The 69789-nt window shown below is 53.7% G+C and overlaps 1 protein-coding gene across 4 annotated transcripts; it reads left to right on the top strand.

Annotated features, from left to right (window-relative positions):
• Positions 1-9996: 9996 nt before the first annotated feature.
• Vdr (vitamin D (1,25- dihydroxyvitamin D3) receptor) lies at positions 9997-62324 on the top strand. 4 transcript variants are annotated; one of them, XM_005406624.1, is made up of 11 exons: positions 10001-10072; positions 15193-15293; positions 29796-29873; positions 32547-32694; positions 41866-41996; positions 48860-49044; positions 49215-49317; positions 51467-51650; positions 57292-57443; positions 57602-57718; positions 59204-62324. In XM_005406624.1, the coding sequence occupies exons 3-11, from the start codon at positions 29819-29821 to the stop codon at positions 59461-59463; spliced, it is 1335 nt and encodes a 444-aa protein (XP_005406681.1). In that variant the 5' UTR covers positions 10001-10072; positions 15193-15293; positions 29796-29818; the 3' UTR covers positions 59464-62324. The 4 variants fall into 4 exon arrangements, with proteins under 4 accessions (XP_005406682.1, XP_005406681.1, XP_013361176.1 ...); XM_013505722.1 differs by lacking the exon at positions 10001-10072 and adding an exon at positions 10936-11039; XM_013505721.1 differs by lacking the exon at positions 10001-10072 and adding an exon at positions 11051-11138.
• The last annotated feature ends 7465 nt before the right edge of the window (positions 62325-69789 follow it).

Genomic DNA, 69789 nt, shown 5'->3' with positions numbered 1-69789 from the left:
TTTTTTCCGTATTTTTTATTAGTGCATACTGGTTATACAGATGAGTGGTTTCATTTTGGCAGATTTGTACACACATAGGACATACTTTAATTATTCCTCCTCAATATGCTCCCCTCCCTGCCCTCCTCCAATTTTGTATTGGAGGGGTTCAATATATAAGCTTTATTTTGATCATATTCATTCCCCTATTTCTCCCTTTTTACCCCCACCCATCTCCCTTACTGACTTCCTCTTTTCTAATAACAGTCTCCCATCTATTTGTTATTACCTTTTTTAGATTCCACATATTAGGTGGGATGTGCTCTATTTGTCTTTGTGAGTCTAGCTTATTTCACTCAACATGATGTTTTAGATTCTGCCAATGACAAAATTTCATTCTTTTTATGACTGAATAATATTCCATTGTATATATATACCACATTTTCTTTATCCATTCATCTGTTCATGGACACCCAGGCTGATTTCATATCTTGATTATTGCATATTGTACCACAATAAACATGGTATGCAGCTGTCCCAATAGCATGCTAACTTTTTTTTTTTTTTTTTTGGGTTTTTCTCCGGTACCGGGAACCGAACTCACGACCTTGCGCTTGCCAGGCAGGCGCTTTTTGCCGCTGAGCTAAATCGCCAGCCCCTTAGCATGCTAACTTTAATTCCCTCAGGCATGTAGCAAGGAATGGTACAGCTGAATCAAAAGATAGTTCATTTTTAGTTTTTTGAGGAACCTCCATAGTGGGTGGTACTAACTTCTGTTCACTCAGTGGTGTAGAAGGGTCCTTTATCCTGCATCCTCACTGGCAGTTATTGTTTTCCATATTCTCGATGATAACCCTTCCGGCTGGGGTGAGATGGACTCTGAGGGTAGTTGTGATTTGCATTTCTGTAATGGCCAAAGATGTTGAACATTTTTCATATATTTATTGGCCATTTGTACTTCTCTTAAAGTACTTCTTCTCTTATTCAGTTCTTTCGCACATTTATTAGCTGAATGATTTGAGTTTTTGGTGTTTTTTTCAGTATATATATATTCTGAGTATTAATCTTCTGTCATAGAGAAGGAGCAAAGATTTTCTCCCATTCTGTAGGCTGTTTTCTCACTCTGTTGGTTATTTCCCTCGCTGTGCAGCAAGTTTTTAATGTGATGCAATCCCATTTGTTGATGTTCGCTATTCCTTTCTGTGCTATGGAACCCTATTCAAGAAGTCTCTCCCTGTGCCCGAGCAGTCAAATGCCCTACCCCTGAGCTACACCCCTCCCTGTGCCTTTGGCTTCAAGTGCTTTTCCCCTATGTTTTCTTGTAACTGTTTCAAAGTTTCAGGTCTTACACCCAGGTCATAAACCCATTTTAAATTCATTAACAAATGCAAACAATTTAAATAGATCATAACAGAATGAAACAAGAAATGAATAATAAAAAACTATATGAATACATGGAGATTGGATAATTCACTTTTGAATGATCAGTGTGTCACTGAAGAAATCAGGGAGGAAATTTAAAAATTCCTACAGTCAAATGAGAATATAACTCACTAGGATCTCTGGTCTACAGCAAAGATTGTTCTAAGAGGAATTTTATAGCTATGAGTACCTCCATCAAAAAATTAGACGTCTCAGGTAAATAGACTAATGATGTATCTCAAAGTACTGGAAAAACAAAAACAAACAAACTGAAACCAAACCCAACAGAAGGAAATATATAATATAAATCACTGCTGAAATTAATAAGATAGACACTAAAATAACAACACAGAGGATCAATGAAATGAAGAGTTGGTTCTGTGAAAGATAAATAAGATTGATAAACCTTTAGCCAAACTAATCAAAGAGAGAGAAGACCCAAATTAATATAATTAGAGGTGAAAGGGGAATGTTACAACAGACTTCCCTGAAGTCCAGAGGATTATTGGATGTTACTTTGAAAACCTGCATTCTAGTAAACTGAAGATTCTAAAAGAGATGGATACATTTCTAGATACATACAACCTACCAAAACTGAACTGAGGATATAAAAAAATCTAAGCAGATCAACAACAAGCAATGAAACTGAAGCAATGATTAAGTCTCCCAACAAAGAAAACCCCAGGATCAGATGGTTTCTCTCCAAAATTTTGCCATTAAAAGAGAAGAACACTGATGCTCTCAAACTATCTATAAATAGGAGGAAAGGGTGCTTCCACACTCACTCTACAAGGCCAGCATCATTGTGACACCCAGACTAGGCGAGGCTACGGCAACAAAAAAGAAAACTAGGGACTCATATCCTTGATGAACACCTCAATAAGATACTTGCAAATTGAATTCAACAGCACATTAAAACGATCATACAACAAGATCAAGGTGCTTTCATTCCAGGGATGTAAGAACGGTTCAACATACACATACCAAGAAACGTAGCACACCACATTAAGAGAAATAAGGATAAAAATGACAGCATCATCTCAACTGATGCAGAAAATGCTTTTGACAAAATTCAATATCCCTGTATGATTAAAAACCCTGAAGAAACTAGGTATTGAAGACTCATTCCTCATTGATAGGTAAATAGATGCAACTCGAGACCATACTCACCAGTGAAATAAATCAGACATACATATGAAAAAATCGTATTGTCTCCCTAGTGTGAGAAGCTGAAAGAGTAAATAAGATCCAAAATGTGCAACAGATATTGTGCAATGGGAAGAAACTTCAAAAGGAAAGAGAAACTGGGGTGGGGGGAATGGAGAAAAGAAGAAAGGGAAAAGATATATACATAGGTTATAGTTAAGATAGTTACACTACTAATTTTTCTTAGTTCATTGAAAAAAAAGGTTTGTGCCAACATTGTTTTGACAATTAAATGCTGATATCTTGTACTCTGAGTAACTAATTTAAAGATAGCAATACACAATATATACCCATTGTTACCCTCCTATTATCCTATTTTGAAATTTTAGGGTTTTTTGTTGATAAAATTTTTTTTAAAACACCAGGGATATAGTTCAGCGGAACAGAACCTGCCTGGTAAGCACAAGGTCCTGAGTTTGATTCCTGGTACCATAAATAAATAAACAAAATAAATTTTAAAAAAGAATCACTCTTCAGTACAGTAAAGGCCACATATGATGAATGCAGAGCAGTCACCTCTATGACACTAGAAAATGGAAAGGCCCCCCCATGCCCACGGACTGGCATAATTACTGTTGTTCAAGTGGCCATACTACCAAAAGCCATCTATAGATTCAGTGCAATCTCCAGCAAAACACCAATAACATTCTTCACAGAAGCAGAAAAAATAATCCTAAAATTAAATGAAAACACAAAAGACCTAGGATAGCCAAAGAATTCCTAAGCAGCAAGAGCAAGGCTGAAGCGTCACAATATCCAATCTCAATTATACTACAAAGCCACAGTAAGAAAAGCGGTATGTTACTGAGAAAAATAGACACAGACCAATGAAACAGAGTAGAGGACACAGAAACAAACCTACAGAACCACAAGCATCTCAATCTGGACCAAGAAGCCAAAAATACACGTTAGAGAAAAGACAGCCTCTTTAAAGAAAGGTGCTGGGAAAACTGGAGTCCACTTGTAGAAGACCAAAACCCCCATCTCTCACCCTGTACAACAGCCAATTCAGAACGGATCAACACGTTCTTGGGGGATGAGCTCTACCATCATTTTAAGAATAGCCAACAGTATTACTACCAGACCCACAGATTTCTTAAAAATCACAGTAAGGCCAAGTATCCTTTTCACTCTCTTTTCCTCCCCTTCCTTCCATGGTTCCTTTCCTTCTACTCAGCGATGTAAGAATTAAAGACCAAGGAGCAGGACGATAACCTGTTCAGACTCCAGGGGCCGTGACAACTTAAAATGATCACAATACCCAATAGCTGCAAAGAACAGATATTAGCAAGCAAGTCAACATTCACTGAATACTTAGTACGTGCCCGGCAGAGTGCTAAGGGTTTTACATAGGTAATTTCACTTAATCTTAACAGCCCTACGAAGTCAACAGCCTATAAATACTTTTAATCCCCATTCTGTTGATGGCAAAACTGATGCTCAGAGAGGGTAAGTGATTTGCCCTGATTTACTTAGCCAGTAAGAAAGAGTGCAAGTCCAACCTCTGCCTCTCCCTGCTGCTTAAGGTCTGTCCCTGTGACTTGTAGAAATGTGCTAGGGATTTCGTCAGGCACACAGACATCACTGATCCAAATTCTTTTATGTTTCAAAGGTAGAACTATTCAAAATCCGAGTACATAGAAGCCCAGGCTAAAGACAAGGCCCCCGGCCAGACCACCCTCAGTCCAGGAGCAGCAGTGCTGAGGAGCGTCCAGAGACGGGGAGGTGAACTGCGGCAGCTCTGAAGCAGGCTGTGTTGCTCCCGCCCTCAGATGAGCGGCTGCATTTCTCCAAAACACAGGGGGAAGTGGGGGAGCAAGAAACTGGAAAGGGAGGATCTTCGCGAGTTCGAGACCAGCCTGGGCTATAAGGTGAGCTCAGTATAAGACCAGCCTGAACTGCATAGCGAGACCCTGTCTCAAAAAGATAAAAAAAATAAATAAAAGAAAAAAAAAACAAAGAAATTGGAAAGAGCAAGACTCCTGTTTGAAGGCCGCAGGTCTGGCTCTCAGCCCCTGCATGGTGGCTCACCAACTCCACCCCTGGGTGAGCACACGAACCCGCCGGGCTGCCGGAGCCCGAGAGCCCCCTTGCTGTTCTCTTCAGCAGTGGCTTCCACAACAGCACGAGGTCTGTGAACTTCTGGGCGTAGGGAGGCCATACTGTGGATCCCTCTTCACTGGGTTGTTGTCTGCAAACACTAAGCTTTAAAATGTTGAATAATAGAGGGACATGAGCACCACTCCTGTTGCATGGTCATCTGGCAGGTCTGCTGGGGAAAGCGTCTGAATTTAAAGAAGGAGAATCAGAGAAGTCAGTGAAAAGTTTCAGAAAGGACAAGAACACCACCTGAACCGTGAGCTTATGTTCACCACTGCTGGTGAATCCCAAAGTAGAGTATGACTTGAGCTGCTAGCTAATGACGGTCCTTTATTATTCCATTGTGGGAATGGCAGTTTTCTCTTCTGCCAAGAGGGTTTTACAGTCAAAAACCACCTGCAGTTGTAGGACTTGTGGGTGACACAAAGTGACACCATACCACTGTCATGCAGTCCAGAGTGACTCCCGGTGGAGGTGGGGTGGACACCAGAAATAAAACACGAACAACTGTAACGATGTAGAACAACGAGGCACACGCCACAGAAGGGGGCAGCTGAACCTCGCACCGGGCTCCTCCCAGGCCAGAGGCCAGAGGGAAGGAGAAGAGCTGTCAGCAGCCGCAGGTTTCCAAGTCAGGGCCCCGGGGGGAGATGCGGAATGCATTCCCAGGCCGCTGACGGAATGTCCTTCCTGTTCTTCTGGAGAAACAAAAGGGCATGCCAAGGACGAGGTTTGCGGGGCTTTGCTTACTGGTATGAAGAAAAAGAGATTATTGCCCAATCATCTTCCCTGGAGACTTCCCTCTGTGGAAAGGGGGCTTCTTTCGTTGGTAGCTTTTTCCCTACTGGTCTCCTTGGCAGTACTGGGACACTAACTCCCCTCTCACCTGCTCCTCAGTTCTTATTCCCATCCCAGAGCCTTTCCACTTCCCTCCATCACCAGGCCCTTCCACAAGGCACTTCTCCCTAGAAGACCAAAATGGGAGTCCTGCACCTGTGATTACGGTCACTGCAGAGCCCGGTCACAGGCAGCTGTAAGGGGAAAGAGCCCCAGCCTCGGGTGTTACGGACAGGTTTGGGTCTTGGCAAAGAGTCATCACCATCTGCTGGTTTGGACAGGAGCCCAGCAAATGCCTGGGGGAGCTCTGGGCTGCCTCTGCTTGGAGGTGCAGGTGGTAGTCTGCACCTTCCTTCCTCTGGCCCCCAGGCTCCACACTACCCTGCCAGCAGACGCTGTGTGAGGGCAGCAGGCTGGCAACCTGGGGCTTGAGGATGTGGGAGCAGGTGGGAGAGACAAGCGCCAAAGCCCTGAGGGTGGAGACATGAGCTGGGCTGCTGAGAATGGAGCCCCGGGGCCAGATGGATTAGGAGCGAATACCTGGCAGTGCCCAGCTCCGCCTAGAGCAAGCTGAGTTCTCAGACTCTCGCTTCCCAGGGCATGGCAGGTAAATTCCCAGAGCTGCTCTGTTCTGGAGAAGCCAGGACTTCAGAAACACATCAAGTTTGCCAGGGCAAGACAGCCTCCTAAAGCTGGAAAATGCAAGGGCTAAGTTATGGCCAAACTTGGGTTAAAATCAAACGCTGGGTGACACAGGCTGCCTCGGTGACCTCACCCTAACCATGTGGTTTTGGGGGTAGAAGCCTCCCAGGCCCTGGAGCCAGCACGGAGCCACGATGGGGTTCTGAGGGTGCTCCTCGTAAGTCAGGCTGGCCCCAAAACATTTCTGGGACTCTCCTTTTGTAGGTTCTAAGTAAGAGGACGCCATGGTGAGCTAGATTTGCTCAGGTCACGTGGTATCAAACTCCGGGATGGAACCTTCTTTCCACTGGCTGCTTAAACAATCCATTCAGAACAGCCATGATCAGGGGAAAGATTTTTAAAACATTGGGTCATAGCCCAGAAATCAGTGTGGTAGATCTCAAAATGAAAGAAAGGAAAGGAAGGAGGGAGGGATGATAGAGAAAATAATAGAGAATATTGCAGGGTACTTCTTGTTTCTTAAAACTTATCTATTTGCTTGTGTATAACTGAGTCATGGTAAAAGTTCGTATTTTATTCTGGGCTGCAGTCAAGGATCTGAAAAACGCTGTCCTGGGAAGGCTCTTCTGTTTGACTTGCTTTCCTTTTCTACTGTGTCTTCCATTCATTCACTCTATCTCCACCATCTGGAAAATAAAAAAGAACAGTCCTTGACCCTTTTTGTCCTGAGAATAAATGAGTTAATCTTTTAGGCTTCACCTTTTTAAAGAAGTATCTAAACTGGGGAGCTAAACGTGAAAGGACGCCTTGGCCCTTCCTTCTCTGTGCCTGCAGCCGCTGTCTCTGAGCATGCGCTTTGGGAATCCATCCAGTGAAGATTTCCCTTCAGTCCTCCTAGACCCATAACCATAAAGCATTTAAGGGGAAAGGCCCTAAGAAAGGGAGGCAAACAGTAGGCTGGGAGTGTCCCACAGAGAGCTCAAAGGGCACACTTCTACACGGAGAGCAGCCTCCTGACAACTTCAACCTCTCCATGGGGACAGGGACTCGGGAAGCCCTAAGGGACAAAGAGATGCACTCAAGCTTGGCACCATAGTGAGCAGTTCAGAGCATGTCAGCCACCCTGGAAGAGAATGGCCAGGCTGCAGAAAAGGGAGGTTCGTGGGCTGAGACAGGCTGCAGAGAAGTGCCACACCTGCCCCAGCCACTGACGGGCACACAGAGCCAGGCAGAGGCCAAGACAGCGGGCTCTGCCCCGCCCCCTCCAATTCTGTGAAATGAAGTGCACAGGTGTGGCTAAAACTGGCACCCGGAACCTTTCCTCCCAGGTGGGATGGCCCGGGCAGGACCCTTCAGTTTCTGTACAGATCACTGAGTCCATAACACTACAGTGCAGTGTCCTGTACACAGCAAGCACTTAATAGGTGCGCTCTGGTGCAACACATCAGAAATGAGTGCCACTGCGAACCAATCTGAAGGTCCCCAGGTGAGCACTACCACCCGGGGACAAGGGAGGACACTGGAAACGTGAACCTTGGGAGAAGAAAGGAAACACGTTTTCCACAGAGGATTTAGTGAGGGGTTCACATAGCAGCCTACCTAGGGGCGTTTAAACTGCAGGAATGCTGTCAGCAGGTGTGGGGTGAATGGAGAATGGCTAGGTAACCACCTTCTGGTACCTGGTTAGGGAGAATCAGGAAACACTACCTGAGAATAACAGAACAGGGGAGGAAGTGAATCGCATGCAATTTCCCTTTCTCATTTTACAAAATAACCTTCCTCCTAAGAATAAAGCTGAGGTGGAAAAAAATCTACCAAGATAAACACAAGACGGTTTTGTTATCAAGTAATCCACCATGCACGATAGTAATACTCTAAAGACCAAAATGATGGGTTATTTTGGCCAGGGGATGTTGGGATAGATTTGATGAGACAGACAGGATCTGATGTAAGTCAGAATCTAGAAAGACAAGAAAGACGGCAGTTCAGGTTGAAGGGGAAGACGAGAACATGGCTAGGGACACAGTGAGTGGGCCGGGACAGGATGCCTTGATCACAGTCGTGACATCTACAATCTTATAAACTTGCCAAAGCCAGAACCTCTGGGTTCTCCAGGGCTGCTTTATCTAGACTGTCACCCAACAGGTGAAAAGTGCATGGAAGGAAAACGTTTCAAGGCAGCACAGAACAGTCAGAATGTTCAGAGAGAAGACATAGGTTCAAGCAGCTGTTCAGCTGCTATAAAACTGGCGGCAGTCCTGGGCACCCATTGTACAATGGGGAGAGTATTTTCTACTCTGCCTGTATCAAAATTTTGCGATGAAGATTGAACAAGATATTCCAAAGACTTCTTTTTGTACTCTAAAATTTCGTGTATGTGTCAAGCACTCGCTTTGCTGTTACAACTAACTACGGACGAAAAGAACGACTGCAGAATACTTTATATTTGTCTTCTCTCAGCTACTGATGAAGGTGTATCTTACAAAAGACCCTAGGCCAATTAAGCATCACAAAAGTGAGTTTGAGTTTAACCAACCAGTCCCAAAGGCTCAAGGGACTTCCTGAGAACGCCCCAAGGTGTTGGTTATTAGGAATTTCCTCTTAAATTTCATCCCATGAAAAGCACTGCTGGCTTTCTCATGATGCTTTGGGCAAAAGGATTCTTTTTCTTACTTTTCTTACAACAGAGACTCCATCCATCAGACCTGCAGGGCCCGCAAAGGAGACTTGGCTTATCTTTCTCAGAATAGATGGTCCCTTCCCAAGCTCAGTGTGTGTCTCTTCAGCGCTTTGCTTTTTTAGGTTCCCAGGGAGAAAACTGCCCGGACTTCCCCTTGACCACCGGCTTCAGGGCTTCACTTCACAACTTCACTGAAGTTTCTTCCTTCTGTTCGGTCTGGGTCCTTTGCTCAGAATCTAATCATCGAGAGCTGAGAAAGGCCGGTTATCACACAGCCGGCCACTGCTGTCCCACACGCCTTCGCACGCACCCTTCATGGAATAGTTGGGTCACGCTGGCCAAATCTCTTAGCCTGTCTGTGCCTCAGTTTCCCACCTGTTCGGCCTGGCCCCTTCAAGCCAGAGTGTCCTCCTCTGTAAAATGTAAACGCAAACGCAGTATCTTCCCTGCCCGGAGGCGGTCACCAAATGCGGGTGACCTTGCGGGCGCCGGAGCCTCCTGCGCACCTGTGTGCAGTTACTGCTTATGTATGCCTTCTCCCGCGGGAGAGTGAACTCGAAAGGAGGGGAGCCCCTCTTCCCCTCTCTTCGGGCGTCCAGTGCGTCTCCGCAGCAGCCCTCAATCCCACATCTCGGGACGCACTGCTGATCTCCTCCCCTCACACCAGTGCCGGGGCTGGGGAGGAGCCGGGCCGGGCCCGGCGGGGGCGCTCCTGCGTGCTCACTCGCGGGCGGGAGGGGACCCCGCGCGACGCCCTCCTCGGCGTGCTGGGGTCGCACCTGGCCGAGCCCGCGGGCCGGGTGGGACACGCCGCGGGGGTGGCGGGAGGCGACCCGATCGTAGCGGGCAGAAGGCTCGCTCTGCACGCAGGAAATCGCCGCGACTGCCCCACAGCGAGCGGAAGGCACCGCGCCCCGCGGACGCAGCAGCGGAGTCCCACGACGGACGCAGCGCAGCGCGCCCCAACCAACATGGTGGCGGCGGCGCGGAAGCCGCGCTCGCCGGGGGGTGGGGGGGACCGGCCCGTGGGCGTGGCCGCCGGGTGGGGGCGTGGACCGTGGGCGTGGCTGAAGGCGGGGCGTGGCCCTTGGAGGGCGGGGCCTTGGAGGGCGGGGCCAGGTGCTGGGCGGTCTCCGCTTGTCAAAAGGCAGCAGCTCAGCCAGAGGCGCCGGGAGCGCAGAGCAGCGTGTTCGCCCGCCGGACCAGGTGCGGACCCGGGAACCGTGGGCAAGGGGACCCCGGGCTACGGGCCAGGCCGGGGTAGGGGCGTCGGGGGTCCCGAGGTCTGACTGCCCGGGTGCAAGCACTAAGAGTCTAAGTCTTAGGAGCAAACTCGTTGGCCGAGATCCGGGCTGTCGTACCATGAGGTTGGGACGCTGAGGAGGCGCCGCGGTCCGGGAAGCTGACGCTGGCGCTGGGCTGGTGAGGAGGGACCAAGGCACAAGGCTTCCGCGAGCACCGCGCTCAGTCTTGGGCAGCAGGAGAAGCGTTTGTTTCCTTCCTCTGTCCAGCGCCTTGGCTTGGAGTGGAGGAGTAAGGAAGGGAGCGATTGGCTGTCGAGGGTGCCAAGGTCTTCTGGAGGTGGAGTGCGTGTAGCCTTGTTTATCATCCTGGAGGAGCTACATATGGCCACCTGCGAGGGTGGACCACCAAAGACTTGACACCTGATTGGCTGTAGTCATCGGATGTATTTTTCCTGGAGTTCTTGTCCGTAGATGTTCAGAGGCGCTCAGGGGCAAGCATGTAATCGAAGAGGGGGTTAGGGAATAGTTTCTACTGGGAGCAGGAGAGGTCCGGAGTCTGTGTGTCCTCAGTGACCACGCAGGGAGTATCTAGGTGGGATGCATGTGATCTCCAGGGCCAGGGGACGGCTGCGCGCCCCCCCCCCCCCCCCCCCCCGTGGACCAGAGGCTGAGACCCAGTCAGCCTGTGCTGGGGGAGCCTCTGCTCTCCGACGAGACCGTTCCCCCTCCTCTCCCTCCACCTCCTCCCTCTCGCTCTGTGCGGTGAGTGAGTCAGCCAGCCTCCTGTCTGGGCTCAGTTACAGCCAGAGGGGCCAGAGCCCAGGCAAGCAGTTGGGCAGGCATTTTCTGAGCACTGCAGAAGTTCTTCTGGGCAGAGTTCAGCTCTGCTGCAGCTCCCTACTAGAAGGCGTTCTTCCTCGGGGCATTGGGTGAGACGCAGGGGTTCAGACCCAGAGCAGTGGGTGCTGGGTGACTGGGATAATGCTATGGGGTGATTCCAGAAGGAGGTGACTGTAAAGAGACTTGTGGTAAGTCTACATCTCATTCTTTTTAGGGTTAGGAGATGCAGCTCAGTACTACAGACTTTTCCGGTCCCTCATCCCATATCCGCCTAGTGATCTTGTTAGCTGTCCTTTACTAGTGAGGAGGGCATAGAGAAGAAATTGGAAAGTTCTGGGACCAGCACGTGAAGACAATGCTTTAACCCAGGCTGGGGAACTGGAGAGCTTTGCTGAGGTGGGAATGGGCTGTCTGGAACATGAACTGAGAGTGTTGTACGTTGAGGGACCTTCGCCCATCCCTTCCCCACCCAAGGGCTGAAGAAAACCGTGGATTTCTCTGATATTGGCTCCGGGTGGCCTGCATCCAGATCAGGAGGTGGCAAGAGTGAGAATTTCTCTCTGGGTTTTGCTTTGGGTTTTAGAGACCTTTAAACAGAAAGGAGTGACCCAGGGCACATGGCCTCTCTAGACTTGCTTGAGAAGAATCCAGGCAGGCCAGCCAGGCTGTGAGGCTGACGCAAACTGCACAAAGTTGGGGCATTCACAGTCTGCACCCTGCCAGGGTCCTATGGCTGTGGGTTTGGGTGGTTCTTAGCGGCTATGACCTGGCGCCTTACGGAGAGGAAGGGGCTGGAACATGGAGTGAGAAAGGAGGGAGAGGAAGCACATGAGGAAGCTGTCCTGGCCCCTCGCTCCTCTTCAGCGCCCCATGGGGTGTGTACTACAGAAGGTCTGGGTGCTGTTTGGGTGGCGTGGTGATTTGTGTGTGGTTTCTCAGTCCCCTTCTTTTATTTGACCTCCAAACTGACCTCTTTTGGGGACAGAGTCCCAGGAGATTTCCTAGGCCCCTACCCTCTACTTCCAGAACAGATAGCAGGTGTGCAAAGCCCAGTCCTTCAATGGGAAAGGCTTGCGGCCTGGTGGGCTAGACCGAGTGAGACTCCAGAGAGGAGAGGTTTCCACATCCTCTGGAGGCAGTGGCCTTGCTAGCCAAGGGCAGCCTCTGGGCCTCTGCTGGGCCTCTGCTGGCCCTCTGCTGCTCACTACGCAGCAGTGGGGCCCTGTGCCCGCATGGCCGGGAGGGCCTGCAGGACAGCCAGCATGTGGGTGGGCAGAGGTTCACCGGGCAGCAGCTTTCACTTGTCACTGCCTCAAGTCCATTTGGGACGCAAGTAGAGAGGAACAAGGCGATGACCTGATCGGTCAAGAGCCTGTTGTGTACACAATGCCAGGCCCTCTGAAGGATAGCAGGAAGCAGGTCCCAGCAAACCAAGCCTCTGCTCCCAAGATGATGGAGCCCCAGGAGGCCCAGTGGCTGCCAGGCTCTCTCTCTCACACTGTCCAACACTGAGAAGACGCAATTGGGCTGAACCCAGCTTGGCTGTTCTTCCTAATCACCATGGCCTCGCTTCTAATTATGCTTCTGTCTGATTTCTCTTTAACTTTTTCCAGTGTCAGTCCCCTGCTTTATATGCTAGAGTGACTCTACGATGCATCATTCACATAAGTTCTCCTGAGAGTGAACAGGGAGGCTCTGCGTGGTTGTACCAGGACAGTGGGCATAAACCACAGCTGTCCAGGGCAAACCAGAACGTTCAGTCCTTGTAGTAAACACCACCCTGAGCCCAGCAGTAGTCGGACATGGTGATGCTTCACTGTGGTGCAGGGGGAGGCTTCATGCGGAGGGAAATGCAGATGACTTCATTCTGAGAGCAGTCCCAGCTCTCCAACCTGCTCCCTGGGCTCATCGGCCGGTTCCAGTCTTGTCCCTGAGGGTAGCACCTTCCCCAGCCACCCTGTCTGGGGACCCAGCCTACCCTCGTGTGACTTCCCTTCACCCTCGACTGGTACCTGGCCTCACCTTTGATTTTCCTGCCCCACCCCACCTCAGCCTGGGGCGAAAGGCCTACCAACTCCTCTTCCGCCTCCCCCAGGGGAACTGGGGTTCACAGCGGAGCCAGGACTCATCATCATGCTTCCCCTTCGCTCTTCTCCCCACCCGCATCCTCTTCGCTTTGTCCTGTGGCTTCCCAGACCTCTGCACCTCCCGTGGGAAAGTCTGGCTCTGGAGTGGGTAAACACCAAAAGGGGAAAGGTAGTCAAACTCTGCCCATGTAGGCAAAGGGCACAGGTCAAGATCTAGGAAAAGCTGGGCGTGGTGGCGCATACCTGTAATCCCAGCACCAGGGAGGCTGAGGCAGGAGGATCATAGCAAGTCCGAGGCCAGCCTGAGCTACGTAGTGAGACCCTGTCTCTAAAACCAAAAACAAACAAGCAAAAAGATCCAGGAAAATGGCAACCAAAGTGGAGACCAGAGGCAGGGAAAAGCTGCTTAGCAAGACATGGAGTCTGTCCTTGGGGACGCTGGAGTTTGAGTCTGCAGTGTGGTCTGAGCGTTAGGGAAATGGTCCAGGGTGGGGACGGACAGTTCTTGCTCAACCCAGGCTGGAAGCGTTGGTGGCGGTGGCAGCATCCTGGGTGGTGACATGTAGAAGAGAAACTGCGCCCCCGGTCGTCAGGCCGTGTGGTTCCTCAGATGCTCCACGCAGGCTCCTTGGAGACTCCCCAGAGGGCCGGGTGACCAGGGCGCGGGGCCCCGGGGAAGTGTAGACTCCCTTATGACTGCGTGGTGACTCCTACTCTGTCAGGAAGGAAGTTGTTCTCATCAAGACAAATGAAAGAGCAAGTGAAGGCCTCTTGGGAAACCCCACCTTTCCAACACCTTGTGGGGACGGCGAGGTAGCCAGACTCCCTGCGCCGGCTGGAGACGTGCAAATGGCAGGAGGGAGAGGCAGGAGCGGTAGGTGCTGCAAGCCCGAGTGTGTCATGCATTTACAAACCTGCCCTGCAGGTCCCGTGCTAGGGAATAGAGTAAGCAGTGTTCCCAGAGCCAGATGCCACACAAAGTCCTCATTCTGCGCAGGGGAGAGTCCTGTCCTGCACAGGGTGTGGGTAGCTGCACCAGCGGGAAAGTGGAGTGTGGGCAGGGCCAGCAGCCGGTTCCCGGGAAGCTGCTGCCTCTCACTGGCCTTCAGATGACGAGGTGGAGCTCTGAGGTGTTTTGCAAGGTGTGATACTCCGGGCACCGGAGCACCCAGGAGGCTCTGGCTTTGCTGGCGACACATCCAGTGTGTGCCACCTGCTGGCACCAGCACTGCAGCTCCAGGAACAGCGGCTCTCTGAACCCTCACTTGGTACTGGGTGTCACACTGCACACATTACAGGCACTGCCCCGGGCCTGTCGCTGCCTTGTGAGACAGGAACCACTGCTCTGCTCACCTTATAAATGGGGAGACTGAGGCTCACTGAGGTTAAGCCACCTGCCAAGGTGAGACGCTGAGGCAGGGTCGGGACTTGCACCCAGCTGTGCGGCATGCCACCGTCCATGAAATTGTTCCTTCTTTCTCACTCTTTTTTTTTTTTCCAGCACTGGGTCTTAAACCCAGGGAGCCCTGAGCTACATCCCCAGTTAGTTATTCACTTGATTTATATCTTGAGACAAGGTCTCACTAAGGTGCCCAGGCCGGCCGTGGCCCTACAATCTTCTTGCTTCTTCCTCCCAAGCAGAGCTCATGCTCTTCCATCTGCACAGAACCCTACCGCCCCTGCACGCACCGGACGCACCGAGAGCCACAGGGCACTTGGTGCACCGTCTCGTGTGTTATAGGCCTGCAATTAACGCCTGTGGCCAGCAGGTTAGACTCACTAACCAGTTTGAACAAGTTGACCTGAACGCAAGCTCGGTTTGCCCAAGGGTTACCCTGGGGACGGTGGCATCCCTGAAGCTCCCTCTGCCAGCACCTTTCAACCTTGTTGGCTCTCGAGCAATCTTACGCATGTTACTCAGGTTCAAGGTGGCAAAAAGTAAACAGGAGAACTTGAGAGGCACAGTACTGCACAGAGGGGTTGTGTGGAATCGAGTGAGATTTGAATGATCTGGAAGGCAAATAAACTCAATTTCAAACAGCCACCGGATGAATAACATACCGAGGTAAAAAAAATTAGACCATTGCCTCGTTGGCCGATGAGGAGCTATTCTCACCTTGTCTACCTTCCCCCTCTTGGATGCTGTCCCTTAAAGGCTGCTGGACCCAGCCCACTGGGAAGGAGAAATGGACCCTGGCCTCCTCTGACAGCCTCCCGCCCATCTCCGGCCTCCTTCAATCTGTGCAGCTTCTGGGGGTAAGTGCTGTGATTTCTCCAGGGCGTAGCAGGGGGAAAGTTGAGGTGGCGTTGTTAGAAGCTGTGCCAGCAGCCTGGGAGAATCAGAGGCCGAGTTAGACGTTGAGGTTCAGATCCTGGCTTCACTGCTTTCCAGCCAGTGACCTTGGGCAGAGTTCCTAATCTCTGCAAATCTGCTTCCTTATCTGTGAACTGGGGCTAATAACAGCTTCCTTGTTGGAGTGTGTGAGGATCAAGGAGGTAAATCAAGTGCTTGGCAGGGGCCCCGGAAGGGTACATGCAGGCAGACATTCAGCAGATGTGGGCTGAGGACCTACTATGCGCGTGCGTTGTTCAAGACATTTGAAATTTAACGGTGGGGAAAAAAGCAGTTTTGCAATTACTTTCGTGTTGATTTGCCCAGAAACCTGATCATTAGAGACCCCCTGAGGACCCAGGAATGGCTGTCCCAGCGCCTGGCTAGTTCAGATTTGGGAAGCTGATTTCTCTTTTGGCCATTTATTAGACAGTGAGCTTGGGAAAGTTTCTGAACTTCTCTGGGTCTCCCCGCCTTCGAAATTTTTCATCTGTTACTTTTTAAAAAGGTGAAATAAGTATATCATGCACACAAGAGTATGTAATACACTAACATAGCCATTACAGAATAATATCATATAATGTACTCATCACACTTAATTTAGGAATGGAGGATTTGCAGTATCTTAAAAGCCCCTTTGCCCCTCCCCATTTGTAAGCCCCCCAGTGCCCCCTCCAAGGTGAATTTTAATTACTTCCCTGCCTTTCTTTGTAAATTATCATTTATGTATGTTTTACAAAGCAGCATATTGCTCTGCTCTACTTTGCTTTGAAGTTGACATACGTGTATGCTCTGCGATCACTCCTTTCCCTGAGTGTCATGTTCCGAGATTCCTTCGTACTGGCGTCCATCTGCAGTTCATTAGCTTGCCCGGTTGTGTAGTATTCCACTGCAAAGATATCCAAATGTGCGTGTTCTCCCTCCAGTGTGGGGCTGCTATGGTGTGATAACGCTGCTAGGAACACAATATGCTTGTCTCCTGGTGCACGTGGAGGAGTCTAGGGCGCGCACCTGGGGGCGGAGTTGCTGGCTCACATGGGGCTCCGTGTTTGGCATTCCCGTACAGTGCAAGCTGTTTCCCGGTTATGCCAGAAAGCACTGCTTTCGGCAGTGATGAGTGGTCCACTGTTCCCCATCCTTTTCAACTTGATATGGACTTCGTTTCTAAGATGAGAAGGTATTAGACGAGTTTCGACTGCCCTGGTTAGCTGTGATGGTATAGCCCATGACCCAGGGACCCGGTTTCTGGCTGATATGTGCGCCTGTCTGATGTGCACAGGCGCACAGCCTGACTCTGAGACTCCTGCACGGAATCCCTGGGTGCAGGTGAAGCTCTTCCTGTCCGAGCTTCTCCCAGCAGTGTCTGAGGGATCCTATGGCTCTGCATCCCCTGCCCTGCTTGGTGGTCTCTTCAGTTCAGCCAAAAGCCTGGTGTCGGCACCGAGTGCATACTAGCTGTTCAGTTAACTGAGCTACATTTCTGTCCAGTGGGTTGGTGGGGATACTCATGTCCCTTGGGCCTCCATTCGGAGAAAGGATATGAACTATCAGACCCACAGATGTGCCAGCTAGTCAGAGCAGAGGGGGTTGGGACTAGGATGGGATTCACAGCTCTCCAGGGGGTCTTGATCGTTCCAAGGCGGGCTGAAGTGTAATGGTCAGCACAGATTGACTTTTCAGAGTCCTGTCCTTGGTCTTTGTCGTTTTTTGAGAACCAGGCAGCAGTTTGAGGGCCGAGGTGAGAAGACAGAGGCGGTGCCATGCAGAACGCCTGCAAAGGGTCCCTTTCCCTCCCGAGGTTGAACACCGTGCCTGGGAGTGCTGGGGACAGAGGTGTGAGATGTACCCAGAACCCTGGCAGCCACACAAACGGCCAGCTGCCCACCCACTCAGCCACCCGCAGGACGAAAGAATGTGGCTGGCCAGGCAGTTGCATGGGCCACCCCAGCCCTCAGCTCTGTAATTACCCAGCCAGTCTGTGCCTGCCAGCTCCGGAGGCAGGCGAGCGCCTCTGCCTTGTGCCCTCCTTGGGCTGTCAGGCCTGCGCAGTGCCCTGCCTAGCCTCCGCCTTCCCTGCCACCCCCGTTCCCACCCCGCGTCTGTCCCTTTCCGTAACAACCTTTGACCTCTATGCGAGTGCCGTAGTGTGTGGTAGCTGACAGCTGCACTCACCAGTGGCTATTACAATGTACTGTGTCCCAGTGCTGTGCTGAGTGTTTCCCGTGCATTTTCTCATTTATAGCTCTCAAAAATCCCGTGAGGTGGGTCATCTTATCCCTATTTTAGGAAGAGGAAACGGAAGTTCAGAGAAGTTAAAAAGGGCCCCAAATCACTGAGTTTCTGAGGCAGACCCAGAACTTCAGTTGGGGTTTTGCTCAGGCCAGCGTGGAAGCCCCCTTCCCTTGCGCACTGCCCTTCCCTGCCCGGCTCCCGCTCCTGGCTCTACCCCCTCCCCCGTGTCTGAGGAGGGCTGGAGAAGAAGCGGCAGGTGGCGTCTGCCCAGGGCGAGCGGGGCAGTTCCAGGCTGGCCGGGCAGATTCTGGAAAACACCTTCAGGGTAGAGTTCTTTGTTCCAAACTGCTCTGAATTTCCGGACTTCTGCCAGAGGTGGGAAGTTGCCTCTGCCCAGCCTATTTGGCAAGCACACCCGCATATTGGGTGCCATGCTGTTCAGAAGTGGAGGATAGGCTGCCCCAGGTAAAATTCCATTATAATGAACCACATTTGAGATCTGATCAGCTTTGTCGAAATCCAGAGTACAGCCTGGGAAACTGGAGGCGAAGTGGAGCCTGTTCGCTGTGGGAAATCTCCTAGGAGAGCCCCTGAAGGTTTGGAAGCTAGAAGCAGGAGAAACGGCCAGACCCATCCAGTTCTTCTTGGAACGCAAGTGCCTGGATGGCTCATGGCAGGGCCGAGTGGGTGAGCTCCGCCTGACGGTGCTGTGACCGTCCACGGTCCCACTCTCTGCGAGTCCTCAGACCAGATCCAGTGTCTCAGGGAGACACGGTGGGTCAGCGCCTAGCATGTCACAGATTCACTCGAAAGGTGTTTCTTGGACAAAAATATGCTTGTATGTACACTGCGTCCCCTGAAAGAACACGGAGAGCTGAGGACGACTGCTCTGGGTGGTTAAATCATCTCAAAGAGCTGGGCTGCAGCTCAGATGAATCCTTGCCAGTGATTGTAGCCACGGTGCCCAGGAGGAAGCCTTAGTGTTTACTGAGCAGTTGCTATGTGCTGGGCTAAGCACTTGATGTGAACTATCTCACTGAATCCTCACAGAACCATGAAAGTAGGAATTATTACTTTTCTCATTACAGGGGAGGAAACAGAAGCTTAGAGAGCTTATGTGATTAGTTCCTGAGAAACCAGGGATTGGACCCAGCCGGGCAGGCTGCCTCCAGAGCCTGTCCTTCTGGCTGTGTCTCCCTGACCACAGAGCTCTGCTGTCACTATGGGCTGGGGCACGGGGCTGGAGCAGGGTAGTGAGCGAGGCTGCAGGGGTGCAAACCCTGACATGACTGCTGGAGGGCACAAGCCTGGTCCAGAGGGGTGGCCCTTCTTAGGCCAGCAGGACTGTCCCTGGCACTGCCACCCAGAGTGGCCGCGCGATCCGATGTCTTCATAGGAAAAGGGAATCTCTTGATTTTCAAAACATTGAACATGAACTTGACAGTCTGTAGTCGCTGTTGGGGATGGGAGGAGCAGATGGAGCACATGTGAGGCGGGTGTAGCCCTCCGGCGCCCAGGGTCCTCTGCTAGTTTCCTACAGCGCAGAGTAGGAGTCTTGTAAGAGCCTTACTAGAGGAACGAGTGATTGCTCTCCAAGCATGTGGTTATAGCTCTGTAACCGGTGTTTGTGGCGGGAATGGTATCGGGAAACCTTTCAGAGTCGGGACACCCCGCGGCTGAGTTGCCCCCTTCCTGCTCCCGGTCTTCCTCTCGGTCTTTTTCCCATACTCACCTGCAGAGTCAAGGCTTTCCCCAAAGGTATTACAGTGAAATTCACGTGGAAAAAAGAAACTAACAAGTAAGAAAAGTGTCTCCAGCCAAAACAAAACAGAAACAATGATGACCAACCAGTAGAGGTTTCAGAACTCGGTGAAAGAGGGCTTGGCGCTTAGCAGGCCAGCTTGGAGAGCCCTCTCCGCTGCATGTCCGCATGGTGCTGCGGACTGAACCCAGCTGCCCGCGTGCAGGGTGAGTGCCGCACCGCGGAGCCCGGCCCCAACCCCCCGGCTGTGGTCTTGGCTCTCCCTGGCTGCAGGGACCTCATGCAGCAGACACGGTCATGCTCTGTGGGTCCCTCGAGGTGTCTTTTAACAGCTTCCAGTTTGTACCTGAATTTACGGTCCCTATTACTCTTGAATATCTGGGAGAATAGTAACATAAAATGCATTATAAATATTTTATTTCAGCAGGTACAACACACTTGTGAGATAGCCATGGGCTGAGGCAGCCTTTCTTGGAGACTCGGTTGAGTAGCAGTGATTTCTTCCCCTTCCTTTGCCTTCCGTTCTATGAGAGCGGGACCCCCGGGGCCTCCCACAGGCCCGCCCTGACATGTCCTCCCTCACCCCCTGGAGTCCACAGTTACTCTGAGAGACCTTGACTATGGCCCTCACTTCTCCGAAACTCCCGGCTCCAGGGGGAGCGGGGAGGGGGCCTGGGAAGGGTCTAGCAGACGCCGCCCGTGGCCAGCCCCCCAGCCCCCCCCGCCTGTCACCCTGAGCTATTATTCTGAAAGCTGGGCAGAAAATCGCTCACCCAAGGGAATTATTTTTGTCTCTGTTAAACTTCAATCCAGAGCTCCTGAGGAACCTGGCTGCAGCCCTGTTTTTCAGGTCAGGGGGAGTTCTGGGAAAAGAAGGGCCGGTGAGGTGGAGGGGTGGGCACCCTCCCCTGGGTGGGGAAGGGCCACGGCACCGGCCTCTTCCTCTACAAGCTGCCCGGCGGCAGCAACTGCAGCTGGACAGGGGAGCCCCGCCTAGCAGCCGCCACTGCTTCCGCACCCGGGTCCCTCGCCTGACCCAGGCACTGCGCTGCCGCACCGCGTGCTTTCTCCAGAGATGTCTGCGTCTGCCAGGGCGAGCGTGGGTGAACAGAGGGGCAGTGCTGTTACCGGGCACAGAGGCCCAGGCGGGCCGGGCCTGGGGCAAAAGTTGTTTCTCTAGACGCCCCGGCTGAGCTCCTCCCTGCCTGGGGCAGCGTTCGGTGAAGGCCACACTGTCAATTTAACCTGGCCGTCTTCACCCCGGGGTACCAAGGAGGAACGAGGAAGAGGACGAGAGCCAGGGACACGGCCAGGGGAGACGGACTGCGGTGTGGAGAAGGCCGGCGGGACCCACAGCCTCGCTAGAGCGAGGAAAGATGTGTCTCCAAGTTGGTGGATGGGAAGATGTGGCTCTTCCCTGTCACTCTGGCCTGAGGAAGAGCCTCCGGACCTGCGAGATGGTGACGTTTGGCCCCATCTGTGGAAAGAAGCGCACCGTCTCCATGTGTAACTGCGGTAGTAACGTGCGGCTGTGCCGTGCTGGCCAGCAGTGAGCCTGGACATCTGGTCTCAGGGAGTGGACTGACCTGCGTCTGCACGGACGAGGGACTTTCCATCTGTGAGCACCGCGCAAGCTGCTCGTGGGCATCGTGTCTTTGTGCCTGATGCCCTTCCTTAGGGCATCTCCTGGCAACAAGGAAGTGGCCTTTCCGGCCAGGAGAGCAGAGCGGCACGGCGGAGGCGGGTTTGGGCACCGGCGGCTGTGCGGTGTGCGCGCCCCCTGTGCCCCGCGACCGTGTCTGGCTGTCCTGGCCAGGCTGATGAATGCAGGAAGGATTGGCCGGTGATGTACCAGCTGTGTGGTTCACCAGCTCGGTCTGCCCTCACTGAACCATTTGTTTGTTCTTTCGATTTTATTTCCTGAAACACCTTTTTTTTCCTATTGAGATGGACTGACTTTCCCAGAGCTCTGTCCTCCACCTCCTCCTTCCGGCTCAATTGCTGAGGGTCCTAGTCCCAAGTTTAAGGTCCTCCCCCGCCAGGACTCTGGACGTAAACCCGCAGGGCCCTCGGCTGTGCTGCGGAAGAGGCCTGCTGCGTGGTGAGCGCGGAGGTCCTTCCTCAGTGAACGAGTGAGAGCGAGGCCCCGTGTTTATGTTTTTCACAGCAGTCGGGCTGGAATGGGAATCTGAGAGTCTTAAGTTCCAAAGTATCACTACAGTCATTTTAAATTCGTGGTATTCATGACTCCGTGGGTTCCCTAGAAGTAAAGGAGAGAGTGGAATATACTTCAAAATGAATGTGCTCTGGCCAGCATGGCGGTGCGTATCTCTAACGCTGGGAGGCTGAGGTGGGAAGATCAAAAGTTCAAGCCCAGCCTGGACAACTTGGCAGCTTGGAGAGACCTTGTCTCAAAAAAAAGAACTTTACAAAGGGGGCTGGGGGCCGGGATGTAGCTCAGAGCAGAGACCCTGAGTCAATCCCCAGTACCAAGGAGTGTGGCTCTTCTCCTCCCGGGTCCTCCCTCTCACTCCAGTCATGCCTTTTCTCTCTTGCCTTCCAGGCTTTGCACATGTAGCACCCACCCCCTGCCTGGAACCTCGTTCCTTCTAGCCACAGCTGTGTTGAACTCTCTGGTTCCCTCCTGTCTCCACGGACAGGTGGAGAGGCGACCTGCTCCAAGAGCCTTCTCCTGTCCCTTCTCAGCAGGACGAGGCAAGGGCTCCGACACAGCCCTGGCCGCCTTGTGCCTGCCCTCACCGCAGCAGTGCCTGATGATCGGAAGAGTCCTGCTTGTCCCTTCCCGTTCCTCCCTAATTCTGTAAACCTCAAGTCCATGTCTTGCACATCACTGTGACACCAGCGTCTAGTTCAGGCCTTGCCATGTAGCCAGGCAGAGGTTGCCGTCAAAGACAGGGTAGCCAAGGCCTCACACAATGCCCTCCACAGTAAGAGGTCGAGTAGAAATGCCCACAGCCTCCCCAGCCTCCAAAAGGGTTCCCAAGAGCAAATCCACACAGTTTGTGGCCATAAAGCTTGACCAAACAGAAGCTCTGAAAAGCTTCTTAGGGGAAAATCATTCTAATCGGAAACTGGGAAGCAGCTGGTGTTATCTTGGGGTGAATGGAAGCCTCCCACTTGGCCTTAGGCCAGAGAAGCTCTGTGAACACATCGGGGGTCTCCAACCCTCTCTGATAACGCAGAGGACGGGGAGGGTGCCTTCAGGGAGATTCGCCCCCAGTGGGACAGAAGCTCCATGTTTATGGCTCTGCCCACCCCAGAGGAGCCTGAGGTCCCTTCATGGATTCTGACACAAACCTTAGACTCTACCCTGGGATAAATGAGCACCTTCCCAGGCCTCCAGGCCGTGGGCAGCCAGGAATCCAGGTTTACTGAGCCTGAGCCAGTCCAGCATCCCGGGCAGGGACCTCAGCAGAGCCATCCTGCTGCCAGAGTGCTACGGCTCTCCCTGCCACACCCAGCCCCAGGCCCTTGGCACCTGCCTCAGCCTCTCCCTGTGCTCTGCCTACTGCTGCACCAGTGAGGGGCAGGGGTGAACTGAGAGCTGCTGCCCTACAGGGGGCATCTCAGACGGTAACGTGCTCCACGTCCTGCCAGGGTGAAAACAGATTGTGGTGGGGACAGGCACAACACGCTGGGAGGCAAGCAAAGGGAGGGAGAGAAAGAGTGACGGGAGGAAGGGGTTAGGGGCTGGTGATCAATGTCAATTTGGGAGCTACTGGCCCTATCTCCCCCGTGGAGGAAGAATTCAGATTTATAGCTCAGCTTCTTTGTTCAGTGTGTGTGTGTCTCAGGGGGGAATTAAAACGATTCAGTTCAACTAGCCAGAGTTTCAGAAACCAAACGTAGTGGATGGAGTGGTCACATTTTTCCAGCTCAGCAAAAATATGGCTTTCTGGGCAGTGTTTGTTTGGGGTGGAGCTTCCTGCCCTTCATGGTACCTCTTCGGGGCCTGTAGCTCTTCTCCTTAATGCCCCGGGTTCTCCAGGGAGTGTTCTAACACGGGTACGGTCCAGCTATCACCGCAAAGCCACGTCAGGGTGCAGCGTGCCAGGGTCCGTTCTGACGAGATCGGGCGTTCTGGGTTCTGAGTCCTCTCAGAGGTAGCTCATCTGGTCCCCACACAGCCCTGAGGCTCAGGTACTGCCCTGTCCTTGTCTGTAGGGTGGACACAGGAAGGGACTCTGGGAGGAGCTGGTGGCTGTGTAGCCCAGAACACATGACTGGTCAAGGAGGGAAGCAGGGGGCCTGTTGGCAGTGTATTACAGCTACAAGACCTGTGAGTGGGACGTGAACCTGTCACACAATGCAGGCAGAGTCTGGATGATTCAGAGATCACGTGGGTCCCAGCAGGAACACAGAAAGAGCCCTGACCAGGGTGAATGGGGGCAGAGAGGGGTAGACTTCAGAGTGGCCCGCTTGGGCAAGCATGGACTCAGGCCTAGAAGGACTTGGGCCCAGGGTCCCCACATTAAAACAAGTGCTTATCCTGGAAAGAGCTACACAAGGGTACCAAAAATCATACCTTGAATGTCTTCAAAGAAAGAAGCAGCTCTCTTATGTTGTCCTGATCGCTGTCATTGTTGTTGTTGTTTTATAAAATCAAACAGAAGTCTCCTTTTTTCATCCACTGCAGCAGAAACAGCAGTGGCTGGGTTTTGGGAGGAGGGGGACCTCTTTGCCCTCTATTTTTGCTGCTGCCCTGTCTCTAGTTCTTGCTTTCCGAGTCACTGGACAAATAACTTCTCCTTCCCATCGATTGTTCCTGTAGCATATGTCCTTAGAAAACACTACAGTGTGGCCTGTGTCTAGATGTCCCCAGGGCCTCACGCAGTCACAGGTGGGCTTCTTCAGAGGCGGCTGGATCTAGAGCGTGTGATGCTGGGACTGATTCACGGTGCAGTGCTGGGATCAAGGGCACTAGGATTAAGGGTGTGAGTGCTGCCTGCCCCGAGTAGCCTGGGTGATATGTAAGGGGCAGAAAGAAGCTGTTGACTTGGTTTGCTGCCTTCTGGCCACAGTGAACTGTTTCTCCTCTCATGATGTGTCTGCCATGTGCCCCCTGCCTTGGAGCCAGCCGATATGGACTGAAACCTCTACAAACTGTGAGCTAAATAAGCCTTTCCTTCCTTAACTTGTTGTGGGTGTCAGGTATTTTGCCTCAGCAACAAGAGAAAAGTAACCGAGACAGCTACCATCCTAGTAGCCTAAGAAAACCCACCCAGGGTAGGGGTCAGGCCAGGTGTATCCTACTTCCCACTCACATATTTCCTGGCTGCCTGGAGTCCTGGTCCGTGACTTTGGGCGGGAAGCCTTGAGTCAGCGGCTGGACTTGGTCAACCAGGAGCAAAGAAGTGACCTTGCCCACCTCTCTGGTGATCTTACTGTAGGGTTTCTACAGAGCTTTGCCACAGCTCTCCCCTTCCAAGGGAGGAAACATACACATACCTACACGACTCCTTTCTCCTCCACGTTAGCTCTCTGGGAGCTGCTTAGGGGGTAGTTGGCTCTTTCAGGACTTGAGCGGGGTGCAGGCGGGGAAGCCCTTTCCCTTGTTTTGTGGCCTTGGATGAGCCACTTTCCCTCTGGCTGCCTCCATTTCCTCAGCTGTAAGCCCAGAGAGATGGGTTTTACAACTCAGCTGGTTCCCTACGTTTTACTGGCCACCGCGGCCGCCCTGGCTTTCCAGCAGTGACAAGGCACAGGCCGCCTGTTACCTGGAGAACAGTAATCAGCCCAGAAATCTTGTTGACAAAGCTGAGGGCAGATTTTCCACTGGAAAAAAAGCAGCTTGCAGGAATAATTGTCGATAAGGAGTGGATACCAATCTAAGTGAACCATGTGTCTCCTGCCGCACTGCCTGGGGCCTCCCACTCCTGCGTTCTGCTCAGCTGCAACTTGGCCTTAGACCTGAGAAGCTTCGTGAACACCTGGGGAGTGTCCACCCCCCACTGATAACCCAGGGCATGGGCCTGGCTGCGCCTGCGCCTGAGGAGAGACGGAACAGCCAGTGAACGAGTCTGTGGCCTGGTTTCTGTGCAGTTACCCTCTAGCCCTTGACACTGTCCAGGCTGTCCCTGACTTTCACAGGTTCTCAGAGATGATCTATATTCCCAAGGTGTTAAAGCACTCAGGGGTAACCTCCTTCCTGCCACTGCTGGGCCACCAGCCTCTCACTGTGGTCGTTAACCTTGTTCGGCCAACCTGATAAACGCTTAGCGGTGCTGTGCTGGAGGCCACCTGCCCGGAAACCACGGAGCTGCAGAGAGAGGCGCGGGCAGCCTTGGGAGGAGCACCGGCAGCCTCTCGCTCACCACCCGAGTGCCTCTCCCTGCCCAGGAGCTGTCCTCTCCAGGTGAAGGCCACAGGGCGGGCGCATCGGCGTGCACCACCTTCCCTCCCACTCTTTCAGAGAGGTTTACGGGCTCTCAATCACATTAAATATAGCCCAGGCTCCCTTCCTTTCTCTGCTTCTCCCCTGCTCTCCCACTCACCATGTAAACATTGTAGATTTTTACGTTTGTGTGGCAGTTTTAGAATTGATAGAAGTACAATGTTTTGAGGAATGAATGGGCCCCTTTTTAAATTTGCATAGTGACACATGTGGTGGCCCATCCAAGCCCTCCTCTGGAGACCCTATGTACATGGCTTCATAGGTTTATCTTCTGTGGGTACAAATGCTGGCCTAGGATGGCAACTGACAGAACTACAGGGACCATTTCATCCGTGCATAATGAAGAACTTGCCAAGCATGGAGCCATTCCAAAAGAGTGGATTGTCGTGGGAGCTATTTCTCCACCAAGAAACATATATTCAAGCAAAAGCTAGAAAACGATTTGGCTAGAATATTCTGGGTGAGATTTGGGATTAGTGGACTTGGTGATGCTAAATTACCTTTTGGTTTGAGATTTGCTGAGATGACTTGTATCTACTGGGTTTTACTTTGGACATTGTAGTCAGTAGAAAATAATTGCTAACCATTCTTACCCATGTTTTAAAAAATGCATGTATAGAGGAGCGGAGGAGACAGCGGGCAGAAGTAGCGTGGAGTAGGTCTGTTGATAACCGTTAGCCCCCCCCACACACACACACACACACTTTTCCTCGTTTTCAGTGTCCTCTCCCAGCATCTAGAAGGTGATGCTGGGATTGATCGCTCGGGACGAGAAAGTGGGTGTACGGTGGGGAGGGTGCACAAGGCAGGAGTGTCGTCTGAGCCGGCCGTGGCATCACACCGCCTATCCTGTGCTAGAGGAAGGAGACGGCAAATGCGCAGTTCAGCACATTTACAGTGCTCACTGCTCCCTGGGCAGTCAAAAGGATGATGAGATAAAAAACAGCGAGAAAAGGGCATGTGCACCCAAGTTCGTGGTGGCTGTGGCTGGGGGGTGCACAGGCCTTGTTCCAGGGAACCACTGTGTAGCTCACTCTGTGTGTGCCAGTTTTGAAAGAATTTTCTTGGGGCTGGGGATTTAGCTTAGCGGCAAAAGCGCCTGCCTGGCAAGTGCAAGGTCGTGAGTTCGGTTCCCGGTTCCGAGAAAAACCAAAAAAAAAAAAAGAAAAAAGAAAGAATTTTCTTCTCAGCAAGGAAATTGCTTCACGTTCCATTTCTTTCTAGAAGGAGTGGGAGCGCTGAGTGAATACCAGTACTTAGAAAGGCCAGTTTTAATCACTCCGGCCCCAAACTGACCGAGGACCCTTCTGGTGGGTGCCCACCACTGGAGTCCACGTCGGGGCTCATCTGAAAAGTGAATTTCATTGAAGGTCTCGCTGTGATGGGAATTCTGGTCTTGGAGTTGCATGCTTTGGGAGCTGGGAAAAACTTTAATGGTCAGCCTATCGCCCACCTCTGGGTCCTCTCGGGTTACAGCCCTAGAACCTCAGCTTTCTGAGGAGCATTCGGTCAGGGTGGGAGAGACAAACAGCCCAAAGGGGCACAAGGACTTTGATCCTTGTCTTTCCAGAAATCTGCCCAGGAAACCCCACAAGACTATCCCGGGGAGGCTCTCCGCAAGGATGCTGGTTTAACGGAAGCTGCCGGCAGGTGGGGCGCCTGCTGTGTGAGCTGCTGGGAGACTTTGGAGAGGCTGTGGCTGTGGTTTCAGTGACTGCAAGGATCTTGGGGTGATCTTGCTTCTCAATGAGGGAGGCTGGGACTGGGGTCGAGGTCAAGCAGGGCTTTGATGCGTGATGCAGGCCCCGGAGGAGTGGAAACCAGGGCTTTCTACAGAGCTGGCTCCTCCCCTCTGCTTCTTCGACTCCCGGTACTGGGGCTGCAGTATCCCCAGCACAGGGTGGCTCTGGGGACAGCCCCAACGAAAGCAGTGGCAAGTCCTAGGTATTCAGAACACATTCAGACGGGTGTGGAGGATGTATGATGTGTGGGTGGGGACGGTGTTTCCCCACTTGTCCTCTTTCTCATCCTGTATTTTTCCCCACTTCCTACCACCTGGCACGTGTACCAGAGGCCAACTATAGAGTAATTTCTCCTAAAGGCTCATCCAGTAGTGAAAAATCGAGTCGGAGGAGTGGGCCCTCTGTTGAGTGGACTTTCCTCAGACATGTTCCTCAGACATGGAGCTGCCTAGCTGACAGCGCGTCCCGGCTGAGGCCGCCATCCCCAGGCCATGGCGCCCTTGGGAGGAAAAGGGGCACGGTGTTTGTTCTCCCCTCACGCCCGGGGATTGCTCCCTGCTTTCCTGCGTGGCTTCATGGAACTAAAGGGTGTCCAGGACTTAGGGTAGGGAAATGGCTGAAATATGTCTCTAGGGAGATGTACAGGGAGACTCAGCTCACTGCCTTGACCCAAATCCTGGCTCCACGGGCGATCAATTTCCCTGGGCCTGTTTCTCATTCCCAAGATAGATATAACTGTGCCCACCAGCAGGGCTGTGGTGAGGGTTACAGGAAGAGCTCGGAGCAGGACCTAGCACAGGGGAATACGTCTGCTCTGACGGCTGTCGGCGGGAACGGGAGGAGTTAGCAAGGAGCAAACACAGCAGTGGGGTGCTGCAGTCAGCCTGTCCTCCTCCTTCCCTGGCCATGGGGCCCTGGGCAGGCCAGACTGCTCTGAGCTTTGGTTTGGGCGTCTGTGAAGCAGGTCTGCTCCACAGCTCACAGAACTGAGGTGAGAATTAACTGGAATAAATCATGTAGCAGTAATCAGGCCTGGCACACAGTAGATACATGTAGCCTTTTTTTTTAATTCAAGGGTAGCGGTCTACCTAGATGTCACCTCTAACCTTGCAAAGCCTTAGGAGATGAGGATGGAGAGTGTCGATGTTCTGTACCCATTTTGCCTTTGCCTCAGCCTTCCCGAGGAGTAGGACGAGAGCCTAAGAAACCCACGAGGCCTGAGTAGAACCAAGAAGGGTGTGGTCATCTAGGGGGTGGGAGCACAGCAGAGCCTGGCTGGGGGGAGCGGCACCTTGTCCCCTGCAGGGCCGCCTCCCTGGGATCCGCTCCGCTCCTTGTCCACCGGGTTTCCTTGCTTGTTCCCCAGGGCTGGCGTCACCGGACCGGTGGCGAACAGGTTCAGTGGCTGGCAGTTCTAGCACCGGGTCCAGGTCTTGGAAGCCCCTTAGGGTCCCCCTTCTCTGCCTAGCCAGACCCCTCAGGGAGAGGGGGCTCTGAAGAGAAGCAAAAGCTGAAGGACCACCCCTTCCTCACCTGGTGTTTGGCCTTGGGCAGATGTGGACTCGGGCGCCTGCATAGCTATGTATTTCCCCAGTCACCTCCTTGGGCATCAGGGAAGGGCAGCCAGTGTGCACACGTGTGTGCGCGTGCGTGTGTGTGTGTTCGTCTGTCTTGTGAGTGTGAAGGCTGAAATTCTGCCAGCCCCACCTTGGTGACCCGTCATGCCCCAAAGACCCAGAACCTGGGCACAGGATCAGCCCTACACCAGCCTTCCCTGAGGCCGGGGGTGTGGAACACGTCTGGAAAAGAGCTAAAAGTGGCAGGAAACATCCTGTTGCAAAGCCCCGCCTTCCTGTATTAACCCCTGCAGCACCGGCCCCACCCACTCCTATCTCTGCAAACAGGAGATCCCAGACACGGAGGCCAGAGCCTGGGCTCCTAGGCCACCCCATGGCTCTTCCCAGAGCACCCCCAAAATCTGGGCAAAGAGCCGTGGGAGGGGCAGGTCTCTGGCTGTGAGAGGAAGAGGACTGTCCACAGAAGGAGGCTCTTTCCACGTGCCCAGTTCTGTGTGCACTGCTTGTCTCAGCATGGCCGTGCTGGCGACTGCCGTGGACGACATGGCTTGCCTGTTCCCAATCAGTCAAGTTTTCAGGCCTGGGTTCGGGGACTAAAGTCCCTGGAAAGGGCTTTTTACACACTTGCTGGGCTCCTCAGAAGACTGGCAAGGTTGGTGCGGTGCTTTAAATAACGCATCTCCCTGTGCTCATTTCAGAGTCCTTGTGGTTGGACGCGTCCATGACCTCAGAGAAGAGCACTTCCGGCCTCGTCGTACCTGGCCCCTGCTCCTCAGGTGGGTGCTTCTGCACCAGCCACGACCCCCCCGGCTTGTTTTCTGTTTCTGAGGGGCAGGGACGGGTCATAGGAAAGTGGTAGGTAGAGGGAGGAAGGGAGTGCTACCTGGGCCCTTGGGTGTGTGAGTCTCCTGCCAGAAGAATCTGCAGCTGGACCCCCAGGCATCCAGGGTGGGGCAGGAGTTCAGGGGGCTCCAGCAGGCGGGGCTTGCTGGCTGCAGGAGAGGACCCTGAAGCCCGCCCAGCTCTAGGTCCTCCCTCTGCTGCCTCCGCAGTCCCTGCCTGTCTCTCCGGGATTTCCAGCACTCAGCTGCAGAGCCCGGGCCTCTTCTCCACGCTGCTGCTTCTGGCTCTGGGAGCTCACTGTCAGTGTCAGCGAATAACCCCAAGCAGGGGAGGGTCTCCTCCTCTCAGCTCCCCTGCAACGAGCCTGCCCACCGTGGGCCTCTGGCTGCTGGACCTACCTTTCTGTCCAGCCCAGTGTCTGGCCCTTGTCCCCAGGGAGGAGACTTCCTGACATCCACGGCGGACCGCACTTTGCCATTCTGTGACCTGTGTTGTTCTAATTCTTCTGCATCGTACCATCCCCAAATGAGGCCGTGTGAGGCTTAGCCCTTGTTAAACTGATGGGCTGATAGTCCTCCTCCCCCACATTTGTGCTCACCGAACCCACGGGAAGCTGGGGGGCCTCTGCATCCAGACAGCGCGGCAACATCTCGATAACTCCGCGTTCTGACAGCTCAGTCAGCCCGGGTCAGGCGGCAAGCACGCTCGCTCCTCCCACTGTCCTACAGCGATGTTGGGCTCTGGAGTCACTGCCCACGTCTTGGACGCCTTCTGTGTCCTAGTAATCTGGAGGAGTTAGTTTAGACTTGGGCTCGTCTATAGGCTTGGTGTTGACAGATGCAGAAGCACTTTTTCTTTTATTTTTAATTTGTTTTAAATTAAGAATCTCATATATGTATAGAAGGGCACATAAAACATAGATGTACTTTAATAAGCTGTCATAGACCTGCCCCACAAAGAAATGGAATATTGCTACTATACAATGCTTCTGAATACCCACCCTAACTTCACCTCCTCCGAGGTTTCTGGTCATCACTGTTCTTGTTATTTTGCAGTACTTAGGATGACCAGGGTCTTACAAATGCTAGGAAAGCACACAACTGCCCTTTTTACTGCTCTTTCAAAAACTCAGGGTTATATGCATGTGCCACCATGCCTGGTTCTCCCCGGCCTTAACAAGTATAGCAAGTGTAAACTTAGCAGTGAAAGGCACTAATGTCACCCTTGTTACATTAAATTTTCAGAAAAAGAAATACTCGACTGTTAGGGGATCCGTGTCTGCCTGGCTACGGTTCCCTCCGTGCCTTTGGAATTGACAGTGCCATATCTTTGCCTGTCTGCCCCGTTGCCTTTTTTTGCACTAGGCGCTTCGTAAACACGGTTTTAAATTAAGTATTTGTGCGTTTGGCAATAGCAGTTGCTAGAGATGCCCCAAGGTCTGGTGCTCTGGCCTCACTGCTGAGGGGTGTGTGACGACACCATGGACTCAGACTCTGACGAGCTCTAACATCCCAGACCTTGGCTCAGCGATCGCGGGCTGCCCAGCCCCTCCCAAGGGTGCCCACGGTCCAGCTCTCTCCCCAAGGGGCGGGAGGAAGTGGGGCCCTGGGCTGAGAGTGAGGGCAGGTGCTTCACCCGTGTCCTGGCTTCTTCTCTCATTTCTCCTGACCTGAGTGACTCTCTGCCTTGGGTCAGAGAGGCCACTGAAATCCACAGTGACTCTTGCGAGGGTTACGATATGTGGAGCCCCGGGAGCAGCGGGGTCTGAAAGCACTTTGGGGAGGCCTGAGGGGTCCCACCGTTGGCTCTGGGCCTGAGGTAGTGGTTGAAGCAGAGGCCGCAGGGAAAGTCCAGGCCAATTTGCCTAATGGAAGAGTGGAGTCGGCCGCCTCCTGAGCAGGGCTTCCCTGAGCAGTTGCAGTGTGTCCCTGCCCTCCCTTCCCCGCAAGCGTGACATCCGCCTCTAGACGATAAGCCCATTTATAAACACTGTCTCTGAAAACAGAATTAGTTAATTGTACATGACTCATACTGCTCCAAAGGATGTTCAAAATAATGTCAAAGGTGATGGCAAAAAAGTGAGGGGGAGTGACTTGGTGCCAAGGTGCCGAGGACACTAGGCCGTTAGTCCGTCCTGAGCCGTGCGGCTTCAAGGAGCAGGACCTGGAGTGACAGCACGTGGGTCTGCGCAGTAGAAGATGCCCTAGTTTTCTCTCGGAGGGCACAACAGGCCAGATAGGAACTTGTGACCCTGCGACCTGTCACGGAGGTGGGCAGGTAAGGTGACATTAAGATCACCCTTCACTGCACACCCCATGGAGTGAACGGCTTTCAGATGAGGACAGGGAGGGCACACAGAGGTGGGATGCCCTGCCCCAGGAGCCCTGGAAATGCAGCGTCTGAGCCCAGGCACTTAGACCGCAGCCTTGCTCTGTGCTGCGCCATCCGGGCGGGGAAAGCCAGGCCGTGCAGGGTCTGGCCTGGGCTCTGCGGAGCCGTGCGGCTGCACCAGGCTCTCCAGCATGGTGGTGGGTGGTGATACAAGGGATGCCAGCTGGCCCCGGCACTGCCTCTGGCCGTGACTGTGGCCTCTGATGTTCTTCCAGGGATGGAGGCGATGGCGGCCAGCACTTCCCTGCCTGACCCTGGCGACTTTGACCGCAACGTGCCCCGGATCTGCGGGGTGTGTGGGGACCGAGCCACGGGCTTCCACTTCAACGCTATGACCTGCGAGGGCTGCAAAGGCTTCTTCAGGTAGGTCTCCTGCCAGGCTCCCCCGAAGGCAGAAGAGGAGCAAGAGCAAGGCTATGCCTGAGAAAGGGCCCTGTGCGTTCCACGGCCCCCTCCTGCCCACAGCCTCGGGACCTGTCCGTCTCGCACCCACTGGGACAGTGGGGTCGGGCTGAAGGGTTTCTTGTTCCCCCCCCTCTCGGCCCAGCTGTGCCCTTGGCCCTCAGAAGTCACGTTCCTGGAGTGGTTGAGTGTCTTTCATTAGCCCTAACGCCAGCTCCCTGCACAGACCCACTCCACACTTCTGAGCGGGCCTCGTCACTGATGGTGACGGGAGCATCTGTCCTGCGGTCTGGTCAGGCCGTCTTGGGGAGAGCCCTGGAGTTCTGGGTTCTAGGCTTGCCTTCCCATCTGGCCCAGACTGCTCCTTGGAACGGGGAGGCTGTACCCCTGGAGAGGCCACCGTTCCAGGTCTGTGCCCGACTCTTCACATGGGGCCAGCTTGTGCCCCAGTTCTGAATCCCAACTGTAGATGCCCAGGAGCGCTGAGAAGGTACACACACTCTTGTCCTGTCAGTCACAGCTGGTGTTTCCTCCAGCAGCTCTGCTTTTCTCTCAGGAATCCAGGATTCCAAGAGCAAACCGTTCAAAGTGCTGGAAAGGCCAAGGGCTGTGCCCGTCCAGAGCTGGGGAGGGAGACAGAAGCAGGTCTGAGTGAGAAGAGAAAGGGAGTTCAGGGGAAACTGGCAACTGGCCCTGTGCTGGAGAGAGTGGGTGGCCCGGAAGGTAGCAGCCAGCAAATAGTAGCAAGGCCTGGACTGGAGGTGGGAGAAGAGGGGACGGGGCTCTAACCACCAGGACCAGCAGGAGTAAATCCAGACCAGAATTAAGACGCTGGGCTCAGCTGGCTCCTGTCTGAACTGATGAACTTGCCTGGCCCAGAGGGCAGAGGGACTCTAAGTGCAAGCCCTCATGGGACTTACTCCAACCCAGGGCTCCCGACTCACCTGCCCTCTGCCCGGGAGCCGCAGGCCCAGGGTTCTGAGGCCTTGAGCAGTTGCTGGGCAGTGGAGTTGCTGTGGGCGCTAATTGCCTGTTTAGCCTGGCGCAGTCTGCCTGCTTGGCTTCCCAGAAGGCTACTCCCCACCTGGAGGAACCAGACCAGCAGCATCGCTGCCTCTAGGTCCTGTTGCCGCATCTGTCAATCCTCAGGACTGAAGCCCACACTTCCTGTAGGGTGGGCCTTCCAGGGTCTGGGTGCCACCTGGATCCTTTCCTGCGGGGGCCTGGGAGTGAGGCGCTGCCTTCAGCGAGATAATGGAGGCATCTGGGCATGCACATCGGGGCCTGCTTCCCATCATAAAACCCGTCAGAAGCACGTAGGCTGGTACTAGCCATGCCATTAATTAATTATATGTTGTTGCCCAAATTCCTTGACGTCCCCGTGTTCTGGTTAACTAATTACCCGTGTGTATAGCATCTTCTGTACATAGGCAGTCTGAGGATTAATGAAGTGCCATGTATAAAAAGGCTTTGAAAAGCATAAAGTACAATGTAAGAGTGTTATTTTTGAGCCTGATAGGCCGACACTGATACTGAAACTTGTCTCTCCCTGGAGCAGCATGAGCTCCTATGCACCTGCAGTTGCCGCCCTCCGACAAACCACTAGGCACATGATGTTCTGGACAGGACTGTGGAGGCATTTGAGCAGAGGGAGGACAGGTCCTGTCGCGCCCAGGCTGAGTGCTAGAGCAGGCAGAGTGGACGGTGATGGCACATTTGCACGTGTGTCACTGCAGACCCACAGTGCAGCAGTGCTGCTTCTGAGCACGTGATAGTGCTGTTCGCACCCCTAGCCCTTCTCAGCCGGGCCCCTTAGAGTCAGTTGTTGGCTGCTGGCCACCATCACGCTTGAATGGTCTGTTGTCTTGTTACCCTTCTACAAATATCAAAAACTACAGTGAACATCTTTTTTTTATTCATTATAGTAAAAGACACATTGCTGTGAGTCCTTCTCAAAATAGTTGCCCTTAATTTCAACACACAGATCCCATCATTCTTATCACTTTCTTTTCTTTCTTTTTTTTTTTTTTTTTTTGTTTTTCTCCGGTACCGGGAACCGAACTCACGCTTGCCAGGCAGGCGCTTTGCCACTGAGCTAAATCCCCAGCCCTCTTATCACTTTCTGAAGCAGTGCTGGAAGTCTTCTTTCGTGAGTGTCTTTACAAGGTCTAATCAAAAATGCAGTGACTGTGCTGCAGAGTGCCATCCAATGGAGAGGCAGGCTCTTCGAAACATTTTGATGTTTCCTCATCCACCTTAAGAACTGGGTCTTTTGGCACCATGTGACTTCTGACCCTTCCCCAAAGTGCAAATGGCTATGAAAGGTGAATGTTTTGATGGATTCAAAACACTGAGGAACTCTGTGAAATTTTTAAAGACACTTGTAAAAGAGAGCTTCTAGAAATGGTGCAGAAAACTGCAAGGATGATGGGATACATGTGTTTGAAGCAAGGGAGCATATTTTGAGTGAAATTAATGGCAGTGCATCATTTATTGTAATAAACCTTTTTTTTGTTTGTTTTTTAGAGTTTTTTGTTTTGTTTTGTTGACACAAAGTCTTGTGATATAGTTCAGGCTGCCCTTGAGCTCACTATGTAGCCCAGGCTGGCCTTTAACTTGCAGCAATCCTCTTGCTGCAGCCTCCTGGCTACCGTAATAAACTTTTAATCTAGACATTCACCATTTTGTTTGATTGCAACTCACATCTAGCTTTTCTAATCACTCTCCTTGTCCAGGTGACCGAACTAGGCTGTACTTTCTAAAAGAGCCAACATTTTTGTGGTTTGGCTTGAATTTTGTTTGTCTATAAATAAAATTAGGTAAATATACACATACCTATAGTCCATCCTCATTATTTGGGGTGTCTATATTTGCAAATTTACCAACTTTCTAAAATTTATTTGTTAATTCATTTCCAAAATAAATCCTTGTAGCACTTTCGTGGTCGTTTTATGACTCTGTGCAGAGCCATCTCCCAATGGGCGTCTCCCCACCGGCAAGTCCGGATGGGCGTATCCCAGCAGAGCCCGCGCTGTCTGTAGAAGCTGCACTAGGCGGTAGCTCCGCCTCCCACGTCAGCTCTCGCGATAACAAGCATCCTTTTAACAAGCCGCACTGTGCTACGTTTTTCGTACTTCTGTGACTTTCGCTGGTGATTTCGCTATTGAAAATGGGGCCAAGCATAGTGCCAACTCGCTGTGTGGTGTTCTTACACACAAGAAAGCTGTGGTGGAGAAGCCACTATGGAGAAGCACATGCACTAGATAAGCTTCATTCAGACATGAGCTGTTGGTTCAGTATTAATAAATCAACAAACTATATTGCAGATGTGTATTAAACAAGGTGTCTATAGAAGAAAATGTGTACGTGCCAAGGTTGTGGGTGCATCGGCTGATGAAAATGTTGTTGCCAGAGGCCACAGGCCCCTAGCCCCGCGTTTTCTGCAGGAGCGCATTCACTCACCGGGGGTGCACAGGGACTTTATAGATCACAACTGCTGTGATCAACAAGTCTCCATCATTTCTCTTCTCCTTTTTTGCCCACCCCCTGTTACTCTTCTTTTGTTTCATCCAAATTCTATTTAAAATTTTTCACTGTATTCCAGTACAAATAGTTGCTTAAGAATTTTGTTATCACGAATATTTGTTTGTGCAGTTCTGATCCCAGGAAGTGGCTGGTGTCTTCTCTGTGTCAGGCAAACCTAGAGATGAATGTGCCCAAGTCCGTGCCCTTAAAGAGCTCCCTCAACCCCATCGTGCCAGCTCTCACAGACAGTATTGCTTTAGTGTGAGGTCACTGGCCTTTTTCCAAGCCCGGGAGACTGGTCATTTAATGTTTGCTTTGGCTCCTGACAGTCAAACAAAAGTGCTGCACTGGCTAGCTGTGGCCTACTGGCAAGTCCAAGACTTGTGACCGAGCCAGAGCGTGAATGTGAAGGTTGGAGCCCAGTTCTCCTGACCTGCGTTCAGGAATTGGAGGCCATTGCCCTTCAGCTCCTTCTTCAGGCTCTTTCATGTTATCTCAACTTCCTGCTCTCCTGAGGCACAAACACATGGTCTAAGAAGATGATATATCCAGTGTGAATAAAAGATCTGTACAGGTGGGCTTGTAGACGGTCAGAGCTTCTTGCCTATGTGTTAATCAGAGCATAATTAAGGGTCAGGGATTGGGAGGGTGGATATACTAAAAGATAGATAGATAGATAGAAAGATAGGAAGATATGGATGAATCTCTAATCATGGATGGGTTTGTCTACATGTCGATATAAAGGGAAAGTGCATGCTTATAATCCCAGCACTCTGAAAGACTGAGGCAGGAAGATCACAAGTTTGAGGCCAGCCTGGGCAACTTAGTGACTTGGTGAGATCCTGTCTCAAAATTAAAAAATAACAAAGGCCAAAGATGCGGTTTGGTGTGAAGACCCTGGGTTTAATCCCCAGGTCTGCAAAAAGAAAGCACACGTTAAGGTTTAGTGGTGAAACCTAAGAGATGGTCCTGGAAGGTGGGCTGAGCAACAGCTAGCTCATTGCTTCTATTTTCTTCCCTCCTGTTGATACCTTCTTAGTCATGACATTGTGAGGCTGTGCAGTACAAGCTTCAAGATAACAAAGACAGAAATGTGCTTTCCTTTGCTAGGCCCCAAGGTCCTCAGGGACCTTGTTAATTATGGGCCTTCAGCAGTACAGGGGGTAAAAGGCAGGCTGGTGAGGATTCAGAAACACGAGGAATGTTCTGGCTTTCCGGAAGGTCGACCAGCTGACATTTGTGGCTCTTCTAAGAATTTTGGGGTGAAAGGCAGCAGAGAAATGGAGCAAATGGCCAGGGAACTAAAAGTCTATGTGCTGAAAGACAGGTGAGTCAATAGGAAAGGTGGGAGCAGCAGACGCGTAGGGCCTCCCGCGGACACAGGTGGTGTCTGGAGAGAACTTTGTCCAGGTTAGCCAGGTTCCCTCCGTAGGTGCTCAAGGATGTTGAGGAGTGAGGATAAGTGTCCTTCTCTGTGGATGGTCTCACGCAACATGTGAGAGCTTGAGGAGAGGAGGCCACAGCACTTACTGGGAAAGGAAGATCACAGGAGTTGCCAGAAAGGCAGTTGCAAAGAGACGAAAAATATTTTACATTTCCTTTTGTTCGTTGTTTTATTTCTTTAGGAATTTAGCTTTCTAATCCGGGCTCGTTTACACAGAATCACTCTCGGTGTATCCTGGGGATACTTAGACCACATAGTGGAGCAGGCGGCCATATATTACTTCACACTTCCAAGCATCCATCTAGGGACCGCCTGTACCCCAGTGGCTTCTTTGCCCCGGAAGAGCCCTTACACGGCCTCTGCGTCCTGCTCCTGGCTGTAGGGAGCACGCTTTTGATTGCTGCCCTGGTTCTGATTGAGAAATGGCAGATTCTTGTGAAGACCTTAGTATTAAAAAGAGCAAAAGCTTTGGAGTCAAGCACAGCTTGATTGTGACCCCAATTTTCACACCTGTTAGCTGTGGGAGGGACATTGAGTGAGCTGTTTAACTTCCCTGTACCTTCTTGTGTCCCTTGTGAAGTAGGAACCCTACCCTCAAAGTGTGTTTGACAGCAACGGAGACGATCTCTCTCCAGTATCTGCCAAAGGGTGATTTCTCACCACACCCACTCCCACCAGCGTCTCAGTGACATTCAGCAACAGGCAGACCCACAGGGCGCACTTGACCCCCACTCTGCGGCAGCAGCCACGCAGTTGGGCGGGGGCCTCCCTGTCCGTGCCTGAGGCCCCAGCCCACAGCGCTCGTGAGCGTCTTGTCTCTTTCATGTTTTGATGAATTGGTTCCTGGCGCGAGAATTGCCAGTGTCCTCTCTCACCCCGGCTTTCTAGAAACTATGTCTATATTTAGCTGGTTGCCGAACCCTGTGCCCCTTCCTGAGCTGGGATATAACTGCCAGCCATCCAGAGGATGACAGGGTTGAGGCTCAGCGAGCAGCAGAGACATTGTGCTCCTGTGGAATCCCAAGGCTCTCGTTTCTCAAAACCAAACCCGCTCGGTGGCAATTAGCGCTGGGAGGAAAGTGGGGTCGGGTGTGGATCTTCAGGGCCAAACCCTGAGCCTGGGCTGAGCGGTCCGGCTGCCCTGACTCCTTGTGGGCAGAGACTAGATGACAGCCACGCGCATGGAAGTAGCCTCCGCAGGCAGCAGGACGGAAATGAATGTGCCTGCGAGCCACAGGACCGACTGCAGCCCAGCAAACGTTCTTACCGCACCACGAACACCGGCAGGCCAGCCCAGGGGACGGGGTCTGGTTCCGGGAAGAAGGTGGGACTGGCTGCTGGAGCCAGCGAGGAGCGCTCCGTGCCCGGATCACTGACCCCACGCTCAGAGCAGGGCGTCCGGCCTCCATCTTCCCAACCACCCTCTCTTTTGCTCTGGTAATGTTTGGAGAGTAGTAGAGAAGAGTTGGCTGCTGTATTTTAAAGTGTAGAGATTTAACGCTCCATAGTTTACAGGCTGCTTTCACGTTGCTCCAGTACTGTGAAGACACACGGCAGGGCCGGGGGCTGCGGGGCGAGGCGTGCGAAGGCCAAGGGCACAGGTTGCAGTCTTCCTCAGCTCCGGTGCCTGCCGTGCGCTGTCGTCCCCGGCTCCAGAAAGAGCTCCAGGCTTAATATTCTCCTCCTTCTCCATCTCACTGTCCTCCTCTCCTTTGTGATACTCTTGGGCTTCGTACTACTACTTGTAAATGAGAAGCAGAAAACTGGGGTGTTCCCCTGAGTATTTTCTTTCACTCCACCTCGGCATGTCTAGTCTTCTGGCCCCTGGCCTCATTAAGGACTCCTTCCTGCTCTCAGGTGAAGCTGGGCGGAGTGGCTCCTTCTGACATTTGGTGTGTGGAAGCCTGAAAGTTGGCTTCAGAGTTAAAACATGAGAAAGATTTAGAAAACAAATAAAAGATTTAGCAAACAAATAAAAGATAGCAAAGCACGAAAATATTGTTCCTGGCAACCTTATGGTTGGAGGACTTTCTCTCTGCCGTGAGGATCCAAGGCAGGGCCCCTAAAGCCCCAGGAAACACAGGTGGGCCCCTGAAGGCCTTGGACCTCCTCCTGGAGTCCCCGGAAGCTCTCGGCCCCAGCAGGGACTGGCGGAAGGTTTGGCTAGTGTCCCTGGCTGTGTCCCTCTTGGTGTCATAGCCTGGACACTTCACAGGAAAAGTCAGAGCCAGACAAGACAGTGGGTGGCTCTGAGGACAGAGCAGCCCCTCAGATGTGGGCAAGATGCCTGTTTATTAAAAAAAAAGGAAAAAGAAATGTGAGTTTGCTCTGAATTAGGAACTTCTGATCTTGAGCAGGTGAGGAGAGCCGTGGGCATGAGTGGTCGCAGGCGAAGGCTTGAGAGCCGCAGAGAAGGAGGGAAAGGCGTCAGGGAGGGGTGCCCAGCGACAACATCTTCCTGGTAACCCTGACAGCTCCCGAGGGCTTTCACACTCTGCTGTCTCTCTGGGAAGGACTTCCCTGCAGTAGAGGTGCAGACGTGAAAGCGAAAAGCTCCCTGCTGCCCTCAGTCTCTCCCGGGGCTGGGCTAGACTCGCCCCTGCCGGTCTGGCACTGCTCTACCTGCGCACACCTCCGCGTCTGCTGCTGCCCCCTTGAGTAATGAGGGTCATCCCAGGAGGGCACCAGACCAAGGCCCAAAACTAACACTGGCTCCTTGCTGCAGCACTCGGTCCCCCTTGGCTTTGAGCTGCCGGGGACTGTCTGCCTACAGCCTCCACGTACTGGGGATCTGGAGCTGAGCCTGGGACTGCTAGGGCTTCCAGACCCGAGGGCCTTTGCTGCTTGCTGAACAGCCCGAGTGATGAGTTCCTGAAGCTCCTCAGTCCCATGTCTCTGTGAGACGCGGGGCTCACACTGAGCACCCCTTGGGGCCGCTGTGAGTGTAAGAGTGTGGCTGCCTGCGGAGATACAGAGCCGCACTCTGGTCCCTGGCCCCCCTCTGAGCTTGTCACCTGTTGTCCCAAGCCCCACGCGTGTCCCACTGATCTTGAGTGACTTTTTACCAGGAATTGAGTTCACATCCGCATCCAAGTAGGGTGGCTTACTTGCTCCTCTCTGGAAGAAGAAGCAGTGGGCGGGGCCTTCGTCCCCGAGGCTTGGGCGGCTGCGCTCTTAGCAGCTCCTTGGCTAAGATGCTGCTACTCAAGCCACAGGGATTCTGCCACAGTCTTACACTGTCTGTCATCTTTCCCAGCTAACTCTTGCCATCTGCCCCAGGGAGAAAAGTGGGGCCTAACCTCGCTGGGGCTGAGAGGAGCACCAGGAGCCTCGAGGAAAGGACAATGAGAAGCTATAAAGGAGCCTCCTTTATGCACTTTCTGCATAGAGTCCATAACACAGTGCAAGAGAATGAGCAGCTGGGGAAATGAGCCATCCAGCTCAGATATGCGGGCAAGCGTGTGCACTTGTATAGTATGTGCGCTGTGCGTGCACACACGTACACACAGTTTTACACGGAATGGGGCAGCTGGGGCATTCTTCCTACCCCAAAACTCTTGTTACAGTTTTATCTTTTAGTTAGAGCGTGTTTACAGTCCGTGCAGTTTACAGTCATCTGGGCAGAAAGCCAGGGTCCAGCCTCAGGGCTGCCACTGCTCACCGGGCCTCTTCTCTCTCTGGACAGGCTGTCCGGGTGTCCGCAGAGACGGCTGGGGCTGTGAGCCCGTGTCCCCTTCTCTGTGTGCCTGTGCAGATGTCCGTCCTTGGGTCACAGGGATTCCAGTCACACGTCTCTGGGCTCTAGAGCACTAAAAGCAGAGACTAGCATGTTTGCCTTTAATTAAAAACCATCATGAGGACTACCCTGCAGATTTCAGGTTTTTTAAAGTTTTATGAGGAAAATTCACTTGCACGTTTCCCATGTAATTATAAAAAGGGAGGGGGCAGAGGACTGTAAAAGAGAGTGACAGCAAGGGCGGGAGCCAAGCAGGCCCTCACGGAGGAAGGGGCGGAGGGTGCACACGGCTGGGGCAGGGCGCGGCCCGGGGGCTGCAATGGGCCCGCATCCTCGGGGGAGAGGTGGAGACCTGGGACCTGGTGGAAACCGGGGCTAAGGAGCCGGAAGTCGGTGACCCAGCGCGGGGCGTGCGCTCTCTCGGCAGGCGGAGCATGAAGCGGAAGGCGCTGTTCACCTGTCCCTTCAACGGAGACTGTCGCATCACCAAAGACAACAGGCGCCACTGCCAGGCCTGCCGGCTCAAACGCTGCGTGGAGATTGGCATGATGAAGGAGTGTGAGTGACCGGGAGGGGCAGCGAGGCGGGCCGGACTGGGGTCACGGGGAGGCTTTGGTCTCCATACGCGCGTCTCGCCAGAGAGGGGTCCGTCCTCTGTGGCTCTGCACACCCTGCACCGGGGCTAGTGGAGGAGTAGGGCCAGCAGCCCGGGGCAAGGCTGCCGGAGCTGCTGGGTTAAATGCACCTAGGAACCCTGTTAGCCTGTCCTGTGCTTGTGCCTCAGACTCGAGGACGACCCCTCGGAGTTTGGGCTCCATGGAGGGAGGGTGAGATGGGCCCTGCCTCATGGCCCCCAGGCCGCAGACTTCCCCCAACATCCAGATTTGTTCCCCGGGAGGTGCTTCCTGGCGGAAAGGGTGATACTCGAGACTCCAGATCTGGGAGCTGGTGCCCAGGGGAAACCAGGGGGAGCGATCCTGTGCGAGGAAGCACCAGGGCTCTAGATGACCCTCAGGCCCTGTCTGGAGAAGAGGAGCAGCCTAGCAGATTTACAGGGGTTCTCTGACCCACCAGGAAAGACAAGCTCTGACTTTTGCATCTGAGCTCTAGTACAGCTATTTGCTGACCAGGGTAGCCACTGAATCCAGCAGACGCCGGAAGGGGCTCACCAGCCCTCCCTGGGCAGGGGCAAGGGAGCTGGGTCAGGCCCCTGAAGGAGCCCTCCACAGCTCGCCCTTGCCCAGCCCCCACCCGCACCCCTGCCTGCAGTGTGCATCTGAAGGCAGCCCAGCTCTAGGACGGTCCTGCTCTGCCAACCTGTGAACCTGAGGGGTCTCGGGAGGGGCCCAGAGGCGGGCCCCGGGAAGCCCCCTTGCTACGGGACGGTGTTAGGAAAGAGGGGAAAGACAGACGTCAGGTGTGTCAGGGACAGGAGAAAGTCGCAGCAAAGGTGTTAGGGGACGGGAAACGTCTTCCCTGATGGGAGTAAAAATCACGATTGCTGGGCAGCACAGGCAGAGCAGGGCCCTCACCGTGGGCTCCTCTTGGCCTTGACCGAGGCTCCTCGGCCCTGGTCCCAGCTCCCCAGCCAGCGAAGCGGCCCTGGGCGGAGTTCCCAGGCCCTTGCTCCTCCCCACCCCCACTGGAGCGTGCAGGCCTGGACCTGCCGAGTGATTCCACCAGGCTCTGCCCCGCCCCAGCTCCTGTGTTTATCCTGGGGAGAGCGACAGTGGCGAGGCCCAGAATCCGGGTGTCTTGTGGGCTGTGCACACGTTCTCAGGGAGCCTGCTCTGTGACCGCACTGGGTGGGCACAAAGGAGGCAAGCTCACCGTCTGCCCTGCTTCTGCTCCACATGGGGCTCCCTCCAGGCGGGGAGCCTGGGCCTCTAAGGCTCCAGCCATCCGAGAATGACCAGGGACTCCACAGTTGGGTCAGTGAGCACTGAACCAGGGCCACCCTTGTTGACACCCCAGGTGCCTCTGGCCTGTGTCTGGGGGGGGGTGTCCTGTTAACCAAGAAGAGGACGAACAGAGATCATTTGAGGCCCAGAAGAGGAAGACCTCAGAACTGTGGTCAGAGAACAACTTGGTGGCCGAGCAGGGACTAGAGTTCAACTCCTGTCGCCCTCTTAGCTTCTCTGGGTCCCATAAGGAGCAAGATATCCACGGTGACGGGGCACCAGCAGGCCCCAGGGGCTGAATCAGGGGCCCCTGCCCCAGGAGTGCCACACTGCATGGTGGCACCATCGTCCAGAAGTCAGCTTGATGCCTCAGACTGACCCTACTCCCGGGGAATCCCCGACCCATCCTGCCCACCTGCTCCCGTGAGCGGTACAGGGAGCTGTGCTGAGCTGTGGGCGGGCGGCACTGGGCCCAGAGCTCCCATTAGAACAAACCATGGGGCCAGCACAAAGCCACTGCTTTCTGCTGCCCCAGAGGCAGGCTGTCCCGGAAGAGAGGCAGCTCCTGCCCGAGTTATTAGCACAGTCTTGTGTGTCTGGGCCTGGAATGCTGCCCACGGGTCCCCTGTGCTGGCTCCTGTCCCCAAGGCCTAACGGCTCCCGAGAGGGTCAAGTGTCTGAACATTTGTAAAGCTATGGGGAAGGATCTAAACACCCAGGGTTCCCAGGGGGAAAGGGACAGGGATGAGCAGTACCTGCTGACCGCCTGCTGTGTGCCAGACGCTGTGTCAAGTATGTGCACTTTCTTCTTAAGTTCTCACAGCAGTCTCAAATCTGTAAATACTTCGGTTTTCTTAGTAGCTAAGGGAGCGGGAAGGAATTGAAGCATGAGGCCTCAGGGCTAATAAGATGCCAGCGCTCACTGTCACATAGGTCTGTCTTCCAAAGGCCAGGCCTGTGGGCTCTACCCCAGGGTCCCCTCTCAGGAGCTCTCTAGGGCTCAGACTCACTCCACTGTACATTTCTAGGCACTGCCTGGGGCCCTACGGAATGAGCTAAAGACTGTCCCCACAAAGAGCCTGTCTTCAAACCCAAGACAGCCCATGGCTGAGCTCTCGCCTCTTGCTTATTCTATACCGTCCTGCACAGAACCACCTGTTGTGTAAACTTCAGTGTTTTTACATATGTAGGTCTTTTCTCTCCAGTTTAGCACAGCACCTGACACATAGGAGGTGCTCCATACATACGCCGTGAATGAGTGAATATGAGCGTCCCACTGGGCTTCTGTCTCCATGTTGTCACTGGCCTACGGAGAGCAGCAGGACTATCCCAACCTGATACTGCCCAAGTCATTCATTAGGAAAAAAATGTTATGTCCTCTTCCTGGTTGTCCCTTGGCTGCCACTGGCATCGTGAAATGTTTTTATTTATTTATTTATTTATTTATTTGTCTTTTTGAGACAAGGTCTCGCTATGCAGTTCAGGCTGGCCTTGAGCTCACTTTGTAGCCCAGGCTGGTCTCGAACTCATAGCGATCCTCCTGCCTCAGCCTCCCTAGTGCTGGGATTACAGGCATGCACCACCACACCCCGTGTGAAATGTTTTTAAGTTGCTCACGTCTATAGATCTTCACTCCAATGTGACTCTCGGCATCATTAGACTGGAACATGTCTTGCATGGGAATAACTTGGACAAAACCATTTCCCACCTAGCAAGGAGCTTAGAAGGAAGCCGGGGAGGCTGTTGAGCAGTGAATAGCTTTCACCGTCTCTGGGTACCGAAGCTCACACACTTCCTTCAGTGGGAAGCACATCAAACCCTTAGCTCTTGATGGGTGCAATGGATCATGTGCACCTGTCATCCCACCCACTTGGGAGGCTGAGGCAGGAGGATCAAAAGTTTGAGGCTCGCCTCAAACACTGAGTGAGACCCTGTCTCAAAATAAAAAATAAAAAGGGCCAGAAAAGCTCGGTGCTGGGTTCAATCCCCAGTACTCAAAAACCAAAAGAGTAAATCCTCTTAGCTTATTCTAGGTCAGTGGCTTTTCACTTCAAACTGTGTGTCTTCCTACAAGACCTCAGTTATTTGAGAAGTAATTGAAAAGTTCCTGTGAAATTAACACCTTTACACAAATTATCTCATAAAATCATAGCAGCATCTGCATGTGCGTGAGACTGGAGGCTTCCCGCCCCAGCAATGCACAGTGCTGCCCGGGGGGCCTTCGGCTTCCCTCTAGTGGCCCCCAGGGCTTGGGGATGGTGCTGGACGCAAGGGATAGGAAGACGGGTGTTGTAAGTTTAACTCTGCATCGTCTTCGTCTTCTTAGAGTGAGTCGTTGACAAGTCTCGCTGCTTTATTCAGCTCTCACACTCCTCGGGTGGACTGGAACACCCTGGGTGTCAGGTCCCGTGGCTGAGAGCCAGAGTCCCAGGCGCAGTCACAGCTAGCTTGTTAATCCGACGCAGGTTGGGGCTGTGGTTGGAGCCACTGACTCCAGAACCGGCCTGCCGGGTCTACCATTCATTAGCCATGTGACTTTGAGCACAGTGTGTAGCTTCTCCAGACCTCAGTTCCTCATCTGCAAAATGGGAATAATAATAGCTCCTGCCTTAAAAAGTTATTACAAGGACAAAACAGATGTGAGTTGATGTATAAAGAGCACTTAAAAGTGTGTCTGGTACATTTTTTAAAAAACCGTATGTTATCCATTGTTATTATCTTTTTATTCCACCAAGCTTGATCGCCAGGACCTCTGTCTCCTAACAGAGCAGGGGTCGCTCTTAAGAGGATGCAGGCACACTTCAGAGCCGGGCACCAGCAGCAAGAGATGACTTTGTGTGCCACGCCAGAGGGTCGGAGCCTGGACACTGGGAGAAGTAGCGGAGGGACTGCAAAGCTTGACTCTGAGCTCTTACCTGGCCCGCGAAGTGCAGTGATTATTCAGACGGTGCCTCTGGCTCAGGGAGAAAAGGTCATGGGGTGTTCCGGGTGTTGCGTTAGGTGATAGTCTGTCTTGCAAGTATTTCAGTCACAATTACTTAGGTGAAAGAAGTACACTTTGCTCAGCTCCCCAGTGGCCTGGCGTGCTGTGTGTGTCACACGGGACGTGGCAGAGTGCAGGTGGCTTGGGGTGCGCCTCACTGTCCTTCCCGGAACCCAGGAAAATGGCTTGCACACTGGGTGCGAGCTGTTTGCTGTGTTTATGGCGCAGACTACCCAGCAAACACCATAGCCAGGCAGCCCCAAGCTGCTTAGACTCGAAGGCAGGGCCCTCCCTTCAGTGCTCTGCGGTATGACGAAGGCAGTCTTGGACTCCATAGGTTCTCTCTGTAAGCATTCACCGAAACCTGTTCCAACCGCAAGTCTTGGGGACTAGAAGGCAATCAGGTGCCACTGTGTGCGGGAGAGAGCACGCACCGGGCACCGGAAACAAGAGCTTGGCGCGGCTCAGGCGATCAAGAAAGGCTTTGTGGCAGAAGGTGGTGAGCTGGGCACCCAGGGCGGGATGGAGCTCACAGCCCTCGAGGAGAGACACCCCAGCGCTCAGGCCCGGGTAGAAAGGCAGTGGCAAGTGTGAGCAGGCCATGCTCACGAGCCAGCCGTGCCAACCAGCCTGGAGCAGGAGCTGTGCCCAGAGGAGCGGAGGTGAGACTAGAAAGTTAGGAAGGAGCCGAAGCCTGGGCAGCCTGGACTTTGGCTTGGACGCAGTAAGCAGCACGGGGCCGGCCAAAGTGCCTAAGCAGGAGAGTCACGTCACAGAACACGGGAGGGCACTGAAGCCCACTCGGCTGAGCACGCCGCCTGTGGACGTCCTTGATGCGACTGGCAGAGCCTGGGCTCCCTAGCCCTCCACCCCTCTGACAAGCAAAGGACCCGATGCCTCACCCGGCCCCTGCGAGGTCGGGGCCTTCACCTTCGTGGCCTGCGGTGTTCCCAGGTCTCCCCCACCTTGCCTGACCTCTTGGGGTCTGAGCAGACACCCTCTGTGGGAGGAGGCTTGGCAGTTCTTTGGGAGGGTGAGTCACCCCCATGGGCGTGGCCTCCTCCCAGCCCTCCTCTTGGTATGCCTTACCTCAGCTGCTCAGGGAGCGCTCCGCCTTCGCCAGGGCTTCTCCTTGCCGCCATGCCTGTGGGCCCAGTTGTCCCCCACACACACACACACCCCGTAGGCCCTTCTTCACCCGCTTCTCCAGGCCTTCTCCCACCAAGGGAGCTGCGCCAGCGCCTTTCTCAGAGCCTGGAGCCCACCCACTTTGGGGTTCTGGTTCGTGTCCCTGCTCTTGTGAAACGCCCCAGCTGTGGGCAGAAGCCCTGGCAGCTCCAACACAGAGCAAGTAGCTACAGGCTGAGGGCCTCAGTGCCCACTCCCGTCAGCACTGTGCGAACCCTGGCCGGGAGGTCTGTTTGCCCGGCCGCCGTGCCAGGCTTCCCCATACCATCCCCGCCCCGGGCAGCTGCCCAGAGCAGCACAGCAGAAGCCCCTGCGCAAGCCCACGTGGCAGAGGGTGTCCCATAACGGGACACCGGGTAGCGACGGGGAGCAGGCATTCCAGGTTAGCTCCGCAGGCGTCGGGCTTCAGGCTCTCCGAGAGGGCTCCGTTCCTGCAGCCGAAATTTCCAGACCGGACAGGCCAGAGGAGGGTTGTTGTGCAGAGAACCAGAGGCAAAGTCCGTCTGTGCTGGCCAGAGACACCTGGGTTCCATGTTGGGAAACTGCGCCCCCTACCTTCCAGCACCGCAGTGACACACAGCTGCCCCCACTCCTGCTGTTCCCTGAAGTCCAGGCAGAATCACGGACGCTGGTGGCGCCCAGGGGGAGGGAGAGGACTAAGGTTTAGTGAGCGTCTGCGCTGGGCCAGGCACCACCCAGCTCCCCCAACAGTGTGCTAGGAAGGAGGGGTTGTCATGCTCTGCTCGCGCGCACACGCACACACACGCACACACAGCGCATGCATGCGCACACATGCACACAAATATTTTATGGAGGGAGAAACAAGAAGCATACCTCAGAGGAGATGATAGGATCCAAACTTCTCATTTGATTAATGAGACAACAAACACCCAGAAAAGTTTGAATAGCTCGCCCCATGTCCCGCAGCTTGTTTGTTTATTTTTGTCGTACTGGGGATTGAAGCCAGGGTCTCGCACATGCTGGCCAAGCAGTCTACATGCCCAGGCCCTTTTATTTTGTCTTGAGACAGGGTCTTGCTCAGTTGACCAAACTGGGCTGAAACTCGGGCTTCCCGCGCCTGGGTCTCCTGAGTAGCTAGTGTTACGGTGTTTGCCATCACACCTGGCCCCGAAGCTTATTCTTGAGAATGCAGACTCCAGTGTCAGGCCACCGGCCTCTCAATCCTATTTTCCTCTAGCTGGGTGTGGAGTGGCCCTTAGCAGCAGGGCCTCTAGGGCGCCCCACGGGCAAGACAGCCAGCGCCTGCCCTGCTAGTCTGGCCTGGCTGGAGTTAGGTGCCTGGAGGCGAGGCATGCCGGCCCTCCCAACTCCCCTTCCCCGACCCGCAGTCATCCTGACCGACGAAGAGGTGCAGCGCAAGCGCGAGATGATCCTGAAGCGCAAGGAGGAGGAGGCCCTGAGGGACAGCCTGCGGCCCAAGCTGTCCGAGGAGCAGCAGCACATCATCAGCACCCTGCTCGAGGCCCACCACAAGACCTACGACCCCACCTACGCCGACTTCAGCCACTTTCGGGTAGGCAACCCGCTGGCGGCGGGGCGCGGGAATGGAGGGCCAGGGGCGGGGACGTGGGGAGCCTCCTACTCCCTTGCTCTCCTCCAAGCTATTCCCATTAGAGGTCAAGCCCAAGACAGGCAGGGAGCCTGAACAGCGCGGGTGTCTGAGACCCTATGTTTCCCTCCCAGCCGCCAATCCGACAAAATGGAGAGAGCCTTTTTCTGCAGCACTCATCCAGCTTCTCCAGGAACTCCTCCTCCTCTGGCTCGGATCTCTACAACGCCTCTCTAGGTGAGCCAGGGTCCCGCCACCCCTGAGTGCAGGAACCACCCCACTGCCCTCAGGCTGCCCTGCTGGTGGGCGGAGGCAGGGAACTCCCCAAGGAGAGCGGCATTTGTGTACCCGGGCCGGGCAGGGTGCTCAGAAAAGCCACTGTTTCCCACAACGGGGCCAACTTGCAGGGCAGGCCGGGGACAAGGCCGCTCAGGGGTTGCGGTGCTGCGGGCCCGGCCTCCTCTGCTAACCCCAGGCTCCTTCTGCTGGGCCAGGCTCTGGTTCCCTCCCTGGGGACACCCGGTTCCTTTCAATGGGCCTGGACACTTTGGGGGGCGGAACCGGAGTGGGAAGGAGGATGTGCAGGTCTGTTGCCCAACCCTGGGACCTGCCCCCTCCAGCTCATCTGCGCGTCTGGATGGAGCGTGCCTCCCTGCTTGCGGCCCTTTTATGTCTTCTGCGTCATCGTCCTGCCTCACCCTCCTCCTGCGCTTGTCCTTTCTCCCGCGACCTCTCACCCAAGCCTGGGGTCCCCCGTGGAGGACCTGCCCGAGAGCAGAGTAGAAACCCTTCCTCCCTCCGGGCAGCTGCAGCCCTTAGTAGGGTACTTCCAGGCCCAGTCTGTGCCTAGACCCAGGGGGGGGGGGGGCCCGGCGCCGGCTGACGGGGGGGGCAGCGAGAGCAGGTGTGCCTACTCGCCGGGAGTGACAGGAGGAAGGTGGCAAGCACTGACCAGAGACTGCCAGGCCCTGCCAGGCCGCACCTTACAGGGACTGTGCCACGTGTACATTCTGCTTTTTTCACCAAATGGCACATTCACCTGTATCAGGGAGGGTCAGTCTGTGTAAGATACACATTGATCTCTAGTTCAGCTTTTAGTAATCATCCCATAGATTAATAATCATCAGTTAGCGTCCCCTAGGTCAGTTGCCTTGAGGTGGAGGTGAGGCTCACCCCCACCAATGGGATGTTCAATATAGCATATATTTATTTAAAATTTCAGGGCCGGGGATACAGTTCAGCGGCACGAGCACCTGCCTGGCAAGTGCAAAGTCCTGAGTTTGATTCCTGGACCAAAAAAAAAAAAAAAAAACCAAGTTCAAATTTGTAATTAAAAAAATAGTTTACAAAGGTAATACACATTCATCATAGAAAATTTAAATTTATATACCAATAAATTTTTTACCTGTACTTTTTTTTTTTTTTTTTTTTTTGGTACCGGTAACCAAACTCACGACCTTGCAGTTGCCAGGCAGGCGCTGTGCCACTGAGCTAAATCCCCAGCGCCACCTATAAATTTTATTATATAATCTTTAATCTTACTGCCCAAAGAAAATTACTGTTAACACTATGGCATTAATTCATCTTTTTATAATAACACACACACACATATATATATATATTCAGAAATCAGTTTTTGATATATAGTCTAATGACTTGCCATTTTTCTCTTACTAATATATTGTATCGTATCTCCATGTCATTTAGTATGCATCTAGGATAGTTTTGAAGGCTGCATAGTATTCTGAGATATAATAAAACCAATGAATCCCCTACCATTGAATATCTAGTTTGTTTTTCAGCTGTTTAGTAAGATAATACTTTGCTTGCAGGTAATTTTTTTTTTCCTTATGTTGAATTAACAGAAATGGGATTACTGGTCAAAGGTTACATATAACTGTAGGCTTTTGACCCCTCAGGTCAAATAGCTTTTCAGATTACCTGCTCAGACTTAGAATTTCTGTAGCATGTGAGCATGGCGCAAGTATCGCCTAATTTCCTGTATCTTTGCAAATCCTGGCGTCACCATTTAGCCATGTTGTTTCAGCTGTAGGTGAAGCATGTGGACGTTCTCCTCTGTAGTTCTTTGACCGCAGGGGAGGTCCCAAGTTCATTTTTGGTTAAGATCATTAGGAGCAACACGTGGACCAGCACAGCCGGGTTCCGGGAAGACTGACTTCTCCCAGCACCTCTGGCTCTTTGATTTTGACCGCTCCACGCTGCTGAAATAAGCGACTGGGCGAGACCCGGAAGCCGGAGTGTGTACAGTGACCTTAGAGGAAGGCTGTCGCTGTGGCTGTGCAGCGCGGACGCACTGGGTCCCCACAGGCCCGGGCGGGGGAGGCCTGGTCTGCGCATTCTTACGCGATTTCTTCTCTCCCCTCAGCCTCCCCGGACATGATGGAGCCTTCCAGCCTCTCCTGCCTGGACCTGAATACAGAAGAAGACTTCGACGACTCTTCCGTGGCTCTGGACCTGTCCCAGCTCTCCATGCTGCCTCACCTGGCTGACCTGGTCAGTTACAGCATCCAGAAGGTCATCGGCTTTGCCAAAATGATCCCAGGCTTCAGGTGAGACGCTCCTGCAGTGTCTTGGAACAGTCAGGACCCTATAGTGGGCTAGAAAAGGGCTTGGAAATGAATCCGTTGCTTCCCCCGGAGACTCAGGCCCCAGCCCACGCTGGGAATCTGTGTTTCACGGCGTGTAGCCTTCCGGTGCCACTCTGGGAGCTTGCCCTGGAGAGCTGTTCCATCCCCCAGTGTCCGCTCCAGTGAGTGTGACTCTAACCCTCTCCTTGCCTTTTAATTCCAACCTACAGTATCGTATTGCCCCTTCACTCGGGCCTGTGCCCGGGAGGGACTGATAGAGAGCAGAAAGCACAGGACTTGCAGACTTGTGAAATGTCTAGGAATCGTAGAGGGAGGCAGGTCCACCGGCAAATATGACCTGCTCATCCTTCATCCAAATTTATATTAGAAGGTCATTTCTCAATCATACTAAGTCCTTTTGCAAAAAGTACTGCACAAATAGATCAGTAAGAGTTCTAGTAGGATAGGAATCCTCCTTCATAGAAGATTCATATACATTTTTTATTCACTCCTGTTTTATTGTTTTAATAATAATAGCATGTACAACACTTATACTTTAATTCATGTGAAGTATTAAAACAATAGTCTTAATTGCCTTTAGTAGATATATTGAGAGAGGGGTATATGTATATTTATGTATATTTTTATCCTCATTCTTTCCAAAAATTTACTGGGGACATTGCCATAAATTGTACACACAATGTGGTTGAGAATGAAAAGAAATAAATCAGGGCCGGGGATATAGCTCAGCGGCACAAGCACCTGCCTGGCAAGCACAAGGCCCTGAGTTTGATCCCTGGTACCAAAAAAAAAAAAAAAAAAAAGAAGAAAGAAAAAAAAGAAATAAATTAGTACAGGTGTCGGACAATTTTCTTATCATCACAAGCAATAGCGATAGTTACAGCAGAAATGGCAGAATATTCTGTGGCAATGCTCAGGCTCAGTGCTAGCGTCCTGGGAGCTGGAAAACTACTTAATGTTGGCCGGCTCTGGGTAAAAACCGATATGAGGTGCCATCTACTGTTTTATGGGCCCCTCTGCCGTGCAGAGAAGCCACCATTACTGTCTAAGCAGCCACTTTGCCAGGCCGAGGACAGTAACTCACAGCGTCACTCTGCGAGCGGGCCCTGAAGAGCTGCTCCACCCCACACTCCGGAAGCCGGAATGAAAGCACTTCCCAGTTTGTTCCTTCCCTGACAGCTGTGCGTAGTTTTACGTCGCAAACTCTGTGGGGTGAATGTGAGAATTATGGGGAAGAGAAACAGCAAATGGGCAGAACCGTGTTTTGGTCGCCGGAATGGAGTAAGGGCCAGCCCGGTGGTCAGGCGGGGGCGAGGGCCTGGGCTCCAGCGTTGCGCTGGGCCTGGTTTTCCCTGCCGGAGCCTTCCCTTGGAGCCGTCGTACGTTCTGTGGAGCACGCAGTCCAACCCCCTCCCCCACACTCTGCGTTACTGTTTGCAGCCCTTGTCTTCCAAAGTCTTGTTTTGTGTAAACAGCTAGAGAAAAAACACTTCAAGGTGCCGAAGTCTGCGCTGTAGCACCTGGCTTCGGTTTGATCCAAGGAGCAATGCCTGTCTGGGCGGAGGCCTCTCGCTCTGCTCGGGTGCTGGACAACTGGCCTGGGCCTCTGCAGATGCAAGTGTGCTGGTTCTAAGTAGTGGCTAGGATTGCACATGAGGGCAAATGGTCCTGAGAAGCAATTCCTCCTTAAACCAGATCTCGGCAACACTGCCCCCTTCACAAAGACCTCTGACGTCCATTTTTCTCCCCTGCCCTTGATCCCTGGCTCTTTTTTTTTTTTGGTTTTTTTCCGGTACCGGGAATCAAACTCACGACCTTGTGCTTGCCAGGCAGGTGCTGTGCCGCTGAGCTAAATCCCCAGCCCGATCCCTGGCTCTTACCTTACCTGCAGTTTTTCTCCCCAAGCCTGAGCAGAAGTCTGCACCCTTCCTTTACTTTCAAGCCTCTTTTTTTTTTGGTACCTAGAGTCAAACTCAGGACCTCACACTTGCCAGGCAGGCGCTGTGCCGCTGAGCTGTATCCCTGGGCCCTCAAGCCTCGTTTCCCCCCGGGTCTGCTGGTCCTGCTCTGACGCAGTGGGTGCACGTTACAGGCGATGGAGCTGCCCCGCTATGGTGCAAGTGGGTCAAAACAATCCCAAACACCCCGGGGTTGGTTTCTCTCCTCCAGCTTGACTTGAGAAATCCCAGAGCAGGTAAAAATGAAGCAGATCTTGATAAGAGTGCTTGGGGGACACTGACGGGGACACTGCCGGGACGGAGGGGTACAGGAGCCACGGCCGGGGGCCAGACGGGGCCGACGCAGACGCTCTCCTGTCCTGCTGGTTTCCACACTGAGGGGTTCTGTTTTCCCAAGAAGCAGAACGGCGGCTGTGTCCTGGGTGGCTTTGATCTTGCTGCCTGTCAGCGGCGGCGGGCGTGGGGAAGGCGGGATGAGGCTTCTGTGTGGGTGCCCGGCTGGGTGGGCTGTTCTGGGTGAGGACTGCCCTGCGGATCGGCCTTGGCCCACTGCCTCCTCTCCCCGCCTGTCCCCCACCCTCCCGCTTGCCTCGCCAGCCCCTCTGCATGCTGGTGCTGAGACAGATGCATGAGGACCTGGTGTCAGGGGCATGTGGAGGACGGCATGGAGAAGCCAAGCGCCCCTGGCCTCGCTGCCACCTGAGGCCCGCAGAGAACCCGGCCGCACCAGCAGGGCCTGCTCAGTGGGCTGAACGCCTCCAGGCTCGCTGCCGCTGCCATGTCCAGCGACCCTTCCAGAGCCACAGCCAGGGTCACAGGGCTTCTTTCGTTGGTTCTCTGTCCTCCACATTTCTTCGTTTATTTCTGCATCCGACCAGCGGCTTTCTTACGCAAACTCTGAGGGATAAAAGTCGACTGGGACCCAGTCCCTAGCCGGCAGGGATTCTGTGTCTGATGGGAGAAATAAACGTGAACCCGGAGCCACAGAGAGGGGAGGCCTGCTAGGCCACGGGGAGCCCCAGCCGGGAGGGGTGCAGCTCCACCCACGGGGTGGGGAAGTTGGGCCGGCACATCTCCTGTGGCCAGGACGTGATGACGGCAAGGCCTGGGCAGCGCGTGGCTCAGGGCAGAGGCCCAGACGGGCCCGTCACCACAGAACAGGCCTTCTCACTGGTTTGCCCTATGGCTCCATGTCTACGTCCGCCCAGCGCCATCCCTGGCCTAGCTGCCAGCAGCGCTTAGAAAGTCCCTTATGTCCCGGCTGTGGCAGGAATGTGAGGTTGCTGTTTGCCTCCTGGGTGACAGTAAGCAGTGATCTCACTGAGCTCTCTCCGGGCGCCATGGACCCAGGGGATATTTGTTCACTTACGACCATCCGTCCTGAGTCAGGCACTGGGCAAAGGGCTATGTGCAAACGTATTCCCCACAGAATTGCCTACGAGAGGAAAAATTAAGGCTGGGCATGATGACATACACCTGTAACCCCAGCACTCAGGAGGCTGAGGCAGGAAGATCACTGCAAGTTTGAAGCCAGCCTAGGCTACGTAGGGAATTCAATAGAACTATATAGATCTACATGAGATCCTGTCTCAAACCTCCCTCCAAAAAAAGGGCAAACATTAGAAGCAACCAAATGTCCTAAAACAGGTAAATGGGAGACTGATTCATTAACTTGTAGTTTGCTGATATAACATTGTACATATTTAGAACCAAGGAAAAGAATTATTAGTGAGCCGTGCATGTGGCATATGCCAGAAATCCTAGTGAGTTGGGAGGCTGAGGCAGGAGAATCACAAGTCTGAGGCCAGCTGGGGCAGTTTTGTGAGACTCTGTCTCAAAATTTTAAAAAAGTAAAAAAGGGCTGGGGTAGCTCAGAGGGAGAGCACCCCCGAGTTCAATCCCCAGTGCCCAGAAAAAAGCTTAATGCTGTAGAAAGATGGGGAGTGTGATACAGAATTAGTATAAACAGTTATGTTAGGAACAGTTTCTGTTTGCATAGAAAAAAGGAAGGAAATGCACCAAGATGTAAACCGTGGCTAGAAGCAATTTTTATTTGCTTTTATATTTGTCTTTGTTTTCCGAAGATTTAATAACAAATGTTCTACTTACTGACTCTGAACCCAGATGGAGGTGGCCTTGGTTTTTCTTTTTCAAATGTGGGCTGAGCACCAAGTAAAAAGTGATGGGGCGGTGGGAAGTTTTGAACCCACGTCACTGGACTGTCCGCCCTGAGGAACGTGAAAAAAGGGTGCAGAGGTTCTGTTTAAAAAGTCAAGCCCTTTAGCCACGATTAAAGGCAAGTCTCCCGGCTGGCGGAGAGTCCGCTTCCGTGCGCCTTCAGAGTGCAGAACTACAGCAGCGGGCGGTGCATCGGCAAGGGGCCGCTAGCACGGAGCTTCCTAACAGCCTGCCGCCCGGAGAGCCGGCAGAGGCCGCCCGGAGCCCTGTGGGGTCAGGCCAAGGGAGGAGGCTGCCTGATGGTCCGTGGAGGGGCCTCCCGCCCCCGGCGCCGTGTGACTTCTCAGCCCACACCCTTTCTGCCCACCCCAGCCGTGCCGCCTTCCCATCCCGCCATCTCTCACCCAGGACACAGAACCCCCGTTATTTACGGTCTGCTTCCTGTGGTTGTGTCCGAAAGCGCAGCGTGGAGAGGACGACAGTCTGCGTACAGGACACCCGGGAGAGCCAGGTCGGGAAGAGACAGGGAGAAAAGCCAGTGATCTCTGGGCCCTGCTTCTTCCGGGCTGTTGTTGACACAGCCTGGCACGTAACTCGGAACCGTGGAGTAGCCGGCCCTGTCATCACATTGGCACGAACTTGTTGGTTCTCTTGTGTTCACCGCTCAGGAGCAGCGTATGGGCAACAGCAAAGTGACTGAGAGTTCGGCCCGCAAGTGCCTTAAAGTAGGAGTCAGAGCCAAGCGCATGAAGAACAGAGCTGGGGGGATGGTCCGGAAGAGCACAGTGAGACACAGGGGGTCGTCGGGAAATCCAGCGGCGAAGTTTTCTATGGGAAAGACAGCTTGGAGCCGTACAGACAGTCTGGCTTTACCCTGGGCTGTCCAAATCAGTGAGGGCTTCTGGGCCCAAGAGTGACATCTACCTGTAACAGCGGTAGGAAAGATGAGAGACGTGAACAACCTGAGCCTAGATTCTAGGAGGGAGCTATTAGAAGATAAAGGGGCCTTGGCCCCGAGCAGTCCTGGTGGCTACAGGAGGCGGGACAAGGCTCCAGAGGGGACCTGGGGCAGAGCCAGCTGAGAATCACGGAGGCCAGAGGAAGACAGGAACGGAAAAGTGAGCGTGGCTGAAGGTCACTGGGGCCGAGCGCCCTACCCAAGCCACCACGTGGGAGCGCCCGGGTCTTCCCGGACCCAGCGGCTCTGGCTGCTTGACTGCTGGGTTTCCTTGTCTTCATGTCTGAGCTACTTCACTGCTCACCTTGGCGTGTGACCAGTCTTGAGTTGTTCTCCCTCAGAGGAGTACTCTTGTCCATCAGTACCAGGCTGCAGACTCCCAGGCGGAGGGCAGGGCACAGGCTGGGCACCTTCAGGGTACACTTGTCAAAACACAGACTTGACTTGTGTGACGTGAAGGTCTCCATTCACAGTAATCTGACCTCTCCCCGGCCCCGCTCCCTGGCAGGGATCTCACCTCCGAGGACCAGATCGTGCTGCTGAAGTCCAGTGCCATTGAGGTCATTATGCTGCGCTCCAACCAGTCCTTCACCATGGATGACATGTCCTGGGACTGCGGCAACCAAGACTACAAGTACAGCGTCACTGATGTGACCAACGGTGTGCTGGACTCCACCCCCAGCATCTGGATCCTCCCATGGGGTCTTGGGTCCCAATCGGGCATGCGGGAGGGGCTGGGCAACAACGGGGTGAGCAGGGCCAGGGGTTGGAGGCGGGCACAGCTCCTCGGGTTGGCATCTGACTGTTCTGTCTCACAGCTGGACACACGCTGGAGCTGATTGAGCCCCTCATCAAGTTCCAGATGGGGCTGAAGAAGCTGAACTTGCACGAGGAGGAGCACGTCCTGCTCATGGCTATCTGCATTGTCTCCCCAGGTACGGAGCCAGCAGTGAGGAACTCGGGCCTGGAAAGTGAGGAATGTGGGGCACAAAGGCCTCCTGAGGCCGGGGGGTGTCTGGAGGGAGCTGTGCGGAGAAGGAGCGGCAAGGGAGGAGACACCCACTTCGCTGCTTTCGCACCACCCTTACTCTGTGTGGATATTGAGGGGTCCCTCGCTTCCCTCGCTGCCCTTGGCTTTGCCTTACGGAGATGACAGGTGATGCATAGGGCTGTGTGGAACCAGATAACAGGGTCCCACGACCTCCACAGAGCTCCCTAGGTCCTAACACTCAGGCTCTGCTGTTGCATGAACTGAGCTCAATTTTCCTGTCACTTAAAGTTCCTCGGAGGTAGGGGGTGCAACCCTGGGCGTGATGGAGGTTCTGCCTGGACAGTTGGATTGATTTTGGGGGCAATGTGCTTTGACCGTTGACCTCGTCTGCTTGTTAGGGGTGGGAAGAGGGAGAAAAGGCTGAGGAAGAAGTTATGTAGCCTAAGGGGATGTCACCTCGATGGTGATGAAGCCCAAAGGGGCGTCCTTGCCTCGGCGTGGGCCATGTTCAGGGGACGAGCTAGCCGTCCATGTCTAGGAGTGTTCCCTGGACTGAGGGCCCAAAGAGTAGGTGTAGGCTCCCCAGATCCACTCTGAGCTGGTATCGACTGCTGTCATCATTCACGGACTCCGCAGCGACCTCCAGAGCACCTGCTGGGTGCCAGGCGCTGGGCCGGGCCCCGTGAGTCAGAAGCAAACAGGACACAGCCTTCTCTCCTTGAAGCTTAAGAGGAAGCATTAAATAAATGCCGTTAACAGCTCATCCTAACAGGAGAGAGTTTTCAGAACACAGCTGCGCACGGCCCTGTGGGAAGGCAGAGCAGTGGGCGCAGCGAATAAAGCCCGGGACGCGGAGGTAGAGGGTGTCCAGAACCGCCTTCTTGAAGAATGTTTCTTTTATTTTTTGGTCCTGAGTGTTGAAATGAGGGCCTTTGCACTGAGATACATCGCCAGCCCTTTTTTATTTTTTTATTTTTGAGCCAGCATCTGGCTAAATCACTGAGGTGCCCAAGGTGGGCTTGAACTTGCAGTCTTCCTGCCTCAGCATCCAGGGGTGCTGGGATGGCATGCTGGCTTGAGCAAGGCCTTTTAATCTGCCACCTGAAGGATTACTCAGGCAGGCAGAGAGGGACTGAGTTCCAGGAGAGGTGGCACGAAAGTGCCACCTGGAGGCCAGTGGGTGGGTACGTTGGGGTCCTGGTGCCAGGACAGAGTGCAGAGACAGAGAGGGCGAGGGAGGTGGGACAGGTCCGGACGGGCCCACGGAAGGACTTGACCCTAAATGCAGCGGGAGGTCACCGGGGGCTTTAGGCAGGATGGTGATGTCGCAGGTCAGCTGTTACAAAGCTGGCCTGGGGTGCTGAGCGGGCGGTCCAGGTGGGTGGGTATAGTGACGCTGACCCGGCTCCGAGCCCCTGTGTATTCTCAGATCGACCTGGAGTGCAGGATGCCAAGCTGGTCGAGGCCATCCAGGACCGCCTGTCCAACACGCTGCAGACCTACATCCGCTGCCGCCACCCGCCCCCGGGCAGCCACCAGCTCTACGCCAAGATGATCCAGAAGCTGGCTGACCTGCGCAGCCTCAACGAGGAGCACTCCAAGCAGTACCGCAGCCTCTCCTTCCAGCCCGAGAGCAGCATGAAGCTCACGCCCCTCGTGCTCGAGGTGTTTGGCAACGAGATCTCCTAACTAGCGTGATCTGCGGCGGCATGGGGGGCTGCCCCTCCAGGGCACGGTGCCCAGGTCTGAGGCCAGTGGTGGCCCAGCAGCTCCTCCCACCCCTCCTGGAGCTCAGCTCCTCCTCTGCCGTCTCCCCTGTCCACCTGGCCTGATACCAGGTTCCCCTTTCCTCCAGTCTCTTGAGATGTCAGTCATGAGGAGAGGAGTTTATTTGACAAAGAAACTCAAGTGGGGGCAGAGGGCAGGGGCTGGAGGCAGGGCCTTGCCCAGGGATGCCCCTGCACTCCTGGCATGGCTGCTGCTGGTACCCAGGGAAGGCAGGTAGGAGAAGGGCACCATTCCTCAGGGACAGAGATGCCCGCGTTTCCCCCACACTGGGTCCACATGTCCAGAGCCCAGAGGGCATTGCCCGCCCCTCCCCACCCGGGACCCGAACCTGCCCACCCCTCCCGTCTCAGCCTGCGCCAGGCTGTGCTCTTCCATCCTAGGCAAGTGGGCACCACGGCACCTCCTCCCCCTGCCTTCCACTTCTGGTGTGCTGGGGACACTCCAGGGATGACCACACTCAAGAGAGCTAAGGTCAGGGCTCCCGCACCCACCCTGCTGGCCAAAGGGCGCTGGGCTTGCGTCACCGTCCCCGCCTTCACCCCTTGGTTGCGGTAGCGCTCTCACGGGTGGGCAGCAACTGGTATGGCGGGCGCCCTCCACCCTGCTGGGGCCCCTGGCTGGGAACCATTCCGCTGGGAAGCCCCAGGAGGGTGAATCGCAGGCCTGGGCAGTGCAGAGCAGGCAAAGCAGCCTCCCCAGAGCTGTGGATGGCGGCCGGGCTGTACCTGCCACAAAGCCCAGGGCCTGGGCCTAGGAAGCTGGTCGAGGGGGAGTTGCCCCTCCAGCTGTCCGTGTGGCAGTCCACGTGAATTACCTCCAGGCTGCAGAGGCCCTGACCCTCTCACTCCTCACCCCACCGCCCACCGAGGACAGCAGGCCTTCCTGCTTTCCCGCGAGGGGACCTCGTCCTCCCCTCACCAACGGCGCCCCAGAAGCCGGCCCAGTCTGGAGCACAGGCCCCTCCTCTGGTTCACCTATGGGAGCCACGTCACTGCCGGGCAGGATGGCGTGGAGCAGCAGGGCCCTCAGCTGCCCAGCTGTAACCGTAACACTGCTCTGCAGAGGTAGAAGCAGGCACTAGCACTCAGGTGTGTGTAGGAGGGCCGGCCAGCGCGGGGTGGCGTGTGTGGGGCTGCTTCCCACCATGTTCTCACACTCTTGCCAGATGTGAAGCAGAGCCTCGAGGCGGGGCGGGGGCGGGGCAGGGGCGTCACTTCAGACGATTTCTTCTCCCAGCCGCTCAGCCCGGGAGATGGGAGCCTTCAGGCCGCTCCTCTCGCGGCGAGTTCCTTGCCTGTAGATGTGTGGCGCCTGCACAAAGGGGCTTCATCCAGGGAGGGACCTTGAGATGACCTCACCGAACCCCCAGAAGATGCCCCTCCACTGACACCTGCTTTTCCCTGAAAATCCCAAAAGGAATCAGACTCAACCCTGCAAAAGCTGTCAGTGTGCACCTAGCCCTGCCTGCATTTCTCAGGATTCCTCAGGGGGAAAAATACAGGAGAGCCACATTCTGTTGTAGACTAGCGCACATACGACTTCGTAGCAAATGATTTAGATACGAGCTGCTTCAGAATCAGATCCCATTCGTACCCTCCTCGGATCTCAAGGGTCGCAGGCACCGCGGACTCAGAGCTGCGTACTGCGGGTGAACTTACATTGTGAGAATGCTATACGTTGTGATTATTGCTGTGATTGTCGTACCAGGGAAGCACCTTTGATTTTAGCTGCACAGCACCATGATCTAGTCACTATTCAGAGGAAGGGAGAGCTTGAAAATTGCAGAGCTAGTGCAAGCCCTTGTGCAAGGACACTGACACTTCAGGAGAGCATGACTTAACCAAGCCCATCTAAGTAGTTAGAGGTCGAGGCGGGACTGGCAGTCAGGGTCCAGTGCCCTGTTCACCCCAATTCCCACTCCCTGGCAGCTGACCAGTCCCCTGGGGAAGGCCTGGATTTTAGACAGAGCAAGTCTAGATCTGGGACTCCTTCCTGCCTTCCCTGGGCTGCCCCTCCCTGGAGTCGTCAGGAGGGACACTTGACCTCTGCCTCAGTGTGCATCTGATACCTGCTCCTCCACATGGCCTGGCCCTTGGGCTCCCCGCCTCAGCCCCGTATGATACGGTTGCATGATTAATGAAGTGCTTCGGTCTTTGCAATGCGTCCACCCTCTCAGATCACCCCCTGGCCCTGCGCCCCCCTCGGGGAACTCCACCAGACCCCTGAGAATAGCAGGTACTCAGCCCAGGGGTCCATAACCAAAGGGCTGCTTCCAAAGAGAAAGTCTGGGAGCTGGGAAAAAAGAACAAGGGACAAGGACATTCCAGGGGTCTGAATTGGGAGAAAATGGTATCATCTGGTCTGTTTTAGAATGAGTGTGAAGGTAGACATTTATAAAGCTAAAACTTTAAAAATATATTACTGAAAACGAAGGCACAAGTACACCAAGATGGAAAACAAACAAGAGTCCCAAAGATAGGGTCGTCTACCTGCTGGAGAACTGGAGGCGGGCAGGGGAAGCAAGCGAGGCCAGCAGACAAGGCTGGGGTGTGCAGCAGACGTGGTGGACGCTAGACAGCAGGCTGCAGCGGAAGGCTGTGAGGGGCGCCTCCTGAGGGATTCCAAAGAGAAAAAGTGTTTGCCAGGAGTTTGTCAAATAAACCAATGAAAAAATCGTTGCTTATGGTAATAAAAGTGGCTCATACTCACATAGCACTTACTTTGTGAAAATATTGCTGTAAATAAATGCTTTATGAAAACCAGCCTGCTTTGTCCTTACAAGGACCCTATCTCTAAGAGGAGATGACTGTCCCAGACCCCACTGGTGGTGAGGGAGGTGGGATTTGGATCCTGGGCAGCTGGCTCCGGAGGCCGTTCATTAACTGCTTGCTTACACCGTGTCCTGCTGTGTTGGGGGGTCTGACAGGTGGTGTTACCGGTACTCCCCTAAAGAGGACTTATGGGAGGTTCCTGTCCCTAAAGTGGGCCCCAGGAGGAGGAGCTGGACGTGCTACCTCAAAGAGTGCCCTGCTCTGGGGAAGTCCGCTCAAATTCGTCGGGCCAATCAAGCACAGCACTTACCTGAGAACCTCAACATGAAAGCAAGATGGCTGTTGACCAAAACCTGTCCTGCATAGAGACGGCTGCGGAGCCAGCGACTTGGAGGACTGCGGGTGACTCCTAAGCCTATGTAGGACTCCCAAGGGCCCAGAGCAGCGAGGGCCCATGCAGCCCCCTCTGCAAAGACGTGAACTTCATGGTGAAGGCTAAAGACACAAGCACACAAAGGAGAGCCACCAACCAAGCTGTGTGATCACAAGGGGCTGATCAGACACAGCCGTCAGGCCCAGCTGATGTTTATGTTTCAGGTAAGTTGGCCTGGGAACCTGTGCGTAGGGTTAATTTTCAGAAGCATTTGAATCTTGGTGGGCCAAGATTTCAAACCATGGGCTAAAATGTGCCATTAGGAGGGCTAGGCTATTTTTTAGAGAGAGACAGACAGACAGACACTGACTCACAGTTCTTAACGTTAGGCCCAAATGATTTGGAGTTTTCACTTTCTAAATTTTGGTCCTATATCTGCACTGTTCAGTAGAGTAGCTACTAGCCACATGTAACTAGTAAATTTAAAATAATAGAAATTAAAAAGATTGTGTAGCTGCAGTTACACAAGCCGTGGTTTCAGTGGTCAGTGGTCAGTAGCCTCAGGGACACTGAAGCCCGAAACATTTTCATCATTTCGGAAATTCTACTGGACTGCGCTGGTCTGCACCGGCGCTAACTTTGGATGACGCTGAGGACGCTGGCCCAGTGGCTTCTGCAGACCCCCTGTGGAGAACCTCACACGGAAAACGCTTAAGGAACACCCTCCGCTTTAGCAGGCTGTGCCGCCCCTGCACTGCTGTGAACAGTTCTGCTCCTCGAGAGAGACACAAAGGAAAACACCTCACAGCCCAGAGGTTCGTAGAGCCAGAGCGCCAGAAGACATAAATAGGCCCTTGTGTGTGGAGAATATCGACTCCTTCAGCGCGGGGCTCAAGCAATCAGGACCTCCTTGGAGTGGCCAGGGCCCCTCGGTCTGTGCCTCTGGCTCCTGCAGGCTCCCTGGAGGTGCCTATGCAGTGTGGGGTCTGTCTGCCTGCCCCTGGGCCCCCGCAGGCTGAGAAGGCTAAACGCCACTGGCACTCTCAGCAGGACCGAGGAGGTGTGTCACAGTCCCGACATCCTGTCGGTGCCTGGTGCTCGCCGTATGGTGGGCCAAGTCACCGAGAGGCTCAGCAGGTGCCGGGCTGGCGTCTGGTGAGGGGACTCGGGACGCTCCCTGCTCAGGATGGGCGCTCCCAGTGTCTGTCTGGGCAGCCAGCGTAGAAGTTCCACCGGGCAGTGCTGCAAGTCTGGCTGGGGGAAGTGGACTCTGCAGTGAGGATGGACGTACGTGGAGTTCGCTGGAAAAGTGTCTCAGGACCATCAGCTTTGGTGGAAAGGAAGGAAGTCGGACCAGCAGAGGGACGGCTGTGCTGAAACACAGTCTGGACACTGTCTTGACCTCAGGGGGTGCTCTGAAGTTGACACAGCTCTTTGGCTTCCTAGAGTCGAGGTGAGGAGGACAACAGATTCCATTTCTCATCAGAGAGCCACTGGATTCAGGCCGTCCCTCCCAGAGCACCAGGAGCGAGCTCCTTCTTCCCGGCGTAGGGCCAGTGGGAACAGGTGTGCCTCTTCACACTTCGTGTAACCAGGCAGGTCTTTTGCAGTGAGTGCTGTGACTTCGCAAGAGGCAGAAGACTTGCAGGCCCATCTTCGTAACTCCAGGGAAGGCGACAGCAAGGGCTTCCGGAGCCACGGTCAGGGAGGGTGCTACTCCCAGTCTCCCTGGTATGTTTTCTCCGACATCACTGTGGGCTTTACCGCTAGGGGGTGCTGTTGCCCTGAGGGTTAGGCTCCCCTAAGAGGCCTCCCACCCTCCTCGTCCCCTTTCACACCGTTTTTCTAGCTCTGTGATGCTGACAGAAGCAGCGGGACCTGAGTCCCTGCTAGTGAGGGCACCTGGTGGTACTCACCCGTGCTCCCACCAGCAACACGATAAGGGGCCTGCCGTCTTCCCAGGCCACAGCAGGGGCCACAGCAATGGAGCATCTGACCCACCCAGGCCTCCTGAGCACCACCCTCACTGTAAGGGAGAGGCCGCAGGTCCCCTCTGCGCCCAGCATGTCCACGTAGGGCTCCCAGCGCTGCTCAGAGGCACCACTGGCTCAGTGCTGGGGACAGGGCGACGATAGGACTGCCGCTGCTCCGCAGTCTGTGGGAGAAGACAGACCCCAGACAGATGATTATAAGGCAGCACCAGAGGGAGCCAGAGTGTGCCATGTAACTGCTGGTGCTCAGCAGTTATATATTTCCTTATATTCCCAGCTCTCTGCCACTGCTGCTTATAGGACCTTGGGCCACTTAACAGAGGTTCCGGGACCTCTGTTTCTTTCTCTGTAAATGGCAACAAGCCAGGTGTGGTGGCACACACCTGTAATCCCAGCACGCTGAGGAGTGGAGGCAGGAGGGTCACGCGTGTGAGCCAGCCTGGACAATTTAGCAACTTAATGAGACCCTGTCTCCAAATTTAAAGGGTGGGAGGCAGACAGAGTTGAGTGTGAAGGCCTTGGGTTAAATCCCCACTTAAAAAAACACAAAATGTCACAAAAAAATAAAAAAGGTAACGGTAGTAGCCACTTTGTAGGATTGCTGCTGTGCTGTGATCTGAGCGAAGCGTTTCTCACGGTGCGGGGCACGGGGCTGTCACCCTAACGGCCAGCTGCATTGTTATTGGGCGGCGGACAAGGACGGTCAAAGACATTTCCATCAAGAGTGGGCGTTTCCTTTGCGCTCTCAGCCCTGACCTTTGCTGGACTCCGGCTTGATCTCAGGTTGCCCTCTTGGACTCCTCCCGATCTCCGCCTCTGTGACTAGGGGCTGCCGCTCTATGAACCCCAGAGCAGGGGGAGGAGGGCACTGGGCCGTATGGCCACAAGGGGGCAGGTGTGCTACTTAATAGGCCAAATCCACCCCCTAGGACTAGTGTAGGGCAGGGTAAATGTGGGAAACACACAGGAGGCAGGAAGACAGCCCTGAGAGTCCCGGAGCCGGAGCTACCACTGCACCGTCCCCAAAGTCTCAACTGTGTTTTCTGCCAACTTCATCCCCTGCAGTCCCTCTAAATAAATAAATAAATAATGCCCCCCCCCCAGCCTGGACCTCACTGCGTCCATGATACCGACCCATGAGTAATGCTGGTGTTCTCCGGTGAGGGCCGGCCCGGGCCCAGAGAAAGGAGAATCAGTGCAAAGTGCGCGATCAGGTGTGATCTGTGTATCCGCTGTGTCATCATTTTTCACTTTTAATCTCAGCATTTAGTATAACCCCGCTTCTCGGGTACAGCAGAAATCCCATCGGGATCGCCCCGGTTCTGGGTCCCATTCTCGGTGTTGAAACTCAAGCCACCGGCAGTTCCACCTGTCCCCACCTCCAAACATGCACCTCCCAGCCTGCCGGTTTGCCAGTTCTCAAGTGCTTCGGTCTTCAGACCCCTTTCACTTTATGTGTCCCAGTGTATATGTGTGTCTGTCTGTCTGTTACTGGAGGTTGAACCCAGGGCTTTCCCACTGAGCTACATCTCCAGCCCTTTTTATTTTGAGACAGGGTCAAGCTAACTCACTTAGCTGCCCCGGCTGGGCTCAACTGTACGATCCTCTTGCCTCAGGCTCCCGGAGTGCTGGGATTAGAGGGGTGTGCCACTGTGCCCCGGCCCTTCACTCTCCTAAAAGTAAGGACACCACTGCCGGGCATGCTGGGTCACTCCAGTAATCTCAGCACCCTGGGAGCCCGAGGCAGGAGGGTTACAAATTCAAGCCCAGGCTGGGCAATTTGGTGACTTAGACTCTGTCTGAAAATTTAAAAAGAACTGGGGATGTAACTCAATGTGAAGGCCCTGGGTTCAACCTCCAGTATCACAAAAATAAAAATAATAAAAATTAAGGACCCCAAAGAACTTGGATTTACATGAGTAATAGCTAACAATATTTAGCATATTAAAATAAAAGCAGACATTTATAAAACATATTTGTTAAGGAGAGTAAGGGAGGAGGAGGGGAAAGGAAGGAAGGGAAAAGAAAAAAATAGAAGAAAAATGGAAATGGCTTTTGCAAATAAGGAGGGGAAGAAGGGTTGAAGAGGGGAGGGGGTGGGGGAGGAAGAAGAGTGAAGCTGTGTCAGGCACAGACATCGTGCGTACCAATAAAAGTAACCTAAATAAATTTTAGAACCAAAAAAGAATTTTAAAAAATTATAAAAAATGAAATAAAATAATGACAATAAATCTATTTGAAGTGAACAGTAACACGATGTTTACTAACCTAACTATTCTCCAAAGCAGACCTCATATTGACAGAGGATATTGTTTTGCAAATCTCCGTATTGTTTGGTGCAATAGAAAGCAGTGAGATTCTCATACTGGCTTCTACATTCAACCTGGTGTGACACCTCATGTCCTCAAGGAGCCTCTGGAAACCTCTAAACTTGTGTGAGAATGAGAGTGATAAAGGAGAATAAGGTCAGGGAGTGTAGCTCAGTAGTAGAGTGCTTGCCTAGCACAGGTGAAGCCGTGGGTTTAATCCCAGCACACACACACACACACATACACACACACACACACACGGGGGGGGGGGGGAGAGAGAGAGAGAGGGAGAGAGGGAGAGGGAGAGGGAAAGGCAGAAAATATCTCAACAATATTATGAAAAGAGGTGGAACTACTTTGACCTTGCAGACTGTGCTCTGAAAGCCATGCTATACACCTTTCTACGCAATGTTCCCTTGGCCTGAAACACCCTCGCCTGCTCCTTAGCTTTCAGTCCCGCCAGTAACACAAGCTCCTACTGCTCCTTATATTTCCAACTCAGGCTTACGTCTTTCCCAAATTCTCCTCTGACCCTGTACCTCCTCGCTACCCCATTTGGGTAGAGTAATGCTCTCACTCTAATACAGCGATGTAAGTTGTGTTGTAAATCTCTGTTTACCAGACCGGAACAAAATAGGCATTCCATAGATGTAGCTGAGTACACGGATGGATGGCTGAATCCAACACAATGTGCACCCACTGCGGTAAGCGTCTAGATCCTGTCTCCACAATAAATGTTAAGCGTAAAAAAAGGAAAGAGGTTCTGCCAGAGCTGAGCACAGCAGTGCCTGCCTGTAATCCCAGCACTCTGGGAAACTGAGGCGAGAGGATTCACAAGTTTTAGCCCAGCCTGGGAAACTTAGTAACGGTGAAATCCTGTCTCAAAAAATAAAATAAAGGGCTGCTGGTATAGCTCAGTGTGAAGAGCGTGAGTTCAACACCCAGTACTGCAAAAATAAAATAAAATGAAAGTAAATAACTGTGTTGAACTTTGAAAACTGAGCAGTTAGGTCCATGAGGCCTCAGAGCATGCAGGCTAACCCCCTCTTCCTAAAACATCTGCCTCATCTCTGTCATCTGTTCTTGGCAGAGTTGATGGAGACAGAGCCAAAGACTAACCCTGCTGCAGTCCAACTTTAGCGCATTTTCCAGAAAGCCTTCGCTTCAGAGTTGAAGAACCCCCTGGTAAGTAAGGAAAGGGGTGGGTAGCCAGAGGTTGGGTCTCAGGTAAAGGAAGCAATTGAGAAGACTCCGTTACCCTCAGGAATGTCAGGAACTTGTCTGCTTCTGAGGATCAGTCTCATCCCAAGTCTGAACAAATTCCTGTAGAAGTACACCAGATCAGAGCCCAGGGCCAGGGATCTAAGGTTATCTGATCTAGGGGATGCAGGTAGGGGTAGGTCGAGTATCAAATTCCAAGCTAGATTGTTCTGTAAATTCCATCTGAGCCGGACTCAGGGAGATGGGGACAGCCTTCCAGATGCTGCTGAAAAATGCAGACAGAGAGATGCTCTGGCTGGACCTCAGGCGTCCAGACCTCGGCAGGGACGGAGGAACCCTACACAGCCAGCATCGGGGGGTCTGGCCTCTGCCCTCCTCACTGGTACTCAGGGTGCCCCCAGGCCCCTGCAAAGGCCAGTTCCACCTTGACCAGACCTTCCTAATGGAGCCACCTGCACACATCTGTGACCCTCTGTGGCAGAACAAGCGCCCTGTCGTAGCTCCTGGCTCCCATTTCTCCCGCTACCTGCAGGGCAGCCGTGCACCCTGCTAAGCTGGCAACAGACTGGGAAAGGCTTGGTGCGGCAAGGCCCGCAAGCCCCAGGGGGAGAGGGCAGGGGCGGGTGGCTGCTGTCCCCCCTGTTCCCTGCGCTTCCCCCGCCCGCTCCCACTGATTTAAGCTCTTTTTACCCTCTCCTACCCAGGAGCTCCAGGGCACGAGGAGGGTGGATTCTGAAGCAGCCTTGGGTGATAAAAAGGGCACAGGGGAGCAATGATAAAGGGGACGGGGAGGACACTTCCTCTCTGATAGGGACCCCGCCCCAAGAAGCTCCCTGCCTTCGCTGTGTTGACAGGAAGGACTTGAGGTGGCGGAGTGGCTGGGAGGGTGGTGGGCAGGATATCGGCGGCTTCTGCAGCCCTTCACCCTGGAAGAGGGCTGTTCATCATTCGTTTCGCGGTTTGTTCATTCACTCAGCAAATACCAACCACAGCTCCTCCTATCGCCGCCCGGCACAGGGCGGGCTGTGCTCGCAGACAGAGCCATCCCTCTCCCACCTGCCTCTCCACCCTCCCCCAGCCTTGAGCAGAGCAAGCCGCTGGTGACTAAGGATGTGTGCCAAGAGCAGGTCACCCCGAACCCTGGTAGTGTCTCTCGCTGGCTGGGCAACCTTGGGGGAAAGGCTTGAGTCCCGGGGCCCATTTCCTCATCCACGAATGGCAGGGTCTTGGTAAAGATGACGGGAAGGACGGCCTCTAGCACACCACCCGGCAGGGCCTTGCTGAGGGCAGCAGGCACGAGCAGCAGGAGCAGCAGCAGGCAGGAGCGGGAGGGGCAGCCAGGCTCTCACCTGCAAGCCACGAACTCTCTGTGTCTCCTCTGTAAGCCAAGAGGAGAACGGCACCTCTTCAAAGGTGCTGAGAGGCCTAAGTGGGCTAATACGCCGCATTTAGCATTGCACTTGGCCTGTCGTTAGGTGGCCGATAATCATCAGCCTTTATCGGTATGTGTTCGCCATCTTCCAGGGAGCCTCACCTCTACCCAGATATGCTCTTCCTTACAA

Source organism: Chinchilla lanigera, unplaced genomic scaffold (assembly GCF_000276665.1).
Source record: "Chinchilla lanigera isolate Chin_1 unplaced genomic scaffold, ChiLan1.0 scaffold00099, whole genome shotgun sequence".
Taxonomy (NCBI): domain Eukaryota; kingdom Metazoa; phylum Chordata; class Mammalia; order Rodentia; family Chinchillidae; genus Chinchilla; species Chinchilla lanigera.
This window is presented reverse-complemented; position numbering and strand designations above follow the sequence as displayed.

Bases quoted from the DNA above. Each gene is read 5' to 3' on its own strand.
- Vdr (XM_005406625.2), top strand. From the start codon at position 29,819: ATGACCTCAGAGAAGAGCACTTCCGGCCTCGTCGTACCTGGCCCCTGC. The intron at 41,997-48,859 runs GTGAGTGACCGG...CCCGACCCGCAG, and splicing joins GATTGGCATGATGAAGGAGT to TCATCCTGACCGACGAAGAG. The intron at 51,651-57,291 runs GTGAGACGCTCC...GCTCCCTGGCAG, and splicing joins AAAATGATCCCAGGCTTCAG to GGATCTCACCTCCGAGGACC.